This window comes from Populus nigra, chromosome 19 (genome assembly GCF_951802175.1).
Source record: "Populus nigra chromosome 19, ddPopNigr1.1, whole genome shotgun sequence".
In the NCBI taxonomy this organism is placed as follows: Eukaryota; Viridiplantae; Streptophyta; class Magnoliopsida; order Malpighiales; family Salicaceae; genus Populus; species Populus nigra.
The window spans coordinates 1036328-1097275 of NC_084870.1; the positions used below are offsets into that span (position 1 = coordinate 1036328).

The 60948-nt window shown below is 40.0% G+C and overlaps 1 pseudogene; it reads right to left on the reverse strand.

Annotated features, from left to right (window-relative positions):
* Positions 1 to 1438: 1438 nt before the first annotated feature.
* LOC133680083 (uncharacterized) lies at positions 1439 to 54543 on the reverse strand (annotated as a pseudogene).
* Between the last annotated feature and the right edge of the window lie 6405 nt (positions 54544 to 60948).

The following is a 60948-nucleotide window of genomic DNA, read 5'->3' on the forward strand; positions in this document are numbered from 1 at the left end:
CCCCTTGTTCCACACGAATTGGGCTCTTCTTGAACCTGAATTAGATGAATTAAAGGTTGTCCTTCATGCTCCTTAAATATCTCAAGCCCCTTTAGACCCATCTTGCTCCATGTGTGTAGAACAAGCCCATTCAATGCTTATTTAAGCTTCTTTGTCCTAGCTCATGTAATTGACACCTCTAATGGGTCATTGACATGATTACGCATGGTGTTGGGCTAATCCTCATCATCCTCTCTCTCAAAAAGGATTCAATCTCGAATAATCACTTACATCAAACAGAGTAAGACCAGAAACATTAAAAGTAGCACTAACACCATACTCACCTAACAAATCAACTTTATAAGCATTATCATTAATCCTCTCAAGGATCTGAAATGGCCCATCTCCTCATGGTTGTAGCTTTGATTTACTTGTGCATAACACCCAAACCCAATCGTCGGGCTAAAAGATAACATGTTTGTGCCACTTATTAGCTTTGGTTGCAAACACATGATTTCTCTTTTTAATCTGTTGCCGCACACTCTCATGGAGTGTCTTCACCACATATGCTTTACGGTAACCATCCAAACTAACCATTTCATCAACAGGTAAAGGAATTAAATCTATGGGTGTTAAAGGCTTAAATCAATATATAATTTCAAAATTTTAAAATTCTGTAGTGTACACACTACTATTATATGCAAACTGATGTGGATCAGCCCAACACCAAGCGTAATCATGCCAACGACTTATTGAAGGTGCCAATTAGGCCAATCACAAGAGCTAGGGCAAAGAAGCTTAAAGAAACATTGAATAGACTTGTTCAGAACATATGGAGCAAAATGGACCTAGAGGGGCTTGAGACATTTAAGAAGCATGAAGGACAGCCTTGAATTCATCTAGTTCAGGTCCAAGAAGAGCCCAATTCATGTGGAACAAGGGGTTGATGTGTCTGGCCCAATACTAGCCTTGTTAGGCTTGTTTTTTTTCTAATGCTACAAGGATAAAAAGTTAGCAATTTATTCTCCTAATTAAGTAAGGAAGTTGGTCATATCTTATTCCTAAATAGGAGAGGACTATTTAATGCTTTTCCTAACATAGAAAGGAAAGTAATTAAATCAGCAACAAATAAGGAAATTTGTTTTCTTATTTGTCCAAGTTAAACAAGGAAATCCAAGTTAATCAAGGACATCAAATGAAAGGGGGCAGCAACACAAATTTTCCAAATCAGATTTTTCCTAGTTTATTTAAGACTTCTTAAAGGTGACAAATTTGATTCTAGCATATTTAGGATGATAATTTTTGGATTTTTATTATTTTCTTCTTAGTTTTTGGGTTATTATAACTTATCATGAACATATTTCTAAACCCATCATGAATCGTCTTCCGATCAAACTGCCATAGACGCCCCAAAAATAAGTAACTAGCATGCATTTAGACTACATCACACATAACCTAGTCAGAATACTTGCTTAGAAACCTTCATTTCACCACACTCATTCAACCATTGCAATATATAAGACCTAGGATGCTTAATACAACTCAGATTCAATTTCTTCACAAGAGTATCACTAGCTACATTAGCACAACTACCTCCATCGATAATCATGCTACATACCTTGTTTTGGATGTGACATCGAGTGTGAAATATGTTTTCCCTTTGATGATCTACATCATCTTCTTTGATTTGCATTTCAGCGCATGCCTTATAACCAAAGCCTCCCCCTCAACAGGATATGTAATCTCCTCATCACTACAATCCACCAAAGGTGGCATCTCTTCTGATATGATCCTGACAAGGTCAAATTCGGATTTTGATGTAAAATATGCAACTATCCAGTCATAATTCTCAATCTGACAATTGGATCGGGCTGCAATTTTACATGAAGTCTATTGACATGTTGTCCTACTTTAGGTTAAAATTTCAGATCAATCAAAGTTTAGGAAGGCATCGCAATACGGGTCAACAGAGGTTGTACGAATTTTGTTATTTATTTCCTTTTGACTTGTGGACTTCCTATTTGGCTATGATTCTTTTCCTACAAAGATATGGCAGCTTGTTTTAGGAATCTCCTAGCTCTATAAGGATCTTTAATGGGCTGCAATATAGTTTCCAAGTGTGGTAAAAATTCATAAATGTTTCAAAATCCTTTTCTTACAAGGATTTTCTTATTCATCCTAGCTACAACAAGAAAAGAAAGTCATCATTTTATTCTCCTAATTAAGTAAGGAAGTTGGCCAAATCTTATTCCTAAAGAGGGGAGGAGTATTTAATAATTTCCTTAACTTAGGAAGGAAAGTAATTAAATTAGCAACAAAGAAGGAAATTTGTTTTCTTATTTGTCCAAGTTAAATAAGGAAATCCAAGTTAATCAAGGACATCAAATGGGGAAGCAACATAAATTTTTCAAATAAGATTTCTCCTAGTTTATTTAGGACTTCTTAGGGGTGACAAACCTGATTCTAGCATACTTAGGATGATAATTTTTAGATTTTTATTATTTTCTTCTTAGTCTTTGAGTTATTATTACTTATTTGGATCAATTGTAACTGGGTTTCATATAAGTCCACCTAAGAGGGGTCCATTAGGGTTTATTTAAGTCTAGAGTGAGCATAAATAAAGGCATAACCAAACATGTAAAGTTAGACAATTTATATTAATAAAACTTCTTGTTTGCTGCACTTCGTGTGTGTGTGTGTGTGTGTGTGTGTTTGTGAGATAATCTCCCTTCCGTGGTTCCTAATGAACTGAAAAACGACTTATTGAAGAACAACTTTTTTCGTGGCGTCATCCTTATACTCGTTCATGAATCAATATTTGTTGAGTGGGGGTTTTCGTTTCCAATAGTCCTGGTACCTGTACAAGTTATCTTTGTGTCACACTCCTATCAAACCTGATTTACTTGGCTTTTCCAGAAATTGGTGTCTTTGCATGTGAGTTACGTGACCACGTGATCACGATGTTTGTTTCATCTTCACTTTCAGATTTGTCACTTTCATATTCAACCTCCCAATTGTCTCTTGGAAGCATAACTCTTCAGTTTGGACACTAGGATGCAATGTGCCCTTCCCTAAACACTTAAAACATTTAATATCTCAATCAGGAGTAGGTTGAGATTCATATTTACTTTTCCCATTTGTATGAGATACCGTTTTGGCATTAGGTGGTTTAGCCTTTCGGCCTTACTGTCAATGCTTGCTTTCGGTTTAGCCCAACCTTCCTCACGTCTTGGGTGCGCAACCAGCCTCGTTACCATGTTTCTCCACCCTATCAAGTCTGTCACACACATTTCCCATCACAAAATTCATCCTCTCCATCATCGGCGTCATGGCTTGCATTTGGAACTTAAGTTCTCTCTTAGGATGGGGTAGTGTGTTGTTTTGATCTGACATGATAGTGCCTGCAAAAATTTGTTAGTGGTAAAAATAATATCCTCATGTCAATGAGAAGTGCTTGTCAATGAGAAGTGGAATCTGAACTTCCCATTATCGGAAGCGAGATTTTTGCCTTCAGGTATGTCAGACCATTCTCCAATGGTGGTAAAGGTTATTGGCAATGATCAGAACATAAAGAAACCATAAGGTAAAATTTCAGATATAGTGCGATATCAGCCCAAATAGACTGAATATAAAATTTTGAGCAATTTACCATAAGGTAAAATTTTGAGCAATTTACCATAAGGTTTGATATGCTGACGCAAAAACATTATGAATCAGACTTGTTTAGACCCGAAATTGAAAACCAAAGAAAAAAAATATCAAATTGACCCCAAAATAAATATGTGGAGCAATAAGGACCCTAGTAATCAAAGTATAAATTCCAAGTTGATTTAATCTAATTTTTCCTTGTTTAGTTTTCTATGATAGAAACTAATAAACATCTTTTTGAATAATTTTGTTTTTTTTTATTTTTTTATGCTACTGAATGAAATAACAAATAAATTGGACACTAAGGAAAAAAACTTTTTTGTGGAAACAACAAGAAACAAAAATTTCAAAAGGAAATAACCTGATTTAATGGACCCAAGCTCTAATATCAAATGATGCGAATCTCATGATCACATGATCACGACATTCACACGCAAAGACACCAATTCCTAGAAAGCTAAGTAAATCAGGTTTGATAGGAGTTTGATATAAAGACAACTTGTACCTAGACACCAGCACTATTGGAAATGGAAAACCACCACCCAACGAATATTGATTCGCGAACGAGAAGTATAAGCTTGATGCCACGAAGCCAGTTGTTCTTCGATAAGCCATTTTCAGTTCTTGGGAAAGGGAGATTATCCCACCAACACACAACAAGTGCGGCAAACAAGCAGTTTTATTAATCTGAATGTCGTACCCTTACATGTTTTGTTATGCCTTTATTTATACTAACTCTAGTGTTAAAGAAACCATAATGGACCCCTATTAGGTGGCCTTATATAAAGCCTAATTACAATTAACCCAAGTAAGTAATAATAACCCAAAGATTAAGAAGAAAAGAATAAAAATCTGAAAATTACCATTCTAAATATGCTAGAATTGATTCAAGGCTTATTTATAGCCCTTCCATGCAGCCCTTTAATCCTACAAACAAAAGGAAAAGATAGCCACCCATGTTGTTTCGAAGTTGTAGAAGGATTCTTTTGTTTCCTTTGCTGTCCTCACCTTATGGCCCAAATAAGGTTGTGTTGGACCCCTCTTGCAGATGGATAAGATGTACTAGGGTCTCCTCTTGATACTCTAATGGACCTTTCAATTTTGACTTGGTTGAAACATTCAAAACCAATGCATTCAATGCCTCTGTCAATACCTTTGTCTTGGACCGAGTCATTGGACCATTTGGAACATGTAATGAGTCCTTGCTGGTGTTTCTAGGCTAGTTCACATCATCCCCTTTCTCCTCGAAAGGATTCGACCTCGAATCAAAATGTGTGTCAAACAACGTAAGATCAACAACATTAAAGGTAGCACTAACACCATACTCACCTAGAAGGTTAATTTTGTATGCGTTGTCATTGATTGTCTCTAAAACCTGAAATGGACCATTACCACTAGGCTGTAATTTTGATTTCCTTTAGTTAGAAAATCGTTCCTTATGTATGTGCACCCAAACCCAATCACTAGGTTGGAAAACAACCAGTTTACGTCCCTTATTTGCTTTAGAAGCGTGAAGTCTGTTCTTTTTCTCTATTTGCAATCAAACTCCCTCATGGAGTTGTCTCACCATCTTTGCCTTCTTTCCACCATCTAAACTTACATTTTCTTCAAAAGGCAAAGGAATTAAGTCCATAGGAGTCAGTGGATTAAAACCATAAACAATTTCAAATTGAGAAAAACCAGTGGTCGAATGCACAGTTCTGTTATAAGCAAACTCAACAAAAGGCAAACATTCTCCCCAACTCTTTAAATTCTTTTAAATTATTGCACGCAAAAGTTGGGATAATGTTCTATTCACTACCTCAGTTTGTCCATCTGTTTGTCATGTTGTAAAAAATAAGAGTTTAGTTCCCAACTTTCCCCATAAGGTCTTCCAAAAGTAGCTAAGGAACTTTAATATCATGACACTATACTCTTAGGAATGCCATGCAAACATACAGTCTCCCTAAAAAAAAAGTCTGTGATATGAGATGTATCATTCGTTTTATTGCATGCAATGAAATGCGTCATTTTAGAAAACCTATCAACCACAACAAAAATAGAGTCTCTACCTTTCTTTGACCTAGGTAAACCTAAAACAAAGTCCTTAGAGATATCTACCCAAGGTTCGGTAGGCACAGGTAATGGTGTATGTAGTCCATGCGATTGTACTCTAGATTTTGCCTTTCTACAAGCAATGCACTGTTCACAAATTCATTGCACATCTCTTTTCATCTTTGGCCAATAAAAATGCTCATACAATACATCCAAGGTTTTCGCAACCCCAAAGTGACCTATTAAACCACCCCCATGTGCTTCATGAACAAGCAATTCACGCAAAGAACTAGCAGGAACACAATCTATTCTCTTTGAACAAATAACCATCAATCAAATAAAACTTACCAAAAGCCGAATGTCCACATGCATTATAAATCTTGGCAAAGTCAGAATCATTATCATACAATTCCTTCACATAGTCAAAGCCTAGCAATCTAGTATTCATTGTGTGTAAAAGAACATACCTGCGCGAAAATGCATCAGCTACGATGTTCTCTTTGACTTGCTTATACTTCACGTAAGGAAAAGTTTCAATGAATTCAACCCATTTTGCATGCCTCCTATTCAACTTACCTTGTCCTTTCAGATGTTTTAAGGACTTATGATCCGAATGGATTCTGAACTCTTTTGGCCACAAGTAATGTTGCCATGTCTCAAGGGCTCTTACCAATGGATAGAGTTGTTTGTCATAAGAGGGATAGTTCAAGGTCGCTCCACTTCTCACTAAAATATGCAATAGGTCTCCGATCCTACATCAAAATAGCACTTATTCCCATTCCAATGCATCACATTCTATTTCAAATGTTGGCCTATGGCTCGCAATTGGAAAGCTACGTTAGCGTTTTGTGTAACTGATTCGTTGTTTTCAGACATTCTTTGAATCTGTAAAATTTGGTTAGTAGCACAAAATATATCCTCACACCTCTCGTGTATCACACAAAAAAAAGTCAAGACTTTTCACTCTAATAAGCATACTATGCCTTTTACCTCACAACTTGCTTTCTTTTGGTTCTTTAGGAACTGAAATCAACAAATCAAAGTCAGTAACCTTCGCAATGCACTCTAATTATAATTTTCAGACTCAAGAATCAATAAATATACTAAAAACAAAGTAAAACAAAACTACGATTACGATTTTGCGAGTAGCAGTGTAAATTCGTACGAATTGTGGATGGAACGAAGACTCGAAATAAAACAGAAGCGAATATTAGCAAAAACAGTTACTTGACTCCTAGGTAACCCAAATATAATAGAAACAGAAAGTTTTGGACACAACTAAACAGTAAGGATCAAATTTTGAAACTTGACGCAAATCTAACCTGTTACGCAATTTTTACGTAACAGAATTGTAACCCAGACCAAACGATCTTAAAATGACCTCAAATTCAATATTTAGTATTATAATACTAAAACAACCAACAAAAATCAATTTATAGGTCATTCTTTTATGTCTAGGTACCAAAACTCCTTGTATGATCAGTTTGTGGCAGAATTGAACTCCCAATTAAAACCTCCAGAAGCCGATATCAAACAAGCCTAAATTTATTATATGGTGCGATCGCATCCCCAATACACAAAATTTGAAGTTTCAATTTATTCTAAGGTGTTTTGCTTATGGTTGACAAATAGTAGTGTTTCTGCGGGAGAATGAAGCCTCGAATGAATTTCTGAATAAGCCCAAATTTGACATATGATGTGATCTCATCCCCAATAGACTGAATATGAAGTTTCAATTGATTCTGAGGTGGTTTGCTTATGGTTCACAAAGAGTAGTGTTTTTGTGGCAGAATTGAGCCTCGAATCAAAACCTCAAGCAAACAATATCAGAATAAGCCCAAATTTGACATATGATTCTAGCTCACCTCCAATAGACTGAATATGAAGTTTCAATTGATTTCTAGGTGGTTTGCTTATGGTTCACAAAGAGTAGTGTTTTTGCGGCAGAATTGAGCCTCGAATTAAAACCTCAATCAAACAGTATCAAAATAAGCCCAAATGATGCGATCTCACCCCCAATAGACTGAATATGAAGTTGTTTGCTTATGGTTCACCAAGAGTTGTGTTTCTGTGGCAAGAATTAAATGATCTTTGAAATTTCAACTAATCCCTATCTCTCTTTCTTTTTAATATACTTTTATGATTAGAGACAGTAACGAGAAGAAATATAACCTTTTTTTTTGCTTAGATGACGCAGACACGAAGAACAAGAAGATGGACGCAAACACGGAAAAACTTAAAGGAACACTAAAAAAGACAAAAACAACAGAAGGATATGACTTTGTTTCGGAGCCTAGCTCTGATACCAACTGATGCGAACCTCGTGATCACATGGTCATGCAACCCACAGTCAAGATTGAGATCTGATCCCGGAAAGTTGAAATAGATTTGATAGGAGTGTGACACAATGGAAACCTGACCCAAGGCACCAACACTATTAGATTGAGTAGAATGACGCCACGAAGCTAGTTAATCTTCGATAAGTCAGATTCAGTTCATTCAAAAACTGAAGAATGCAAGAATCACTCTCACACGTTAAAACTAAAAAATTCAGAAGTAAGTATCATCCAAGCTGCCAAAATTTTGGCTTACATGAGTTTAAATAGTTCTTGCCAAGTTAACCCTAATGGACCCTTTATGTGGACTTAAATGAGGTCCACTCAAAACTGACCCAAAACCCTAAACTGAAAAGCCCATAACTTAATCCAAACAAGCCTTAGATCCTAACTGAAAACAAAGTATTAATTAAGCCCAAATAAGCCTTGGGTTGTAGCAAACAAAATAAAACAAAGCCCATAATATTAAATCCATGTTCTGTCATGAGAAGAAGTGAAGGGAAGTAAAATATTATAGAACCGATTCAAGGCTTATTTATAGCCTTCCATGCAGCCCCTTAATCCTACAAACAAAAGGAAAAGATAGCCACCCATGTTGTTTCCAATTTGTAGAAGGATTCTTTTGTTGCCTTTATTGTCCTCACCTCATGGCCCAAATAAGGTTGTGTTGGACCCCTCTTGCACATGGATAAGATGTACTAGGATCTCCTCTTGATACTCTAATGGACCTTTTAATTCTAACTTGGTTGAAACATTCAAAACCAATGCATTCAATACCTCTTTCAATGCCTTTGTCTTGGACCGAGTCATTGGACCATTTGGAACATGTAATGGGTCCTTGCTGGTGTTTCTGGGCTGGTCCACATCAACAATCATCGCCAACAACTTTGGATGAAAGTTGCAGCCGTTCTATTTTGTATATCATCATTGCTGCCTTTTTTCTCCTCTCTTTCTGAAGCTTGCTGGGCATTGATTGCTGCCGTTAACACATCAAGTTCTTGCTTCATCTCCCCTAGAATACGAGAGAGACTCTTAGATTCTTTTTTTAGAACACTAATCTCTTTATTTCTCTCCCTTTAATACCATCTCTCCTTTTGAATCTGCCTTTTCTTTTGCCATAGCACCTCATCAAAATACATGAAATCCCTTCAATTTTTAGGCTGCCGAAAACCTTCCCGATAGCCTGTGGTCTCATCCTGAAAACCACCATCACCAATATCATCAACGTTCTCCTTAAAATCCGCATAATCAGCCCTTCTTAAAAATTATGTTGCAGCGCATTAAAGATCCTTGCAGAATTAGAAAATTTCTAAAACAAATTGCCACATCCTTGTAGAAAAAAACTCTTGCCAAATAGAAAGTCCACAAGTCAAAAGAAAGTTAATAACAAATTGCATACAACTTATTCTAACCTATATTGCAAGTCTATTCTGAACTCTAATTCACTTGAATGTTTACCCCAATATAGAAATACAACTTTGGAATCTTTTAGTAAAGTTTTAGTTCAATTGGTTTGATTTGGAATTATGCTCAATAACATAAAACTAGACAGTAGGAAATTTTACGCTAAAATTTGAATTTGACCTTACTTGGATCATATCATTTTGTCTCCTCGGGATTACTTCTATAGCCAGAATTGATGGGAATTTTTTTTTAATTCATTAAGTTCTCGATACTTCCCATAATAACATTCCTTGAATCGGTAATTAGGTTCCTTTTCTTATCATGGCACTATACTGATATAATTTTTGTAAATCAACATTCTTATAAAACGAATACTCAAGACACATGCTGATAATATTATATTTTCATACTCATACATTTGCATTACATTAAATTGACATACTCATAAATTCGCATTCTTGTTTTACTCTTGTTATCATTACGAGTTTATACAAGAGTGTTGAACAACAAATTACATAATTAGTACTTTCGTTCATATAATCCTCATGTGATTTCACAACACAACATTCTCATAAGAGAGGATACCACATACATATATTTATAACATCGTATCTACGTATTCACACATCTACATCCGTGTTTCATTACAATATTCATTACAAGTCTTTACAAAAATTGTTTGTTCATACAAAATACATAATAACATAGTATGATGGTATAAGGTTCGTCACAAAATATGTAGACCTATGGAGGGGGGGTTTTCCTACGCACCTTGATTGTGTGATGTCCCTGTTACAAGAGCAAAATAAATACAAGACCATTAATATGTTTTTATCCACCGTGTTCTAACCCAATCATTTATCTCAGATGTCATTAACCCTTGCCAATCCCAAAACATCCACTCAGCCAACCATCTCCAATGTCATTAGCAATAACTAATCATGATATACACACCCGTTCATCCATCTCGAATGCTATTAGTTGTATATAATCACAATGTACACACCTGATCATCCATCTCGAATGCCATTAGTGATATGATTCTGGAAAGGTCAAATTCAGATTTTGATGTCAAAATTGATGCAAACCTCGTAATCACGTGGTCACACAACCCACACACAAAGACACCAATTCCTGGAAAGCCAAGTAAATCAGGTTTGATAGGAGTGTGACACAAAGATAACTTGTACCTAGGCACCAGCACCATTGGAAACAGAAACCTCCACCTAACGAATATTGATTCGCGAACAAGAAGTATAATGATGACGCCACGAAGACAGTTCTTCTTCGATACTTCGTTTTCAATTCTTTAGAGAACCATGGAAGGGAGATTATCTCACCAACACTCACACAAAGTGCGGCAAACAAGAAGTTTTATTAATTTGAGTTGTCTAACCTTACATGTCTGCTTTTGCCCTTATTTATAGTGACACCAAACTAAAATAAACCCTAATGGACCTCTTATGTGGACTTATATGATGCCCATTTACAATTAAACCCAAATAATATAAATAAACCCTAAACTAAAAAAAAATAGTAACAATATGCTAAATATGCTAGCATCTGATTTGTCACCATTAAGAAGTCCCAAATAGACTAGGAAATATGATATGAAGGTAGAATTTGTTCTGAAGTCTTCTTTCCTTTTTGTAGTTAGGATTAATAAGGAATCCTTGTAAGAAAAGGATTCTGAAATAATTATAAATCCTTGCCACACTTAAAAACTATGTTGCAGCCCATTAAAGATCTTTGGAGAATTAGGAGATTCCCAAATAAGCTGCCACATCCTTTTAGAAAAAGAATCCTAGCCAAATAGGAAGTCCACAAGTCAAAAGGAATTAAATAACAAAATTCGTACAGCCTCTGTTGACCCGTGATTCGATACCTTTTCAAACTCCGATTGACATTTTAACCCAAGGTAGGAAAACATGTTAGAAGACTCCACATAAAATTGCAGCGCGATCCAACGGTCGGATTGAGAATTATAACTATTGCTGTAAAACTGGATAGTTGCACTTTTTAAGTCAAAATCCGAATTTGACCTTTTCTGGATCGTATAAAAAATGAATCTATCCAGTTTTACGGCAACAATTATAATTCTCAATCCGACCGTTGGATCAGGCTGAAAATTTACATGGAGTCTCCTGACATGGTGTCCATTAAAATCTGAATTTGATATTTCCTGAATCGTATCACCTACCATCAATCTCGGATGCTAGTAGCCGAGGCTAATCATCAAACATAACTCGACCATCCATTTAGGATGTCATTAACCGAAGCTAATCATCAAACACAGCCCAACCATCCGTCTAGAATGCCATTGGGTGAAGCTAATCAACAACTCAATCAACATTTCCTAGTCGGTTTAACATCAATCAACATTTCATAGTTAGTTTAACCTTCATCAACAACTCAATCATCATTTCATAGTCGGTTTAACATTTATCAACGACTCAATCAACATTTCATAGTCGGTTTAACCTTCATCAACGACTCAATCATCATTTCATAGTCAGTTTAACATTCATCAACATCTCAATCAACATTTCATAGTCGGTTTAACATTCATCAACGACTCAATCAACATTTCATAGTCGGTTTAACCTTCATCAATAAGTCAATCGTCATTTCATAGTCGGTTTAACATTCACCGCAACGCAATAATATATCATCCATAAATAAAATCATTTCAGAATTTTAATATTATACAAGAAAAAGGTGAAAACCCACCTATTTGTTCCCCCCGTGTGGTGTCCTTGCCTGGTCGAAGGTTCGATCTCAGTTGCACCACCTAACACATTAATGGTCACAAATAAACACATTTGCATTCGATAATCACATAACTCATCACTATACATATTTCAAGAATACATAAGTTTTCATTCAAGTGTTCCATATATTACACAATCATACAATGAAATCATTACAAGCATTTAAGTCAATTATGATATGGAAGTCTACCGTAGAACGTCGGCAGTGAAAGCTAGTTCACTAGTGGCATAAAATTTGATAGGGCAAGTTGGTTCTCTGGTGGCACAAGATTTGATAACGAAAACTGATTCACTCGCGACACAGGATTCGATAGGGAAAACTAATTCGCTGGTCCCACAGGATTCGACAGCGAAACTGATTTGCTGGCGACCAACACAACACATTTCTACAGCTGATGCTGGAATCATCAACGCACACAACCTACTTCTGACTCAAGAATTGTTGATGAAACCTGATAATATGATCCAGGAAAGGTCAAATTCGGATTTTGACGTAAAAAGTGCAACTATCCAGTTTTACGGCAACAATCATAATTCTCAATTCAACTGTTAGATCAGGCTGAAATTTTACGTGGAGTCTTCTTACATGTTTTACTATTTGGGTTAAAATTTCAGGTCAACCGGAGTTCAGGAAGGCATCTCAATACGGGTCAACAAAAGCTGTACAAATTTTGTTATTTACTTCCTTTTGACTTGTGGACTTCCTATTTGGCTAGGATTCTTTTTCTAAAAGGATGCGACAGGTTATTTGGGAATCTCCTAATTCTCCAAAGATCTTTAATGGGCTGGAACATAGTTTCCATGAGTGTCAGGGATTCATAAATGTTTCGAATCCTTTTCTTACAAGGATTCCTTATTCATCCTAGCTACCAAAAGGAAAGAAGACTTCAGAAGAAATTCTACCTTCAGATCAGATTTTCTAGTCTATTTGGAACATCTTAATGGTGATAAATCTGATTCTGGCATGTTTAGGATATTAATTTCAGATTTATTATTGTTACTATTATTTTCTTCTTAGTTTAAGGTTTATTTATATTCTTTAGGTTTACTTGTAAGTGGGCATCATATAAGTCCACATAAGGGGTCCATTAGGGTTTATTTTAGTTTGGAGTCACTATAAATAAGGGCATAAGCAGACATGTAAGGCTAGACAATTCAGATTAATAAAACTTCTTGTTTGCCGCACTTTGTGTGTGTGTGTTGGTGATATAATCTCCCTTCCATGGTTCTCTAAAGAATTGAAAAACGACTTATCGAAGAACAACTGTCTTGGTGGCGTCATCCTTATACTTCTCATTCGCGAATCAATATTCGTTGGGTGGGGGTTTTCCATTTCCAATAATGCTGGTGCCTAGGTACAAGTTATCTTTGTGTCACACTCCTATCAAACCTAATTTACTTGGCTTTTTGGGAATTGATGTCTTTGCGTGTGGGTTGCGTGACCATGTGACCACGAGATTCGCATCATTTGGTATCAGAGCTTGGCTCTCTTAATCAGGTTATATCCTTCTGAAAATTTTCATTTCTTATTGTTTCCACAAAAATTCCTTAGTGTCCAATTTCTTCTTCTTCTGAAAATTTTCATTTCTCATTTGGTTCCTGACTAAAATATATCAGTGGCATAAAGAGAAAAAAATATAAAATAAAAAAAAAGTCGTTAAAAAAGGCATTGATTTGTTTCTGCCACAGAAAACTAAACAAAGGAAAATTTGATCAAATCAACTTGGAATGAGCTCAAATTTGATTCTCTTATTACTGGGACTCTAATCGCACCAGATATTAATTTTGGGGTCAATTGGATATCGTTTGATATGGTTTCAAATTCGGGTCTAATTAGGTCTGATTCATAACGAATTTTGCGTTAGTATATCAAACCTTATCGTAAATTGATCAAATTTTGTATTCTATCTATTTGGGTTGATATCGCACTATATCTTAAATTTTAACTCAATTGGACATCATTTAATTTAGGTTCCAGATTTCAACTTAACTCATTGTAAACGAGTTTGTTTTGCGTCAACTTTTAAAATTTAGATTCTTTCTGTTGTTTTCATTTCTTGCAGTTTATTTTCATCATATCCAACATATTTGGGTGTTGTTTCAATGTTTTTCATATTTTGTTTCTGTTTTTTTTTCAAGTCTTTAGTTTCGTTCATATTTCGGATAGACTCGCTTGCTACTCGCGAGACTATCATCGCAGTTTTGTTTTGCTTGTTTTCTGGTTTTTATTGCTTCTTGAGTCATATATATTTGGATTGTGCTGCCAAGTTGGTTTTATTTGGTGTTGGTTTTAGTTTCGCAAGAACAACAAGAAGGTGAGATGAGAGGTGTTAGATTGTGAGGATATTGAGAGTGTTTGAGCGAAACACGGGCGATGTAAGGTTTTTTTTTCCACTAACCAATTTTTGCAGGTATCATCATGTCAGTTCAAAACAACACACCACCCCCTCCCGATGTAGAACTTCAATTCCAAATGCAAGCCATGACGAAGATGATGGAAAGCATGAATTTCATGATGGGGAACGTGTGTGACAGGCTTGAGAAGGAAAACATGGAAACATGGCTGGAACATGTACCCAAGATGTGAGAAAGGTTGGGGCTGAACTAAAATTAAACAATGGCAGTGGGGCTGAAAGGCCAAGGTGGACTGATTATGAGGACGACATTGATGATATTGGTGATGGTGGTTTTAAGGGTGAGACCATAGGCTATCGGGAAGGTTTTCGGTAGCCTAGAAACCGAAGTGATTTCATGTATTTTGATGAGGTGTTATGGCAAAAGAAAAGGCAGATTCAAAAGGAGAGGTGGTATCAAAGGGAGCGAAATAAAGAGATTAGTGTTCTAAAAACAGAATCCAAGAGTCTATCGCGTATTCTAGGGGAGATGAAGCAAGAACTTGATGTGTTAACGGCAACAATCAATGCCCAACAAGCTTCAGCAAGAGTGGAGAAAAAAGGCTGCAATGATGATATACAAAATAGAATAGTTACTACTTTCATCCAAAGTTGTTGGCGACGATTGTTGGCAAGAAAAGAACTCCAAAGGCTTCAAAATGAGGCTAAGAAATTGTCCCTTCAACTTGTTGGTGATTCAAGGACGAATCATCTTGAAGAGAGAGGGAATGATACGATCCAGGAAAGGTCAAATTCGGATTTTGACGTAAAAAGTGCAACTATCCAGTTTTATGGCAACAGTCATAATTCTCAATCCGACCGTTGGATCGGGCTGCAATTGTACATGGAGTCTTCTTACATGTTTTCCTACCTTGGTTAAAATTTCAGATCAATTAGAGTTCAGAAGGCATCTCAATACGGGTCAACAGAGGCTGCACAAATTTTGCTTCCTTTTGACTTGTGGACTTCCTATTTGGCTAGGATTCTTTTCCTAAAAGGATGTGGCAGCTTATTTGGGAATCTCCTAATTCTCCAAAGATCTTTAAGGGGCTGGAATTCATATTATGTTCAGCCTTCACTAAGACCGACCCTCCATTGGGTTCAGGCCTTCCCAACCGTTCATGTTTCTTAAGTAGAGGTTCTGTGCAGGTGTTCTTTCACATTGTTTTTCATTTTAGGCAAATAAAAATGCTTATGCAACACTTTTAAAGTCTTATAACACTAAAATGCCCCATCAACCCGCCCATATATGCTTCACGTACAAGCAATTCACACAAAGAACTTAATGGAACACACAACGACTCTCTTTAAACAAATATCCATCAAGTCTATAGAACTTCTCAAAAGTTGAAGTTTCGCAAGAATTGTAAACATTAGCAAAATCACTATCATCCCTATACAATTCTTTTATGTGTTCAAATCGTAGAAATCTAGCATCTAAAGTAGATAAAAGAACATACATGCGTGAAAGTGCATCAGTCACAATGATTTTTTTTCCTTGTTTATACTTGATCACATACGGAAATGTTTCAATAAATTCAACCCATTTCGCATGTCTCCTACTCAACTTACCTTGCCCTTCAAGTGCTTCAATGATTCATGATTTGAATGTATCATAAATTCCTTGGGCCAAAGGTAATGCTGCCACTTCTCTAAAGTTGGCATATGTAGGGTAATTCAAGGTTGCCCCATTAAGTTTTTTGCTGAAATATGCAATGGAATTCATATTCTGCATTATCACAACTCCTATACCTATATCTGAAGCATCACATTCAACTTCAAAAGCTAAAAAGTCCGGCAAAGCTAAAACAGGCATCAAACAAAGTTTATCTTGTACCTCTTACACCCAAACAGGCGTATGATGATCAAATAAAGCTAAAAAGTGAGCATGAGGTGACGGGGAGAGAAAATCAAAGTGAGAAACAAGGGAGGGAGAAGACTCTCAGATTCAGCTAAAACCCAAAAACCACTACAACCTATTCAGCCACCCATCCAAACACAAACAAATATTTGGCCAACACTCCAAACAAATTAGACCATTCGACCACTACTCAAAAACACCCAAATCTGGTCAAGAGTCCGGTAAGACTAGAGGAGTGAAGAAAGTTAGGAAGGGTGATGAGAATTGTATGGAAAAACTAAAGAAACAACCCAATTTTTATGCTAGAGAGGGTGAGGTCAAATCTATATTTTCCACTAGCAAGCCAATGATTTTACTTGTGTACAAAGAGGCTTACTTTTAATACTAATGATGTTGATCATTTTGTGCCTAGTGTTGCTATTTCTTTGTTGTAGGAGTTTGATGATGTGTTCCCCAATGATACTCCTAACAGATTACCACCATGGAAAGGGATAAAGCATTAGATTGATTTCGTACCCGGAGCTTCAATTCCTAACCGACAACCCTTTAGAAGCAATCTGGAGGAGACGAAGGAGCTTCAAAGGCAAGTTGAAGAGCTGATGGAAAAGGGGTACATTCGTGATAGTATGAGCCCGTGTGCTATACCTGTGCTACTTGTGTGTAAGAAGGATGGAACATGGAGGATGTATGTTGATTGTCAAGCCATCAACAACATAACCGTAAAGTATATACATCCCATTCCTAGGTTTGATGAGATGTTAGATGAGTTCAAAATTGCCTTGTTGAAACACATTTGGAACCTGTGCAATGACTTAGATGGCTCAATCTGATCTACTTAGATCAGATCCAATCTGCTGCGAGGTGGGAATTCTAGACAATCAAGATGCCAGAGAATTGCTCTTGGGCTTGGGGAAAGATTCTAAAGCTCAGATCCTTAGCATGGCCGAAGATGAAGTACATCATAGGAGATGGCATAACAACCTTTCTATGGTTTGACAATTGGCATCCTCACAGCCCACTCACGAATTCTTACAATGAAATCGATGATTCAAGTATGGAAAAGAATGCGAAGGTGAATGTGTTGATTCATAACTTAGAATGGAAAATTCCTACCACCCAAGCTATTGGCTGGCACCCCATTGTAGAAGCTATTCCTTCTGATTCTAATCCTAAGATGGGGCAAAAGGATGAGATTGTTTGGTTGGATTCGCCAAATCACAGATTCTCGGTCAAAGTAGCTTGGGAGCGACTAAGAATTCATCATCAGATGGTTGCATGGCATGACATTGTTTGGTTCAAGAATGGTGTTCCTAGACATTCATTTCTTCTATGGATGGCTGTCCAACAAAAACTCACAACTCAAGATAGACTTCATCGGTTTGGTATATATGGTCCCTATAGATGCTCACTCTGTCTCCGCAACAATGAAGATCACAACCACTTGTTCTTTGAATGCTCCTATAAAGCGATCTGGTGGGATGTTTGTGATAGATGCGACATTCCAAGAATGACAAAAGGCTGGGATGAATGGATTCGATGGACCACTGTCACTTGGCATGGAAAAAGTTTCGCAACTACAGTGTATCATATCTTTGCAGAAATGTCTAGAACTTCGAATTTGGTCTTTGATCAAATTGAATGTATCATTCGCTATAAGCTTGATTTGATGAGGAACGTTCTACCAACAGATGAAAACAAAAGGATCCAAAGAGGTTAGAGGGTCAATAACATAGATTCTTAATTTGATATTTAGATGGTTGTATTGGTTCCCTAACGAATCTAGTTAGGTCTTCTTTTTTTTGTTCGGTGGCTAGCCTGTAGCCATCTGTTGTTTTATGTTTCTGTTCTCATTTTAAATCTGGGGTATGCCCCTTATAATCTTTGTATCTTCTTCTTTTAATACATACGTCAACTTACCAAAAAAAAAAAGAGATGTTAGATGAGTTACATAGATCCTGTATTTTCTCTAAAATTGACTTGAAAAGTGGGTACCATCACATTAGGATGAAAGAAGGTGATGAGAGGAAAACAACATTTAAGAGCACTTAAATTGTCCCACTTACAACAAAAAACTCTATGCATTGGTAAGAGCACTTGAGAGATGACAGCATTACTTGTGGCCAAAAGAGTTCGTAATCCATTCGGATCATAAAGTCCTTGAAACATTTGAAAGGACAGGTAAGTTGAATAGGAGACATGCAAAATAAGTTGAATTCATTAAAACTTTTCCTTTTGTAATTAAGTATAAGCAAAGCAAAGCAAAGAGAATACTAGATTGTTAGGCTTTGAATATGTGAAGGAATTGTATGATAATGATTTTGACTTTGCCAAAATTTATAATGCATGTAGACATTGGGCTTTATTTGATGGATGATTATTTGTTCAAAGAGAATAGATTGTGTGTTCTTGTTAGTTCTTTAACGAGTCACTTTGGGATTGCGAAAACTTTGGATGTATTGCATGATCATTTCTATTGGCCAAATATGAAAAAGGATGAATTTGTTGTAGAAAGGCAAAATCTAGAGTACAACCACATGGACTATATACACCATTGCATGTGCCTACTAAACCTTGGGTAGATATCTCTATGGATTTTGTTTTAAGTTTACCTAGGTCAAAGAAAGGTAGAGACTCTATTTTTGTTGTGGTTGATAGGTTTTCTAAAATGGTGCATTTCATTGCATGCTATAAAACATATGATGCATCTCATATCATAGACTTGTTCTTTAGGGAGATTGTACGCTTGCATGACATTCCTAGGAATATAGTGTCAGATCATGATGTCAAGTTCCTTGGCTACTGATACGGACCTCGTGATCACATGGTCACGCAATTCACACGCAAAGACACCAATTCCCGGAAACCAAAGTAAATCAGGTTTAATAGGAGTGTGATACAAAGATAACTTGTACCTGCCTACCAGCATTATTGGAAACGGAAAACCCCCACTCAATGAATATTGATTCGCGAACGAGAAGTATAAGGATGACGCCACGAAAATAGTTTGATGTGGATCAGCCCAACACCAAGCGTAATCATGCCAACGACCCATTGGAGGTGCCAATTGGGCCAATCACAAGAGTTAGGGCAAAGAAGCTTAAAGAAGCATTGAATGGGCTTGTTCAGAACTTATGGAGCAAGATGGACCTACAGGGGCTTGGGACATTTAAGGAGCATGATGGACAGCCTTTAATTCATCTAGTTTAGGTCCGAGAAGAGCCCAATTCGTGTGAAACAAGGGGTTGGCCATATCTTATTCCTAAAGAGGGGAGGACTATTTAATGCTTTTCCTAACATAGAAAAGAAAGTAATTAAATCAACAACAAAGGAGGAAATATGTTTTCATATTTGTCCAAGTTATACAAGGAAATCCAAGCTAATCAAGAACATCAAAGGAAAGGGGGCATCAACACAAATTTTTCAAATCAGAATTTTCCTAGTTTATGTAGGACTTTTTAAGGGTGACAAATCTGATTCTAGCATATTAAGGATGGTAATTTTCGGATTTTTATTATTTTTATTATTTTCTTCTTAGTTTTTGGGTTATTATTACTTATTTGGGTCACTTGTAAGTGGGCTTCATATAAGTCCACCTAAGGGGGTCCATTAGAGTTTCTTTAAGTCTAGAGTTAGTATAAATAAAGGCATAACCAAACATGTAAGGTTACACAATTTTCAAATGAATAAACTTCTTTGCTGCACTTGTTGTGTGTTGGTGGGATAATCTCCTTTCCTTGGTTCTCTAAAGAACTAAAAACGACTTATCGAAAAACAACTGGCTTCGTGGCGTCGTCCTTATACTTCTCGTTCGCGAATTAATATTCATTGGGTGGGGGTTTCTGTTTCCAATAGTGCTGGTGCCTAGGTACAAGTTATCTTTGTGTCACACTCCTATCAAACCTGATTTACTTGGCTTTTCGGGAATTGATGTCTTTGCATGTGGGTTGCGTGATCATGTGATCATGAGGTTCGCATCATTTGGTATCAGGGCTTGACTCCATTAATCAGGTTATATCCTTCTGAAATTTTTGTTTCTTGTTGATTCCGTAAAATAATTCTTTTTTTTTTCGTAAGTTGACGTATGTATTAAAAGAAGAAACAAATATTATAAGGGGCATACCCCAGATTTACAATGATAACATAAACATAAAACAACAGATGGCTACAGGCTAGCCACTGACCATAAAACTGAAACCTCACTAGATTCGTTAGGGATCCGTAAAATAATTCCTTAGTATCCAATTTCTTCTTCTCCTTGAATTTGCAGCATATAAAAAAAAATTGTTATTTCATTCTGTTATTATTCAAAATATATCAGTAGCATCAAAAACAAAAAAAAAAGAGAAAAGAGAAAGCAAAAAAACAAATCGTTCAAAAAAGACGTTTATTGGATTCTGCCATAGAAAACTAAAGAAGTGAGAATTGGATCAAATCAACTTGGAATTAGCTCAATTTGATAATCTAATTACTGAGCTCCTAATCGCACCACATATCAAATTTGGGGCCAATTGAATATCGTTTGCTTTGGGTTTCAAATTCAGGTCTAATGAGGTTTGATTCATAACGTTTTTGCATCAGTATATCAAACCTTATTGTAAATTGTTCAAACTTTATATTCTGTCTATTTGGGTTGATATCGCACTATATCTGAAATTGTAACTCAATTGGACATCATTTACTTTATGTTCTAGATTCGGACTTAACTCGTCGTAAACGAGTCTGTTTTGCGTCAACTTTTGAAATTCACTTGCTTTCTGTTGTTTTCATTTATTGCACTTTATTTTCATCATTTTGCATATTTTTTTGTTTCTGTTGGCGAGACTATAATCACAGTTTTGTTTTGCTTGTTTTCTAGTTTTTATTGCTTCTTGAGTCATATATATATATGGATTGCACTGCCAAGTTGTATCTATTTGGTGTTGGTTTCAGTTTCGCAAGAACCGCAAGAAGGTGAGACGAGAGGTGTGAGCGTGTGAGGATATTAAAAGTGTTTGAGCGAAACACGAGCGACGTGAGGATATTTTTTTTACCACTAATCAATTTTTACAGGTACTATCATGTCAGATCAAAACAATACACCACCCCATCCCGAGGGAGAACTTATGTTCCAAATGCAAGCCATGACGCAGATGATAGAGAGGATGAATTTTGTGATCGGAAATGTGTGCGATAGACTTGATAGGGTGGAGAAACGTGGTAACGAGGCTGGTACAAGCACCCAAAATGTGAAGAAGCTTGGGGCTGAACCGAAAGCAAACAGTGGTAGTAGGGTCGAAAGGCCAAGGTGGGCTGATTATAAGGATTTTGAGGAGGTCGTTGATGATATTGGTGATGGTGGTTTTGAGGATAAGGCCATAGGCCATCGGGAAGGTTTTCGGCAGCCTAGAAACCAAAGGGATTATGGCAATAGAACTAGGGGCCAATTTGGCCAAAGGGAAAATTTCTGTAGTGTTGGGGGACATGCTGATTTAGATGTTAATTTGGATGCTATCAAACTGAAAATACCTTCTTTCCAAGGTAAAAACGATCTCGAGACATTTAGAGTGGGAGAAAAAGGTGGATCGGATTTTTGATTGCCATAACTATTCGGAGGTGAAGAAAGTGAAATTAGTAGTCATTGAATTCACGGAATATGCACTGATTTGGTGGGATCATAATGTTATTAGTAGAAGGAGGAGTGGAGAGAGGCCGGTAGCGTCGTGGGAGGAGATGAAAGTGTTGATGAGAAGGCGATTTGTGCCTAACCACTGTAATAGAGATTTGTATCTGAAATTGCAGGGTTTGAATTAGGGTTCTAGGTCCGTGGATGAGTATTTCAAGGAGATGGAGATTGCCATGATTCGGGCCAATATGGTTGAGGATCGGGAAGCTACCATGGCTAGATTTCTAAATGGGCTGAATAGGGACATTGCTAATGTTGTAGAGTTACAACATTGTGTGGAATTGGAGGACATGATCCATATGGCAACGAAGGTGGATAGGCAAATCAATAGAAGGGGCAGTACACGTTTTCAGACCAATTCGGCTTCATCTTCCTCAATATGGAGGCCGCATTTGAAGAGAGAGGGGGCTGTCCAACCAAAGCCTTATGCAAAGGTCGAACCACCTAAGGCCAAAAAGGATACTCATACATATGGGAAAGGTAAATCTGAATCTCAAACTACTCATGATAGAGATATTAAATGCTTTAAGTGTTTAGAGAAGGGGCACATTGCATCTCAGTGTCCAAACCGAAGAGTTATGCTTGCAAGAGATAATGGGGAGGTTGAAGCTAAAAGTGACAAATCTGAAAGTGAAGAGATGCCACCTTTTGATGGATAGTGATGAGGAGATTGCATATCCTGTTGAGGGAGAGGCCTTGGTTATAAGGCGTGCGCTGAACATGCAAATCAAAGAAGATGATGTAGATCAGCAACGGGAAAATATATTTCACACTCGATGTCACATCTAAAACAAGGTATGTAGCATGATAATTGATGGAGGTAGTTGTGCTAATGTTGCTAGTGATACCTTTGTGAAGAAATTGAATCTGAGTTGTATTAAGCATCCTAGGCCTTATAGATCGCAATGGTTGAATAAATGTGGTGAAGTGAGGGTTACTAAGCAGGTTTTGATTACATTTGTTATTGGAAAGTATTCTGATGAGATTTTGTGTGATGTATGCATTCACTTACTTTTGGGGCGTCCATGGCAGTTTGATCGGAAAGCAATTCATGATGGGTTTAGAAATAGGTTCACTATTGTAAAGGATGGTAAAACCATCATTCTTTGTACCTATTTCTCCAAAAAAAGTGTATGATGATCAAATGAAATTAAAAAAAGAATGTGAGGATGGGAAGAGTGAAAATTCACGTGAGGACAATGGTGAGAGAAAACCATCAGATTTGGCTAAACCTAAATCATTAATTAAACCGGTTGAGAGTGGAGGTAAAAACCAAGGAGTGAAGAAAGTAAGCTCATGTGATGATAGTAGTGTGGAAAAATTAAAGAAACAACCTAATTTTTATGCAAAAGGATCTCAAATCAGATCTGCATTTTTCACTAAATAAGGAGGCTTATTTTAACACTAACGATCTTGATCCTGCTATTCCTAGTGTGGCTGTTTCTTTGATGCAGGAGTTTGATGGTGTATTCCCTGAAGACATCCCTAATGGATTACCACCATTAAGGGGGATTGAACATCAAACTGACCTTGTGCCCGGAGCTTTGATTCCTAACCGTCCAGCCAATAGAAGCAACCCTGAGGAGACAAAGGAGCTTCAAAGGCAAGTAGATGAGTTGATGATAAAGGGGTACATTCATGAGAGTATGAGTCCTTGTGTTGTGCCAGAAGTAGATGAGTTGATGATGAAGGGGTACATTCATGAGAGTATGAGTCCTTGTGCTGTGCCAGTTCTACTTTTGCCTAAAAAGGATGGAACATGGAGGATGTGTGTTGATTGTCGTTCCATCAATAACATAACGGTAAAGTGTCGACATCCTATTCCTAGGCTTGATGACATGCTAGATGAGTTACATGGATCATGTATTTTCTCTAAGATTGACCTAAAAAGTGGGTACCATCAGATTAGGATGAAAGAGGGTGATGGGTGGAAAACTGCATTTAAGACTAAGCATGGTTTGTATGAATGGTTAGTCATGCCGTTTGGACTTACAAATGCGCCTAGCATGTTTATGCGTTTAATGAATCATGTATTGCGTGCGTTTATAGGTAAGTTTATTGTTGTGTATTTTGATGACATTTTGATCTATAACAAGAACTTAAATGAGCATCTTGATCATTTGCATAATGTACTTAGTGTGTTGCGTAGTGAGCAATTATATGCTAATCTTAAGAAGTGTACCTTTTGTATGGAAAAAATTGTGTTTCTTGGCTATGTCGTAACTGCACAGGGTATCGAGATGGACAAGGATGAAGTTAAGGCCATCCGGGATTAACCTACACCAAAATCGGTAAGTGAGGTAAGAAGTTTTCATGGACTTGCTAGTTTTTATAGAAGGTTTGTGAAGGATTTTAGTACTATTAATGCACCTTTAACTAAAATTGTGAAAAAGTCTGTTGGATTCAAATGGAATGATGAACAGGATAAGGCTTTTAATTTGTTGAAAGATAAACTTTGTTTGGCGCCTGTTTTAGCTTTGCCAGACTTTACGAGAGCTTTTGAAGTTAAATGTGATGCGTCAGGTATTGTTGGTATAGGAGCTGTGTTAATGCAGGATAAGAGGCCCATTGCGTATTTCAGCGAAAAACTTAATGGGGTAGCGTTGAATTACCCTACATATGACAAGGAGCTCTATGCCTTGGTAAGAACTCTAGAGACGTGGCAGCATTACCTGTGGCCCCAGGAGTTTGTGATACATTCTGATCATGAATCATTGAAGCACTTGAAAGGGCAAGGTAAGTTGAGTAGGAGACATGCCAAATGGATGGAATTTATTGAAACCTTTCCGTATGTGATCAAGTATAAGCAAGGAAAAGAAAACATTGTGGCTGATACACTTTCACGTATGTATGTTCTTTTATCTACTTTGGATGCTACATTTCTAGGATTTGAACACATAAAAGAATTGTACAAGGATGATAGTGATTTTGCTAATGTTTACAATGCTTGCGAAACTTCGGCTTTTGGAAAGTTTTATAGTCTTGGTGGATATTTGTTTAAAGAGAGTCGATTGTGTGTTCCATTAAGTTCTATGCTTGAATTGCTTGTACGTGAAGCACATGGGGGCGGGTTGATGGGGTATTTTGGTGTTGTTAAGACTTTGGATGTGTTGCATGAGCATTTTTATTGGCCTAAAATGAAAAAAGATGTGCAACGCATATGTGATAAATGCATAACTTGTAAGAAAGCAAAGTCTAGGACTCAACCACATGGCTTGTATACCCCTTTGCCTGTACCTAAGGAACCATGGGTAAACATTTCGATGGATTTCATCTTAGGTTTACCTAGGTCAAAACGGGGTAGGGATTCAATCTTTGTAGTTGTTGATAGGTTTTCAAAGATGGCACACTTTATTCCATGTCATAAAACCGATGATGCCATTAACATTGTTGATTTGTTGATAGGTTTACCTAGTTCAGGTCCGAGAAGAGCCCAATTTGTGTGGAAAAAGGGGTTGATATATCCGACCCAATACCAGCCTTGTTAGGCTTGTTTTTTTCCTAATGCTACAAGGATAAAAAATCAGCAATTTATTCTTCTAATTAAGGAAGGAAGTTGGCCATATCTTATTCCTAAAGAGGGGAGGACTATTTAATGCTTTTCCTAATATAGAAAGGAAAGTAATTAAATCAGCAACAAAGGAGGAAATTTGTTTTCTTATTTGTCCAAGTTATACAAGGAAATCCAAGCTAATCAATGACATCAAAGGAAAGAGGGCATCAACACAAATTTTTCAAATCAGATTTTTCCTAATTTATGTACGACTTCTTAAGGGTGACAAATATGATTCTAGCATATTTAGGATGGTAATTTTCGGATTTTTATTATTTTTATTATTTTCTTCTTAGTTTTTGGGTTATTATTACTTATTTGGGTCAATTGTTAGTGTGCTTCATATAAGTCCACCTAAGGGGGTCCATTAGAGTTTCTTTAAGTCTAGAGTCAGTATAAATAAAGGCATAACCAAACATGTAAGGTTACGCAATTTTCAAATCAATAAACTTCTTTGCTGCACTTGTTGTGTGTTGGTGGGATAATCTCCCTTCCTTGATTTTTTATAGAACTGAAAACGACTTATCGAAAAACAACTGGCTTCGTGGCGTCATCCTTATACTTCTCGTTCGCGAATCAATATTCGTTGGGTGGGGGTTTCCATTTCCAATAGTGCTGGTGCCTAGGTACAAGTTATCTTTGTGTCACACTCCTATCAAACCTGATTTACTTGGCTTCCCGGGAATTGGTGTCTTTGCGTGTGGGTTGCGTGACCACATGATCACGAGATTCACATCACAATTGTTCTTCGATAAGTTTTTTTTCAGTTCTTTAGAGAACCATGGAAGGGAGATTATCTCACCAACACACACATACACACACAAAGTGCGGTAAAGAAGAAGTTTTGTTAATCTGAATTGTCTAGCCATACATGTTTGGTTATGCCTTTATTTATACTGATTCTAGACTTAAAGAAAACCTAATGGACGGTGGACTTATATGAAGCCCACTTACAACTGACCCAAATAAGTAATAATAACCCAAAGACTAAGAAGAAAATAAAAAAAATCCTAAAATTATCATCCTAACTATGCTAGAATCAGATTTGTTACCCTTAAGAAGTCCCAAATAAACTAGGAGAAATCTGATTTGGAAAATTTGTGTTGCTTCCCCCTTTGATTCCTTGATTAGCTTGGATTTCCTTGTTTAGCTTGGACAAATAAGAAAACAAATTTCCACCTTTGTTGCTGATTTAATTACTTTCCTTCTTAAGTTAGGGATAGCATTAAATAATCCTCCTCTCTTTAGGAATAAGATCTGGCCAACTTGCTTACTTAATTAGGAGAATAAATTGCTGACATTCTTTCCTTGTCGTAGCTAGGATGAATAAGGAAATCCTTGTCAGAAAAGGATTTTGAAACATTTATGAATCCTTGCCACACTTGAAAACTATATTGCAGCTCATTAAAGATCCTTGTAGAGCTAGGAGATTCCCAAAACAAGCTGCCATATCTTTGTAGAAAAAGGATCCTCGCCAAATTGGAAGTCCACTAGTCAAAAAGAAGTAAATAACAAAATTCGTACAACCTCTTTTGACCCGTATTGAGATGCCTTCCCAAACTTCGATTGACCCAAAATTTAACCCAAGGTAGGACAACATGTCAGGAGAGCCCACGTAAAATTTCTGCTTGATCCAACGATCGAATTGAGAATTATGACTGTTGCTGTAAAATTGGACAGTTGCACATTTTATGTCAAAATCTGAATTTGACCTTTCCTGGATCGTATCATTCCGTAGCCTCTTTTTGAAGCCTTTGGAGTTCTTTTCTTGCCAACAATCGTCGCCAATAACTTTGGATGAAAGTAGCAGCCGTCCTATTTCGTATATTATCATTGCAGTGTATTTTCTCCTCTCTTTTTGAAGCTTGCTGGGCATTGACTGATGTCGTTAACACATCAAGTTCTTGTTTCATCTCCCCTATAATACAGGATAGACTCTTGGATTAATTTATTAGAACACTAATCTCTTTATTTCTCTCATTTTGATACCATCTCTCCTTTTGAATCCTCATTTTCTTTTGCCATAACACCTCATCAAAATACATGAAATCCATTTAGTTTCTAGGCTGCCAAAAACCATCCCGATGGCATGTGGTCTCATCCTTAAAACCACCATCACCAATATCATCAACATCCTCCTCAAAATACGCATAATCAGCTTACCTTGGCCTTTCGACCCCACTGTCGTTGTTTGATTTCGATTCAGCCCCAACCTTTCTCACATATTGGGCACAAGTTCTAGCCACGTTACCATGTTTTCCCACCTTCTCAAGTCTGTCACACACATTCCCCATCACGAAATTCTTTCTTTGGCTTGCATTTAGAAATTAAGTTTTACATCAGAAGGGGGTGGTGTGTTGTTTTGATCTAATATGATAGTACCTGCAAATATTGGTTAGTGATAAAAAAAAAACCTCACATCGCTCGTGTTTTGCTCAAACACTCTTAATATCCTCACACTTTCACACCTCTCATCTCACCTTCTTGTGGTTCTTGTGCAACTGAAACCAACACCAAATAGAATCAACTTGGCAGTGCAATCCATATATATATACACACACACACACACACACATATGACTCAAAAAGCAATAAAAACTAGAAAACAAGCAAAACAAAACTGCGATGATAGTCTCGCGAGTAGCAAGCGGATTTATCCGAAATATGAACGAAACTGAAGACTCGAATAAAAAAAAATGCAAAATGGTGAAACAACACCCAAATATGTTGGATATGATGAAAATAAATTGCAAAAAATGGAAACAACAGAAAGAAAGGGAATTTTAAAAGTTGACGCAAAACAGACTCGTTTACGACGAGTTAAGTCCGAATCTAAAACCTAAAGTAAATGATGTCCAATTGAGCTAACATTTCAAATAAGTGCGATATTAACCCAAATAGACATAATATAAAGTTTGAGCGATTTATGATAAAGTTTGATATACTGACGCAAAAATGTTATGAATTAGACCTAATTAGACCCGAAATTGAAAACCAAAGCAAATGATATCCAATTGACCCCAAAATTAGTGATGCAATTAGGACCTTAGTAATCAGAATATCAAATTTGAACTAATTCTGAGTTGATTTGATCCAAGTTTTTCTTGGTTAGTTTTCTACGGCAAAAACCAATAAACATCTCTTTGAACGATTGTTTTTTCTTTTTTTTATGCTACTGATATATTTTGGACAGTAAACAAGTGAAATAACTAATTTTTTTTATTTGTTTTTTTATATGCTGCAAAATCAAGGAGAAGAAGAAATTGGACACTAAGGAATTTTTGCGGAAACAACAAGAAACAAAAATTTCAGAAGGATATAACCTGATTAATGGAGCCAAGCTCTGATACCAAATGATGCAGACCTCATGATCACATGGTCACGCAACCCACACGCAAAGACACCAATTCCCGGAAAGCCAAGCAAATCAGGTTTGATAGGAGTGTGACACAAAGATAACTTATACCTAGGCATCAGCACTATTGGAAACGGAAACCCCTACCCAACAAATATTGATTTGTGAACGAGAAGTATAAGGATGACGTCACGAAACCAGTTGTTCTTCGATAAGTCGTTTTCAGTTCTTTAGAGAACCAAGGAAGGGAGATTATCCCACCAACACACAACAAGTGCAACAAAGAAGTTTATTGATTTGAAAATTACATAACCTTACATGTTTGGTTATGCCTTTATTTATACTGACTCTAGAGTTAAAGAAACCCTAATGGACCCCTCTTAGGCGAACTTATATGAAGCTTACTTACAACTGACCCAAATAAGTAATAATAACCCAAAGAGTAAGAAGAAAATAATAAAAATCCAAAAATTTCATCCTAACTATGCTAGAATCAGATTTGTCACCCTTAAGAAGTCCCAAATAAACTAAGAGAAATCTGATTTGGAAAATTTATGTTGCTTCCCCCTTTGATGTCCTTGATTAGCTTGGATTTCCTTGTTTAACTTGGACATATAAGAAAACAAATTTCCTTCTTTATTGCTGATTTAATTACTTTCCTTCCTAAGTTAGGGAAAGTATTAAATAATCCTCCCCTCTTTAGGAATAAGATCTGGCCAATTTCCTCACTTAATTAGAAGAATAAATTGCTGATTTTCTTTCCTTGTCGTAGCTAGGATGAATAAGTAAATCCTTGTAAGAAAATGATTTTGAAACATTTTTGAATCCTTGCCACACTTGAAAACTATATTGCAGCCTATTAAAAATCCTTGTAGATCTAGGAAATTCCCAAAACAAGCTGTCATATCTTTGTAGGAAAAGGATTCGTGTTAAATATGAAGTACACAAGTCAAAAGGAAGTAAATAACAAAATTCATACCGCCTCTTTTGACCCGTATTGAGATGCATTCTCATACTCCGATTGACCTGAAAATTTCACCCAAGGTAGGACAACATGTCAGGAGACTCCACATAAAAGTTCAGCTTGATCCAGCGGTTAGATTGAGAATTAATACTGTTGCCGTAAAATTGGATAGTTGCACATTTTACGCCCAAATCCGAATTTGACCTTTCCTGGATTGTATCAGCTACTTTTGGAAGACCTTATGGAAAGTTAGGAACTAAACTCTTAGTTTTGACAACATGTCATCCTCAAACAGATGAACAAACTGAGGTAGTCAATAGAATATTATCCCAACTTTTACGTGTTGTAATTCAAAAGAATTTGAAAAGTTGGGAAAAATGTTTGCCTTTTATTGAGTTTGCTTAAAATAGAACTATGATTTCAACTACTAGCTTTTCTCCTTTTGAAATTGTTTATGGGTTTAACCCACTAACTCCTATGAACTTAATTCATTTACCTTTTGAAGAAATGGTAAGTTTAAGTGGTGAAAAAAAAGTAAAGATGGTGAGACAACTCCATGAAGGAGTTCGACTGCAAATAAAGAAAAAAAAAGACTTTACACTTCTAAAGCAAATAAGGGACATAAACAGGTTGTTTTCCAACCCAGTGATTGAGTTTGGGTACACATGCATAAGGAACGATTTCCTAACCAAAAGAAATCAAAATTACAGCCTCGTGATGATGGTCCAATGACTCTGATGTGGACCAACCTAGAAACACTAGCAAGGACCCATTACATGTTCCAAATGGTCCAATGACTCGGTCCAAGACAAAGACATTGAAAGAGGCATTGAATGCATTGGTTTTGAAGGTTTCAACCAAGTCAGAATTGAAAGGTCCATTGGAGTATCAAGAGGAGACCCTAGTACATCTTATCCATGTGCAAGAGGGGTCCTACACAACCTTATTTGCACCATGAAGTGAGGACAACAAAGGAAACAAAAGAATGACTACCTTTTCCTTTTGTTTCTATAAATAAGCCTTGAATCAGTCCTATAATATTTTACTTCCTTCTCTTCTTCTCGTAGTAGAATGTGGATTTAATATTAGGGGCTTTATTTTATTTTGTTAGCTACAACCCAAGGCTTATTTGGGCTTAATTAATACTTTGTTTTTAGCTAGTATCCAAGGCTTGTTTGGATTAAGTTATGGGCTTTTCAGTTTAGGGTTTTGGATCAGTTTTGAGTGGATCTCATATAAGTCCATATAAGGGGTGTCCATTAGGGATAATTTTTCAAGAATTATTTAAACTCATGTAACCAAAATTTCGGCAGCCTTTGATGATTATTACTTCTGAATTTTTCAGTTTTAACGTGTGAGAGTGATTCTTGCATTCTTCAGTTCTTGAACGAACTGAATCTGACTTATTGAAGATTAACTAGCTTCGTGGCGTCATTCTATGAATTCCAATAGTGTTGGTGGGGCAAGTTTCCATTGTGTCACACTCCTACTAGACCTATTTCGGCTTTCTGAGATCAGATCTCAATCTTGATTGTGGGTTGCATGACCACGTGATCATGAGGTTCACATCAAACTCGGTCCAATACAAGGCATTGAATGTATTGGTTTTGACCAAATCAGAATTGAAAGGTCCATTAGAGTATCAAGATGAGGCCTTAGTACATCTTATCCATATGTAAGAGGGGCCCAATACGGTTTAAGCCATGAGGTGAGGGTAGTAAAGGAAACAAAAGAATCCTACTATAACTTGGAAACAACATGGGTGACTACCTTTCCTTTTGTTTCTAGGAATAATGGGCTGCACGGATGGCTATAAATAGGACTTGAATAAGTTTTGTAATATTTTATTTCCTTTTTTTCTTCTCATAGCAGAACATGGATTTAATATTAGGGGCTTTATTTTATTTTGTTAGCTACAACCCAAGGTTGTTTGGGCTTAATTAAACTTTTTGTTTAGCTAGGAATCAAGACTTGTTTGGATCAGGTTAAGGCTTTTCAGTTTAGAGTTTTTGAGTCAGTTTTGAGTTGTCATCATATAAGTTCGTATAAGGGGTACATTAAAGTTAATTTTCAAAGAACTATTTTGGAAAAGGGCATCCAGAAACTCCAGTAAAACTTTGTTCACGATCCAACGGTCAGATTAAAAGTTATGGCCCTTTCGAACCGTTACTCTAGCCTGGCGCTACCAAACCTCCACCTCACCGAGTATGGATTCCACATGCACTCCATGGAAAAGGGCTTCCGGAAACTCCTGTAAAAGTTTGATCGCGATCCAACAGTCGGATCAAAAGTTATGGCCCTATCGAATCGTTACTTTAACTTGGCGCTACCAGACCTCAACCTCACTGAGTATGGATTCCTCATGCACTCCATGGAAAAGGGCCTCCCGAAACTGCTGTAAAAGTTTGATCGCGATCCAATGGTCGGATGAAAAGTTATTGCCCTTTCGAACCGTTACTCTAGCCTGCCGTGACCAGACCTCCACCTCACCGAGTATGGATTCCACAAGCACTTCTTGGAAAAGGGCATCCGGAAACTCCAGTAAAACTTTGATCGCGATCCAACGGTCGGATCAAAACTTATAGCCCTTTCGAACCGTTACTCTAGCCTGGCGCTACCAGACCTCCACCTCACCGAGTATGGATTCCACATGCACTCCATGGAAAAGGGCCTCCGAAAAGTCCAGTAAAAGTTTGATCGCGATCTAACGGTCGAATCCAAAGTTATGGCCCTTTCGAACGATTACTCTAGCCTGGCGCTACCAGACCTCCACCTCACCGAGTATGGATTGCACATGCACTCCATGAAAAAGGGCCTCTGGAAACTCCTATAAAAGTTTGATCGTGATCTAACAGTCGGATCAAAAGTTATGGCCTTTCGAACCATTACTCTAGCATACCATGAATAGATCTCCACCTCATCGAGTATAGATTCTACATGCACTTCTTGGAAAAGGGCATCCGGAAACTCTAGTAAAAGTTTGTTCACGATCCAACGGTCGGATTAAAAGTTATGGCCCTTTCGAACTGTTACTCTAGCCTGTCACTATCAGACCTCCACCTCACCGAGTATGGATTCCACATGCAATCCATGGAAAAGGGCCTCCAGAAACTCCTATAAAAGTTTGATCCTGATCCAACAGTCGGATGAAAAGTTATTGCACTTTCGAACAGTTACTCACGCCTGCCGTGACCAGACATTCACCTCACCGAGTATAGATTCCACAAGCACTTCTTGGAAAAGGGCATCCAGAAATTCCAGTAAAACTTTGATCGTGATCCAACGGTCGGATCCAAAGTTATGGCCCTTTCGAACCGTTACTCTAGCCTGGCGCTACCAGACCTCTACCTCACCGAGTATGGATTGCACATGCAGTCCATGGGAAAGGGCTTCCGGAAGCTCCAGTAAAAGTTTGATCGCATCCAACTGTCGGATCAAAAGTTATTGCCCTTTCGAACCGTTACTCTAGCCTGTCGTGACCAGACTTCTACCTTACCATGTATGGATTGCACATGCACTCCATGGAAAAGAGCCTCCGGAAACTCCAGTAAAAGTTTGATCGCGATCCAACAGTCGAATCCAAAATTATGGCCCTTCCGAACCGTTACTCTAGCTTGGCGCTACCAGACCTCCACCTCACCGTGTATGGACTCCATATGCACTCCATGGAAAAGAGCCTCCAGAAACTCCTGTAAAAGTTTAATCGCGATTCAACAGTCAGATGAAAAGTTATTACCCTTTCGAATCGTTAGTCTAGCTTGCCGTGACCAGACCTCCACCTCACCGAGTATAGATTCCACAAGCACTTCTTGGAAAAGGGCATCCGAAAACTCTAGTAAAACTTTGATCGTGATGCAATGGTCGGATCAAAAGTTATCGCCCTTTCAAACTGTTCCTCTAGCCTGGCGCTACCAGACCTCTACCTCACCGACTATGGATTCCACATGCACTCCATGGAAAAAGGTCTCCGAAGACTCTAGCAAAATTTTGATCGCGATCCAACGGTCGGATCTAAAGTTAAGGCCCTTTCGAACCGTTACTCTAGCCTGGCGCTACCAGACCTCCAACTCACCGAGTATGGATTGCACATGCATTCCATGGAAAAGGGCCTCCAGAAACTCCAGTAAAAGTTTGATCGCGATCCAATTGTCGGATAAAAAGTTATTGCCGTTTCGAACCGTTACTCTAGCCTACCGTGACCAGACCTCCACCTGACCGTGTGTGGATTCCACATGCACTCCATGGAAAAGAGCCTCTGGAAACTCCAGTAAAAGTTTGATCGCGATCCAACGGTCGGATCCAAAGTTATGACCCTTTCGAACCGTTACTCTAGCCTGGCGCTACTAGACCTCCACCTCACTGAGTATGGATTGCGCATGAACTCCATAAGAAAGGGCTTCCGGAAACTCCAGTAAATGTCTGATCGCGATCCAATTGTTGGATCAAAAGTTATTGCCCTTTTGAACCGTTACCCTAGCCTGCCGTGACCAGACCTCCACCTTACCGTGCATGGATTCCACATGCACTCCATGGAAAAGGGCCTTCGGAAACTCCAATAAATGTTTGATCGCGATCAAACGGTCGGATCAAATGTTATGTCCCTTTTAAACCGTTACTCTAGCCTGGCGCTACCAGATCGCCACCTCACCGAGTATGGATTTCACATGCACTCCATGGAAAAACACCTCCACAAACTCCAGTGAAAGTTTGATCGCGATTAAACGGTCGGATCAAATGTTATGGCCCTTTCAAACCGTTACTCTAGCCTGGCGCTACCAGATCGCCACCTCACCGAGTATGGATTCCACATGCACTCTATGGAAAAAAGCCTCCGGAAACTCCAGTAAAAGATTGATCGCGATCCAACGGTCGGATCCAAAGTTATGGCCCTTTCGACCCGTTACTCTAGCCTGCCGCTACCAGACCTCCACCTCATCGAGTATGGATTCTACATGCACTCCATTGAAAAGGACCTCCGAAAACTCCAATAATAGTTCGATCGCGATCCAACGGTCGGATCCAAAGTTATGGCACTTTCAACTTGTTACTCTAGGCTGCCGTGACCAGACCTCCACCTTACCGTGTATGGATTCCACATGCACTCCATGGAAAAGAGCCTTCAGAAACTCCAGTAAAAGTTTTATCGCGATCCAATGGTCGGATCAAAAGTTATGGCACTTTTGAATCGTTACTCTCGCCTAGCGCTACCAAACCTCAACCTCACCGGGTAGGATTCCACATGCAGTCTATGGAAAAGGGCCTACGGAAACTCCATTAAAAGTTTGATCGCGATCCAATGGTTGGATCAAAAGTTATGTTTCGAATCGTTACTCTAGCCTGCCATGACCAGACTTCCACCTCACCGAGTATGGATTCCACATGCATTCCTTGAAAAAGGGCCTCCGGAAACTCCAGTAAAAGTTTGATCGCGATCCAACGGTCGGATGAAAAGTTATTGCCCTTTCAACCCGTTACTCTAGCCTGGTGCTACCAGACTGCCAGCTCACCGAGTATGGATTCCACATGCACTCCATGGAAAAGGGCCTTCAAAAACTCCAGTAAAAGTTTGATCGCGATCAAACGGTCGGATCAAATGTTATGGCCCTTTCGAACCGTTACTCTAGCCTGGCGCTACCAGATCGCCTCCTCATCGAGTATGGATTCCACATGCACTCCATGGAAAAGAGCCTTCGAAAACTCTAGTAAAAGTTTGATCGCGATCCTACGATCGGATCAAAAGTTATGCCCTTTCGAACCATTACTCTAGCATACCGTGACCAGACCTCCACCTTATCGAGTATGGATTCCACATGCACTCCATTGAAAAGGGCCTCCGGAAGCTCCAGTAAAAGTTTGATCGCGATCCAACGGTTGGATCAAATGTTATAGCCCATTCCAACCGTTACTCTAGCCTGGCGCTACCAGATCTCCACCTCAACGAGTATGGATTCCACATGCACTCCATGGAAAAGGGCCTCCAGAAACTCTGGTAAGAATTTTATCACGATCCAACGGTCGGATCAAAAGTTATGGCCCTTTTTAACCGTTACTCTAGCCTGACGCTACCAGACCTCAACCTCACCGGCTAGGATTCTATATGTAGTCTATGGAAAAGGGCCTGCAGAAACTACATTAAAAGTTTGATCGCGATCCAACGGTCGGATCAAAAGTTATTTTCTTTTCAAATCGTTACTCTAGCCTGCCATGACCAGACTTCTACCTCATTGAGTATGGATTCTACATGCACTCCTTGGAAAGGACCTCTAGAAACTCCAATAAATGTTGGATCGCGATCCAACACTCGGATCAAGAGTTATGACCCTTTTTAACCGTTACTCTAGCCTGGCGCTACCATACTTCCACCTCCCCGATTGTGGCTTCCATATGCACTCCTTGGAAAAGGGCCTTCGGAAACTTTAGTAAAAGTTCGATCGCAATCGAACGGTCGGATCTAATGTTATGGCCCTTTTTAACCGTTACTCTAGCTGACACTACCATACCTCCTCCTCACCTAGTGTGGATTCCACATCCACTCTAGAGAAAAGCGCCTCCACAAACTCCAGTAAAAGTTTGATGGCGATCCAACAGTCAGATCAAAAGTTATTGCCCTTTCGAACCGTTACTCTAGCCTGGCGCTACCAGACCTCCACCTTACCGTGTATGGATTCCACATGCACTCCATGGAAAAGAGCATCCAGAAACTCCAGTAAAAGTTTGATCGTGATCAAACGGTCGGATCAAAACTTATGGCACATTCCAATCGTTACTCTAGCCTGGAGCTACCAGACCTCCACATGCACTTCATGGAAAAGGGCCTCCGCAAACTCCAGTAAAACTTTGATCGCGTTCCAACGGTTGGATCCAAAGTTATGGCCCTTTCGAACCGTTACTCTAGCCTGACGCTACCAAACCTCCACCTCATCGAGTATGGATTCCACATGCACTCCATTGAAAAGGGCCTCCGGAAACTCCAGTTAAAGTTTGATTGCCATCCAACGGTCGGATCAAAAGTTATGGCACTTTGGAAGCGTTACTCTAGCTTGGCGCTTCCAGACCTCCACCTCATCGAGTATGGATTCCACATGCACTCCACGAAAAAGGGCTTCCAGAACCTCTAGTAAAACTTTGGTCGTGATCCAACGGTTGGATCAAAAGTTATGGCCCTTTCTACACGTTACTCTAGCCTGGCGCTACCAGACCTCGACGTCACCGAGTATGGATTCCACATGCACTCAATGGAAAAGGGCCTCCGCAAACTCTTGTAAACATTTGATCACGATCCAACGGTCGGATCAAAAGTTATGGCCCTTTTGAACCGTTACTCTAGCCTAGCGCTGCCAGACCTCTACCTAACCGACTATGGATTTCAAACGCACTCCATGCAAACGAGCCTCCGAAAACACCAGTAAAAGTTTGATCGCTATCCAACGCTCGGATCAAAAGTTATGGCCCATCAGAACCGTTAATCTAGCCTGGCGCTACCAGACCTCCACATCACCGAATATGGATTCCACATGCACTCCATAGAAAAGGGCATCCGGAAACTCCTGTAAAAGTTTGATCGCGATCCAACGATCGGATCAAAATTTATGGCCCCTTTGGAACCGTTACTCTAGCGTGGTGCTACCAGACCTCCACCTCACCGAGATTCGATTTCACATGCACTCCATGGAAAAAAGCCTCCGAATACACCAGTAAAAGTTTGATCGCAATCCAACGATAGGATCAAAAGTTATAGCCCTTTGGACCCATTACTCTAGCCTGGCGCTACCAGACCTCCACGTCACCGAGTGTGGATTCAACATGCACTCAATGGAGAAGGGCCTCCGAAAACTCCGGTAAAAGTTTGATTGCGATCCAACGGTCGAATCAAAAGTTATGGCCCTTTTTAACCGTTAGTCTAGCCTTGCGCTACCATACCTCAACCTCCCCGATTGTGGCTTCCAAATGCACTCCTTGGAAAAGGGCCTTCAAAAACTCTAGTAAAAGTTTGATCGCGATCCAACGGTCGGATCAAATGTTATGACCCTTTTTCACCGTTACTCTAGCCTGGCACTATCATACCTCCACCTCACCGAGTGTGGATTCCACATCCACTCCAGAGAAAAGGAGCTCCACAAACTCCAGTAAAAGTTTGATCGCGATCCAACGGTCGGATCAAAAGTTATGGCCCTTCGGAACCGTTGGTCTAGCCTGGCGCTACCACACCTCCACGTCACCTAGTATTGATTCCACAAGCACTCTATGGAAAAGGGCCTCTGGAAACTCCAGTAAACGTTTGATCGCGATCCAACGATCGGATCAAAAGTTATGGCCCTTTTTAACCGTTACTCTAGCCTGGCACTTCCATACCTCCACCTAACCGAGTATGGATTCCACAAGCACTCCATGGAAAAGGGCTTCCAGAAACTCCAGTAAAAGTTTGATCGCGATCCAACGGTCGGATCAAAAGTTATGGCCCTTTAGAACCGTTGGTCTAGCATGGCGCTACCAGACCTCCACGTCACCTAGTATGGATTCCACAAGCACTCCATGGAAAAGGGCCTCCCGAAACTCCAGTAAACATTTGATCGCGATCTAACTTTCAAATCAAAAGTTATGGCCCTTTTTAACCGTTACTCTAGCCTGGCGTTACCATACCTCCACGACACCGAGTATGGATTCCACATGCACTCCTTTGAAAAGGGCCTTCGGAAACTCCAGTAAAAGTTTGATCGCGATCCAACGGTCAGATTTAATGTTATGACCCTTTTTAACCGTTACTCTAGCCTGACACTACCATACCTCCACCTCACCGAGTGTGGATTCCACATCCGCTCCAGAGAAAAGGGCCTCAACAAACTCCAGTAAATGTTTGATCGCTATCCAACGGTCGGATCAAAACTTATGGCACTTTAGAACCGTTACGCTAGCCTGGCGCTACCACACCTCCACGTCACCGAGTATGGATTCCACATGCACTCCATGGAAAAGGGTCTTCGAAAAGTCCAATAAATGTTTGATCGCAATCCAACAGTTGGATCAAAAGTTATGGCTCTGTTTAACCGTTACTCTAGCCTGGCACTTCCATACCTCCACCTAACCGAGTATGGATTCCACATGCACTATATGGAAAAGGGCCTCCAGAAACTCCAGTAAAAGTTTGATCGCAATCCAACGGTCGGATCAAAAGTTATAGCCTTTTGGACCCATTACTCTAGCCTTGCGCTACCAGACCTCCACGTCACCGAGTATGGATTCCGCATGCACTCCATGGAAAAGAGCCTCCGAAAACTCCAGTAAAAGTTTGATCGCGATCCAACGGTCAGATCAGAAGTTATAGCCCTTGGGAACTGTTACTCTAGCTTGGCGCTGCCAGACCTCCACGTCACCGAGTATGGATTCAACATGCACTCCATGGAAATGGGCCTCCGAAAACTACTTAAAAAGTTTGATCGCGATCAGACGGTCGGATCAAAAGTTATGGCCTTTTCAAACCGTTACTCTAGCCTGGCGCTACCAGACCTCCACCTCACCGAGTATGGATTCCGCATGCACTCCATGGAAAAAGGCCTCCGGAAACTCCAGTAAAACTTTGATCGCGATCCAACGGTCGGATCAAAAGTTATGGCCCTTTTTAACCGTTACTCTAGCCTGGCGCTACCATACCTCCAGCTCCCCGATTGTGGCTTCCATATGCACTCCTTGGAAACGGGCCTTTGGAAACTCCAGTAAAAGATTGGTTGTGATCCAACGGTCGGATCTAATGTTATGGCCCTTTTTAACCGTTACTCTAGCGTGGCATTACCAAACATCCTACTCACGGAGTGTGGATTCCACATCCACTCCAGAGAAAAGGGCCTCCACAAACTGTAGTAAAAATTTGATCGCGATTCAACATTCGGATCAAAAGTTATGGCCCTTTTGGAACCGTTACTCTAGCCTTGCGCTACTAGACCTCCACCTCACCGAGTATGGATTTCACATGCACTCCATGGAAAAGAGCCACCAAAAACTCCAGTAAAAGTTTGATCGCGATCCAACGGTCGGATCAGAAGTTATAGCCCTTGCGAACCGTTACTCTAGCCTGGCGCTACGAGACCTCCACGTCACCCAGTATGGATTCAACATGCACTCCATGGAAAAGGGCCTCCGAAAATTCCTGTAAAAGTTTGATCGCGATCGAACGGTCGGATCAAAAGTTATGGCCTTTGCAAACCGTTATTCTAGCCTGGCGCTACCAGACCTCCAGCTCACCGAGTATGGATTCCACATGCACTCCATGGAAAAGGGCCTCCGGAAACTCCAGTAAAACTTTGATCGCGATCTAACGGTCGGATCAAAAGTTATGACCCTTTTTAACCGTTATTCTAGCCTGGCGCTACCATACCTCCACCTCCCCGATTGTGGCTTCTATAAGCACTCCTTGGACAAGGGCGTTCAGAAACTTCAGTAAAAGTTTGATCGCGATCCAACGGTCGGATCAAATGTTATGGCCCTTTTTAACCGTTACTCTAGCCTGGCACTACCAAACCTCCTACTCACCGAGTGTGGATTCCACATCCACTCCAGAGAAAAGGGCCTCCACAAACTCCAGTAAAAGTTTGATCGCGATCCAACATTCAGATCAAAAGTTATGGCTCTTTTGGAACCGTTACTCTAGCCTGGCGCTACCAGACCTCCACCTCACCGAGTATGGATTTCAGATGCACTCCATTGAAAAGAGCCTCCGAAAACTCCAGTAAAAGTTTGATCGCGATCCAACGGTAGGATCAGAAGTTATAGCCCTTGCGAACCGTTACTCTAGCCTGGCGCTACGAGACCTCCACGTCACTGAGTATGGATTTCAGATGCACTCCATGGAAAAGAGCCTCCGAAAACTCGAGTAAAAGTTTCATCGCGATCCAACTATCGGATCAGAAGTTATGGCCTTTGCAAACCGTTACTCTAGCCTGGCGCTACCAGACCTCCACGTCACCGAGTATGGATTTCAGATGCACTCCATGGAAAAGAGCCTCCGAAAACTCCAGTAAAAGTTTCATCGCGATCCAACTATCGGATCAGAAGTTATGGCCTTTGCAAACCGTTACTCTAGCCTGGCGCTACCAGACCTCCACGTCACCAAGTATGGATTCAACATGCACTCCATGGAAAAGGGCCTCCGAAAACTCTTGTAAAAGTTTGATCGCGATCCAACGGTCGGATCAAAAGTTATGGCCTTTGCAATCCGTTACTCTAGCCTGGCGCTACCAGACCTCCACCTCACCGAGTATGGATTCCACATGCACTCCATGGAAAAGGGCCTCCGGAAACTCTAGTCAAAGTTTGATTGCCATCCAACGGTCGGATGAAAAGTTATGGCACTTTGGAAGCGTTACTCTAGCCTGGCGCTACCAGACCTCTACGTCACCGAGTATGGATTCCACAAGCACTCTATGGAAAAAGGGCTCTGAAAACTCCAGTAAAAGTTTGACCGCGATCCAATGGTCGGATCAAAAGTTATGGCCATTTGGAACCGTTGGTCTCGCCTGGCGCTTCCAGACCTCCACGTCACCGAGTATGGATTCCACAAGCACTCCATGGAAAAGGGCTTCTGGAAACTCTAGTAAAAGTTTGATCACAATCCAACGGTCGGATCAAAAGTTATGGCCCTTTGGAACCGTTGGTCCAGCCTGGCGCTACCAGACCTCCACCTCACCGAGTATGGACTCCACATGCACTCCATGGAAAAGGGCATCTGGAAACCGTAGTAAAACTTTGATCGCAATCGAACGGTCGGATAAAAAGTTATGGCCTTTTCAAACCGTTATTCTAGCCTAGCGCTACCAGACCTCCACCTCACCGAGTATGGATTCCACATGCACTCTATGGAAAAGGGACCTCGGAAACTCCACTAAAACTTTGATCGCGATACAACGGTCGGATCAAAAGTTATGGCCCTTTGGAACCGTTACTCTAGCCTGACGCTACCAGACCTCCACCTCACCGAGTATCGATCTCGCATGCACTCTATGGAAAAGAGCCTCCGAAAACACTAGTAAAAGTTTGATCGCGATCCAACGGTCGGATAAAAAGTTATAGCCCTTTGGAACCGTTACTCTAGCCTGGGGCTACCAGACCTCCACGTCACCGAGTATAGATTCCACATGCACTCCCTGGAAAAGGGCATCCAGAAACTCCTGTAAAAGTTTGATCTCGATCCAACAGTCGGATCAAACGTTATGGCCTTTTCAAACTGTTACTCTAGCTTGGCACTTCCATATCTCGACCTCACCGAGAATGGATTCCACATCCACTCCAGGGAAAACGGCCTCCAGAAACTCCAGTAAAAGTTTGATCGCTATCCAATGGTCAGATCAAAAGTTATGGCATTTTAGAATCGTTACTGTAGCCTGGCGCTACCAGACCTCCACGTCACCGAGTATGGATTCCACATGCACTCCATGGAAAAGGGCCTCCGGAAACTCTAGTAAAAGTTTGATCGCGATCCAACAGTCGGATCAAACGTTATGGCCTTTTCAAACCGTTACTCTAGCCTGGCGCTAGCAGACCTCCACCTCACCGAGAATGGATTCCACATCCACTCCAGGGAAAACGGCCTCCAGAAACTCCAGTAAAAGTTTGATCGCGATCCAACGGTCAGATCAAAAGTTATGGCCCTTTTGGAACTGTTGCTCTAGCCTGGCGCTACCATACCTCCACCTCCCCGATTGTGGCTTCCACATGCACTCCTTGGAAAAGGGTGTTCGGAAACTCCAGTAAAAGTTTGATCGCGATCCAACAGTCGGATCAAACGTTATGGCCTTTTCAAACCGTTACTCTAGCCTGACACTTCCATACCTCTACCTCACCGAGAATGGATTCCACATCCACTCCAGGGAAAAGCGCCTCCAGAAACTCCAGTAAAAGTTTGATCGCTATCCAACGGTCGGATCAAAAGTTATGGCATTTTGGAACCGTTGCTGTAGCCTGGCGCTACCAGACCTCCACGTCACCGAGTATGGATTCCACATGCACTGCATTGAAAAGGGCCTCCGGAAACTCCAGTAAAAGTTTGATCGTGATCCAACAGTCGGATCAAACGTTATGGCCTTTTTAAACCTTTACTCTAGCCTGGCGCTACCAGACCTCCACCTCACCGACTATGGATTCGACATGCACTATATGGAAAAGGGCCTCCCGAAACTCCAGTAAAAATTTGATCGCGATCCAACGGTCTGATCAAAAGTTATGGCCCTTTTTAACCGTTCCTCTAGCCTGGCGCTATCATACCTCCACCTCCCCAATTGTGGCTTCCATATGCACTTCTTGGAAAAGGGCTTTCGGAAACTCCAGTAAAAGTTTGATCGCGATCCAACGGTCGGATCTAATGATATGGCCCTTTTTAACCGTTACTCTAGCCTGACACTACCATCCCTCCTCCTCACCTAGTGTGGATTCCACATCCACTCTAGAGAAAAGGGCCTCCACAAACTCCAGTAAAAGTTTGATCGCGATCCAACGGTTGGATCAAAAGTTATGGCCCTTTTGGAACCGTTGCTCTAGCCTGGAACTACCATACCTCCACCTCACCAAGTGTGGATTCCACATCCACTCCTGAGAAAAGGGGCTCCACAAAGTCCTGTAAAAGTTTGATCGCGATCCAACGGTCGGATCAAAAGTTATGGCCCTTTGGAACCGTTGGTCTAGCCTGGCGCTATCAGACCTCCACGTCACCTAGTATGGATTCCAGAAGCACTCCATGGAAAAGGGCCTCCCGAAACTCCAGTAAACATTTGATCGCGATCCAACGGTCTGATCAAAAGTTATGGCCCTTTTTAACCGTTACTCTAGCCTGGCGCTATCATACCTCCACCTCCCCGATTGTGGCTTCCATATGCACTTCTTGGAAAAGGGCTTTCGGAAACTCCAGTAAAAGTTTGATCGCGATCCAACGGTCGGATCTAATGATATGGCCCTTTTTAACCGTTACTCTAGCCTGACACTACCATACCTCCTCCTCACCTAGTGTGGATTCCGCATCCACTCTAGAGAAAAGGGCCTCCACAAACTCCAGTAAAAGTTTGATCGCGATCCAACGGTTGGATCAAAAGTTATGGCCCTTTTGGAACCGTTGCTCTAGCCTGGCGCTACCAGCCTCCACCTCACCGAGTATGGATTCCACATGCACTTAATAGAAAAGAGCCTCCGAAAACTCCAGTAAAAGTTTGATCGCGATCCAATGGTCGGATCAAATGTTATGGCCCTTTTTAACCGTTACTCTAGCCTGGAACTACCATACCTCCACCTCACCGAGTGTGGATTCCACATCCACTCCAGAGAAAAGAGGCTCCACAAAGTCCTGTAAAAGTTTGATCGCGATCCAACGATCGTATCAAAAGTTATGGCCCTTTTTAACCGTTACTCTAGCCTGGCACTTCCATAGGTCACCTCACCAAGTATGGATTCCACATCCACTCAAGGGAAAAGAGCCTCCAGAAACTCCACTAAAAATTTGATCGCGATCCAACGATCGGATCAAAAGTTATGGCCTTTTTGAACCGTTACTCTAGCCTGGCGCTACCGTACCTCCACCTTACCGAGTGTGGATTCCACATCCACTCAAGGGAAAAGAGCCTCCAGAAACTCCACTAAAAGTTTGATCGCGATCCAACGATCGGATCAAAAGTTATGGCCCTTTTGAACTGTTACTCTAGCCTGGCGCTACCGTACCTCCACCTTACCGAGTGTGGATTCCACATCCATTCCTTGGAAAAGGGCCTTCGGAAACTCCAGTAAAAGTTTGATCGCGATCCAACGGTCGGATCAAATGTTATGGCCCTTTTTAACCGTTACCCTAGCCCTGCACAACCATACCTCCACCTCACCGAGTGTGGATTCCATATGCACTCCAGAGAAAAGGCCCTCCACAAACTCTAGTAAAAGTTTAATCGCGATCCAACGGTCGGATCAAAAGTTATGGCCTTTTGGAACCGTTACGCTAGCCTGGCGCTACCAGACCTCCACGTCACCGAGTATGGATTTCACATGCACTCCATGGAAAAGGGCCTCCGAAAACTCCAGTAAACGTTGGATCACAATCCAACGCTCGGATCAAGAGTTATGGCCCTTTTTAACCGTTACTCTAGGCTGGCACTTCCACACCTCCAACTCACCGAGTGTGGATTCCACATCCACTTTAGAGAAAAGGGCCTCCTCAAACTCCAGTAAAAGTTGGATCGCGATCCAACGGTCGGATCAAAAGTTATGGCCTTTTGGAACCGTTACGCTAGCCTGGCGATACCAGACCTCTACGTCACCGAGTATGGATTTCACATGCACTCCATGGAAAAGGGCATCCGGAAACTCCAGTAAACGTTGGATCGCGATCCAACGCTCGGATCAAGAGTTATGGGCTTTTCAAACAGTTACTCTAGCCTGGCGCTACTAGATCTCCACCTCACCGAGTATGGATTCCACATGCACTCCATGGAAAAAGGCCTCTGGAAACTCCAGCAAAACTTTGATCGCGATCCAACGGTCGGATCAAAAGTTATAGCCTTTTGGAACCGTTACGCTAGCCTGGCGCTACCAGACCTCCACCTCACCAAGTTTGGATTCCACATGCACTCCATAGAAAAGGGCCTCCGAAAACTCCTGTAAAAGTTTGATCGCGATCTAACGGTCGGATCAAAAGTTATGGCCCTCTGGAACCGTTGGTCTAGCCTGGCGCTACCAGACTTCCACGTCACCGAGTATTGATTCCACAAGCACTCTATGGAAAAGGGCCTCCGAAAACTCCAGTAAAACTTTGATCGCGATCCAACGGTCGGATCAAAAGTTATGGCCCTTTATAACCGTTCCTCAAGCCTGGCGCTACCATACCTCCATCCCCGAGTGTGGATTCCATATGCACTTCTTGGAAAAAGGCCTCCGGAATCTCCAGTAAAAATTTGATCGCGATCTAACGGTCGGATCAAATGTTCTGGCCCTTTTTAACCGTTACCCTAGCCTGGCACTTCCGTACCTCCACCTCACCGAGTGTGGATTCAACATCCACTCCAGAGAAAAGGGGCTCCACAAACTCCAGTAAAAGTTTGATCGTGATTCAATGGTCGGATCAAAAGTTATGGCCATTTGGAACCGTTAGTCTCGCCTGGCGCTTCCAGACCTCCATGTCACTGAGTATGGATTCCACAAGCACTCCATGGAAAAGGGCCTCCGGAAACTCCAGTAAAAGTTTGATCGCCATCCAACGGTCGGATCAAAAGTTATGGCCCTCTGGAACCGTTGGTCTCGCCTGGCGCTACCAGACCTTCACGTCACCGAGTATGGATTCCACAAGCACTCTATGGAAAAGGGCCTCCGAAAACTCCAGTAAAAGTTTGATCGCCATCCAACGGTCGGATCTAATGTTTTGGCCCTTTTTAACCGTTACTCTAGCTTGGCACTACCATACCTCCTACACACTGAGTGTGGATTCCACATCCACTCCAGAGAAAAGGCCCTCCACAAACTCTAGTAAAAGTTCAATCGCGATCCAACGGTCGGATCAAAAGTTATGGCCCTTTTGGAATCGTTACTTTAGCCTGGCGCTACCAGACCTCCACCTCACCGAGTATGGATTTCACATGCACTCCATGGAAAAGGGCCTCCGGAAACTCCAGTAAACGTTGGATCGCGATCCAACGGTCGGATCAAAAGTTATGGGCTTTTCAAACCGTTACTCTAGCCTGGCGCTACTAGATCTCCACCTCACCGAGTATGGATTCCACATGCACTCCATGGAAAAAGGCCTCTGGAAACTCCAGCAAAACTTTGATCGCGATCCAACGGTCAGATCAAAAGTTATGGCCATTTGGAACCGTTAGTCTCGCCTAGCGCTTCCAGACCTCCACGTCACCGAGTATGGATTCCACATGCACTCTATAGAAAAGGGCCTCCGAAAACTCCTATAAAAGTTTGATCGCGATCCAACGGTCGGATCAAAAGTTATGGCCTTTTCAAACCGTTACTCTAGCCTGGTGCTACCAGACCTCCACCTCACTAAGTATGGATTCCACATGCACTCCATGGAAAAAGGCCTCTGGAAACTCCAGTAAAACTTTGATCGCGATCCAACGGTCGGATCAAAAGTTATGGCCCTTTTCAACCGTTACACTAGCCTGGCGCTACCATATCTCCACCTCCCTGAGTGTGGATTCCATATGCACTCCTTGGAAAAGAGCCTCCGGAAACTCCAGTAAAAATTTGTTCGTGATCCAACGGTCGGATCAAAAGTTATGGTCCTTTGGAACCGTTACCCTAGTCTGGCGCTACCAGACCTCCATCTCACCGAGTATCGATTTCACATGCACTCGATGGAAAAGGGCCTCCGGAAACTCCAGTAAAACTTTGATCGCGATCCAACGGTCGGAGCAAAAGTTATGGCCCTTTTTAACTGTTCCTCTAGCCTGGCGCTACCATACCTCCATGACACGACCAAAAGATTGATGTCTTTTCCCAAGTGCAGGAGTGTCAATGTAATAAATAACCCGGCAAGACCGGGGTCGAACCACAGGGAGGTTAATTGTATAAGTTATAGTTAACAATAATAACAACAAAAGCAATAATAATAAGTTTAAAGAGAGCTTTGAGATGTGATATTGATGTAAGGATTAAACAAGGATAAATATAATTGTCAAGGTTAGAGGATCCACTAATGGTATTTCAAACAAGTATAGTATAAACTCTTTTTATTACTCAACTAGAAACCACACACAAAGGAGGTTCCACTCGGATTTGTTAACATGATTACATTAATTATCTTATTCGAATAATGCTAATACTTGTAAATGTTGTCAGGCATTCATGATTATAACTTATGTTAACAACAAATCAAGTTCGTTTCATAGATTAGGTGTCGATTATACCATACAGTATGGGCTATGAAAGTGCCAAGTATTTGTTATACCAAGTGTTATACAACATAAATCTAGATTAACCATTTAACAAGCAAAGTATTAAAAGTGAACAAGATAACAAATATAAAGCATGTTAGTATCCAACATTAAGGTCCATGTTAAGTTTATATTATACTTATTCTTACACCATTAGTGTACCCTTTTCACCTTGACATAATTAACTTGGCAACACATAATGAAAGAAAGAAACATAAATAAACAAGGAAAGGAAATGAAAAGCATAAGCAAGAAATTAATATAAGCAAAACTTAAGCATTACAAAATATAAAGAGAGAGCAAGAGCATGATCTTGATCTGAAAACCAAGATGCCTAAATACATGGCAAATGCCTCCTTTTATAGGCCAAAATTCAGAACTATTGATTTGTTGACTAATTGATGAGTGGGTGGCCACATCTTGACTTGGTGACAATTATTATCTTCTTGTCTGCCAAAAACGTCATTGATGACATCATAATTTGAACAAACTTAAATCATGAAAGTTCTAGGAAATTGTCTCATCTTTCCAGGGTAAAAATTTGAGATCATTTGAACTTCTAGAACTCGAGATATGGGCTGAACACTGAACAGTGTCTGGGTTGCAGGACAAATTCGGACGTCTTCTTTGTTGCTACAATTTGGACTTGAAAACGGCCTTGTTAAATCTTAGGCTCCACATGAAAGTTGTAGGCCTATGTCTTATCTTTCCATCCATATAAAATGGACCTAAATCCAAGATCTACAGCTCCAGATATGACCCAATTACCGAACTGTGTTATAGTTTGGACTGCACCAGCATCTCTTTGGCCGTCTTTTTGTCCTTTCAATTTCAGTACTTCAACTCATCAATCAATTCTTTCATTTATGTGATAGGCCTGCATTTAAGATGAACATTTACCATAAATTAAAGGTATCTTATATAATTAGATATGTTATTATAAAACATGCTTTAGTTAAGGAGTTATTGATACTTCAAGTGCAAAATGATGATATAAAACCTTGATAAAATGCACTTTTAAGTACTAATCACACCCCCCAACCAGCTTATTACTAGTCCCTAGTAATTAAAGCGTTAAAATAGAAAAACAATTTGCAAATTCCACAAAGCAAGGTATTCATCATTCAACTTCCATTAATCTATCTAGATAAACAAACTCTCATTAAATTTATATATCTGCTCAATATCTCTTAAACAAAATATTAATAAACATTCCTTGTTATGTGCTCAATGTATGAAACATAGATGATGGGGCTTTTATTGGAAGAAAACAATATTTTGTTCTAATGTTTAAGATTAACTTCCTTGGGTTGGGATTATTTTATTTTATTTTACTCTTTTTTTTTAATATCTATACATATAACTTAAAACACAATACATCTTTAACCCATGTAACGAGCTTTCGGCTAATGACTCCCAGACCAGTTGGTCTTAGGACATTAGGTGTTGAGACACCCCTACGAGCTTAGTAACTCGGGTTGCAGATACTGATACGTAGATAGTGCAATGTTTGATTCCCTTAAGCTTTTCTCCTTAACCCATGTAACAAGCTTTGGGCCAATAGCTCCCAAGTCAGTTGACTTTAGGGTATTAGGTGTTAAAACACCCCTTCGGGCTTAATTGCTTAGGTTAGGGAGGCTACGAAATCAAACTTATCTATGTTTTTATTATCATCATTTTCTTCTTTTTTTTTGTTTTTTTTTTTGCAAATTATAGACTATCCCTATCCCTTAGTTGTTACCTTTAACAAAAGAACATAAATAATGTAATAATCCAATGTGCAACCCACAATCATATGTTAAAGTGTGTGTGTGAAAATGAAGGTTTAAGAATATTTGTTAAATGAGTATATAAGCAGAACCAAGTGATAACAATGCGAGAGTTTGTAAACCTGAATATTTCAAGAAGTATTCTAATAGGCCTTGTTATGAATATTGCAAATAACTATTAGAAAATGTTTACTAAAATGCGTCTCAAGAGTCATTCCCCCTTACTCTGCCATCCTAGTAATAACAGTTTTGCCAAATGATTTTTTAAAACAAAAACAGTTAGTTGGTTAGTTTTTTTTTTAAAATACTACTACCCTCTCCCCCCAACCAAAACGAGACATTGTCCTGAATGTCCTAAGGTAGAAAAATAGAGTATAGAAGACATCACCTGAAACAACGAACACTGACAAACCTGAAACACACTTAAACAAATATAAGAAATAACAGAACAAAATACTATGCTAGAAATAAAACCAAAAGACACAAGGATTCACAAACGAAGGCTCAAATCCAATCTAAGCTTTTTACGGCTTTCTGTAGTTGACCAATTTATGTGACTCATGGAAGGATTAATTACAGGGGTGAAAGATTGTAGTTTGTCGATCAATTGTTCAGCAGTAGCAGCAGAGATTATGATTTGTCGTGCCGAAGATGTTAGAAATTCCTGTTCCACAGCTTGATCAAGAAAAGACAACAAAGTATCATAAAAACCATTAACATTGAGCAAACCTATAGGTTTATGGTGAATGTGAAGTTGGGCCCAAGAGGAAATATGAAAGATCTCTTCCAATGTGCCCAGACCACCTGGTAAGGCAATGAAGGCATCAACATGGTTAAACATTGTATTCATTCAATCAAACATTGTGGAGACCTGTAGTTCCTCTCCAATTGTTCTTCCAATGATGTCCCCTTTTGTTAAAGCTTCGGGGACGACCCCCAAAACTTGACTACCTCCTAAAAATGCAGCTATTGCCACACCCCCCATTAACCCAAGGCTGCCTCCCCCATACACTAAATGAATCTTTTTCTCAGCTAGTACCTGACCAAGATGATTTGCTGCTTCTAAAAAAGCTATTTCCTTCCCAGGACTGGATCCACCGAAAACGCAAATATTTTTTATGTGATAACTTGAGGAACCTGCCATTTCTACACGCTTCTATATCTGTCTAATGTAAGGGTTGAGTAGAAATGAGGGGAAGGAAGAGAAGATTTTATAGATGAGAAATTAAGATGCAATCATACCACCTATATGTAGGCCAGCTGGAGTCTCACACTCTCTCTCTCTCTTTATTTATTTATTTATTTATTTTGAAAAAGCATGTGTATGTACAGGTAGTTGTGATTGTGGCTCACATCTTCCCTTGGTTTTTTACATCCAAGAACGGCTTAAACGCCCTCTATGGGTCGGGGATAGGCTTCCCATCCAGTTTTCTTAAAAACTGGCAAACAGGGTCTTTTTTAGTCAGATTCCCAAGACTAAGTCTATCATGTTCTTTATGAAAATGGGGCCATAAATCATGAATTGCACGATGCACATCTCCACTAGGATGCGTCTCAAGGGTCAACAAAAGATTATCTAAAGACCCCTTACTCAGGCCATCCTTAATGAATTGTATTTTATCTTCACGGTTTATAGATACCATTCCTAAAGAACGACATGTTGCATTGCAAGTCCATCTGGCACATTTGTGACAGACTTTCAGTCGTTTTGCACGACGTTTCTTTGCAAAAGTGCTTTTACCTGTTCCAGGCATGTGTGAAATGAAAGAATTGGAGGACTCACCTGATAATCGGACCTTTGCTTCAATCAGCCAGCGAATATCTTCAAGAATTCCATGATTCATTAACAACTTCAATCTTGCACACCCAGCACGGTTAATTTTTGTAATCGCATTCTGAGGCAGAGTGGGAAAGTACTTTTTCAATTTTTCAAGAATGGTGTCCATTTTGAAATGAGAATTGGAGAAGAGATTCAAAGAAGAGAGAAAGAGCAAAGAATTGCACAAATATATACAGATATCAGTTATTATGGGAAACTGAAAGAACCGACTTAAGTTACGGAGTACCGTTATCCGCCATTTGACCGGGGTGAGAGAAACTAGCAAAACGAAACACAAAACAATGTGAGAAAACGAATCAATCTTTAGATACAGGATCACTCAATTCAATAGAGTCATTTTCAACTGAAAAATTGTCAAAGTAGACTTTCAAACGATGTCCATTTACCTTGAAAACATTGCCATTCTTTGGATTCTCATATCACAGGCCCCATATGGATACACATGTTTCACAATGAAAAGATCACTCCATCTTGATCATAGTTTTCCAGGAAATAAATGGAGTCGAGAATTATAAAGGAAGACTTTTTGACCAACATTGAATGTTTTTCTCAATATTTTCTTGTCATGAAACTCTTTGATTCTTGCTTTATGAATTCTTGAATTTTCATATGCATCATTTCTTATTTCCTCAAGCTCATTTATTTGTAACTTACGCAGCTGACTAGCATCATCAAGGTTTGAATTGAAAGCTTTAATAGCCCAATAAGCTTTATGTTCAAGTTCCACAGGCAAGTGACAAGGTTTTCCATAGACTAGTCTATAAGGTGACATACCTAATAATGTTTTATAAGCAGTTCGATAAGCCCAAAGTGCATCATTAAGTCTTAAAGACCAGTCTTTCCTATTAGGGTTCATTGTTTTCTCCAAGATTTGTTTGATCTCCCTATTAGCAAGCTCTACCTGTCCACTAGTCTGAGGGTGATAAGGGGTGGCAAATTTGTGAGTGATTCCATATTTCTTCATTAAAGACTCAAATGGCTTGTTGCAGAAATGTGTTCCACCATCACTTATCATGGCTCGAGGGATTCCAAATCGACTCAAAATATTTTCTTTCAAGAATTTTATCACTGTTTTGTGATCATTGTTTCGACTTGGAATTGCCTCTATCCATTTTGAAACAATAGCTACTGCGACTAATATGTACACGAAACCAAATGATGAAGGAAATGGACCCATGAAATCTATACCCCAACAGTCAAAGATCTCAATGACAAGAATAGGATTTAAAGGCATCATGTGACGTTTTGAAATAGATCCTAACTTTTGACAATTTTCACAAATCTTATAGAATGCATGTGAGTCCTTGAACATGGTGGGCCAGTAAAATCCGCATTGTAAGATTTTTGCAGTTGTCTTTCTTGATGAGAAATGGCTCCCACATGCTTCAGAATGACAAAATTTAATGACACTACTTACCTCATTGTCCGTAATTCATCTTTGAAATATTTGATCAGGACAATGTTTGAATAAGTTAGGGTCATCCCAATAAAATTTCTTCACTTCGTTCAAAAACTTACCTTTGTCTTCGGTACTCCAATGAGTTGGCAAGTCTCCTGAGGCAAGGAAATTGATATTTTTAGCAAACCAAAGCATTGGACTAAGAGAAAGTAAGGATTTGTCAGGAAAGTAATCATTGGTTGGTGTGATGTCAGATATCGAATCTGTTGTCACTCTTGACAAAAGATTCGTATCAACATTTTCAATGCCTTTTTCATCCGTGATTTCTTCCTGAGAATAAGTCATTTGCAAATCTTCAAATTCATCAAACTCAGTATTACTCAAAGTAGATTCAAGTTGATCACAAACTAATTCTTCAATAAGATCTACTTCTTGTAAATCATTATCATCTCTAGGTTGCTTGCAAATGTTGAAAATATTCATCTCCAATGTCATATTCCCAAATGATAGCTTCATCAGTCCATTCCTACAATTAATCAATGCATTAGAAGTTGCAAGAAATGGACGCCCTAAAATAACAGGAAATGAATTGCATGCTTCAACAGGTTGTGTGTCCAAGACAATAAAATCCACAGGATAAATGAACTTATCGACTTATACTAACACATCTTCAACTATTCCTCTAGGCACTTTTACAGATCTATCGGCAAGTAAAAGAGTTACAGAAGTTGGTTTTAACTCACCTAGATTGAGACTTTGAAAAACTGAATATGGAAGTAAATTCACACTAGCTCCAAGATCAAGTAAGGCTCTTTCAATTTTATGTTCTCTAATAAAGCAAGAAATTGTAGGACAACCAGGGTCTTTATATTTCAAAGCATTATTGTTCTGAAGAATGACACTTGTTCGGCTAAAAAGGCTTTCTTTTTCACATTCAGTTTTCTCTTCACAGTGCACAAATCTTTCAAAAATTTAGTATAAGAAGGAACCTGTTTAATAGCATCTAGCAAAGGTATATTGATCCTTACCTATTTAAAAGTTTCAAAGATTTCAGAGTTGTGATTGACTTTCCTTTGTTTGGTCATGGCATGAGGAAATGGAAGTGCTGGCGGGGAATCAGTCTTTTCTTTGCAATGATCAGATTCAATTCCTTTCTTACCCTCAGAGATTGACTCATCATCATTCTCACAAGGTTCAAGAATGGGTTTTTCAATAACCTTACCACTACGAAGAGTGATGACTGATTTTACGTGATCCATGTGTTGGCTTCCCGAACTACTTGCATTCACATTGTATTACCCTTTTGGATTTTGTTGTGGTTGAGATGGAAACTTACCTTTCTCTTGGAAACTGAGAGCAGATGTCAATTTTGCAAGAGTATCTTTAAAATCTGTCATGCTTTGAGCAAGTTGAGTGTTAATTGCCTCTTGCTTTTCCATAAATGCATGCAATGTTTCCTCAAGATTTCTTCTAGGAGGGGGAGCATAAGGAGGTGCATATCCATGAGAATTTTGGAAATTATGGTGTGCTTGAAACGGTGGCTGTGAAGTTTGTGCATTATTGTTATCACTCTTCCAATTGAAATTTGGATGATTTCTCCAACCAGGGTTATATGTTTGCGAATATGGGTTATGGTTGGGCCTTTGAAAACTGTTTAATGCATGGGCTTGTTCATGGAGACATTCTTTAAAAGAAGGCAAGGTTGGACAGTCATTGGTTGAATGTTCGTTGGTTTCACAGATTTGACATGCAATGTCTTGAACAGATTTTAATTGACCACTCTTTTTCAATTCTAGTGCTTCGACTTTTTTAGCTAAAGATGCAAACTTGGCTTGGAGGTCATGATCTTCCCTAAGGTTGTACATACCCCCACTAGATGTATGAGGTTGGGTTTTACTTGGTGCCTCATAAGTACCTGTGGTGTCCCAATTTTGCGCATTTTTAGCTAGCAAATCTAAGTACTTCATTGCTTCATTAGGGTCTTTATCCTCAAAAGTTCCATTGCACATCAATTCAACCACTTGCCTATCTCTAGGAGTTAACCCTTCATAAAAATGTGAAACTAATCTCCATGTTTCAAAACCATGATGGGGGCAAGTATTAAGTAAGTCTCGATACCTATCCTAACATTGATAAAATGTTTCTCCTGGTTTTTGAGAGAAAGTAATGATTTGTCTTTTGAAAGAGTTTGTTCTATGGGATGGAAAAAACTTCTTTAAAAATTGTTGTTGCATTTCATCCCAAGCACGAATGGATCCAGGTCTCAAATTTTGTAGCCATGTTTTAGCTTTATCTTTTAATGAAAAAGGAAAAAGCTTTAATCTAATGGTGTTCATGCTACAATTTGAGTCATTATACGTGTTGCAAACCTCCTCAAATTCCCTTAAATGCAAGTATGGATTTTCGAAATCTAAGCCATGAAAAGATGGTAAAAGTTGAATAATGCCTGTCTTAAAATTAAAATGAGATGCATCAGGAGGAAAAACTATGCATGAGGGTGCACTTGTTCTTGTGGGATTCATGTGGTCTCTAAGTGTTCTAACCCGAATATTCTCATTATTCTCATTATGAAGCAATTGGTTATCTTCTTCAGCCATATTTTCTGAAAATAATGAGGATACCCTACAAAGTCTACCACTTAATGTACGTGACCACACTCTCATGCACGTGTAAGAAGAGAATAAAAGGAAGAAGAAAATAAAAGAAAGAGAAACAAAACAAAAGAAACAAAGTTAGATACAAGAAAAGAGAAAATAAAATAAATACTATAATTTGTACAAGAATTTACCTCCCCGGCAACGGCGCCAAAAACTTGACACGACCAAAAGATTGATGTCTTTTCCCAAGTGCAGGAGTGTCAAAGTAATAAATAACCTAGCAAAACCGGGGTCGAACCACAGGGAGGTTAATTGTATAAGTTATAGATAACAATAATAACAACAAAAGCAATAATAATAAGTTTAAAGAGAGCTTTGAGATGTGATATTGATGTAAGGATTAAACAAGGATAAAAATAATTGTCAAGGTTAGAGGATCCACTAATGGTATTTCAAACAAGTATAGTATAAACTCTTTTTATTACTCAACTGGAAACCACACACAAAGGAGGTTCCAATCAGATTTGTTAACATGATTACATTAATTATCTTATTCGAATAATGTTAATACTTGTAAATGTTGTCAGGCATTCATGATTATAACTTATGTTAACAACAAATCAAGTTCCTTTCATAGCTCAGGTGTCGGTTATACCATACAGTATGGGCTATGAAAGTGCCAAGTATTTGTTGTACCAAGTGTTATATAACATAAATCTAGATTAACCATTTAACAAGCAAAGTATTAAAAGTGAACAAAATAACAAATATAAAGCATGTTAGTATCCAACATTAAGGTCCATGTTAAGTTTATATTATACTTATTCTTACACCATTAGTGTACCCTTTTCACCTTGACATAATTAACTTAGCAACACATAATGAAAGAAAGAAACATAAATAAACAAGGAAAGGAAATGAAAAGCATAAGCAAGAAATTAATATAAGCAAAACTTAAGCATTACAAAATATAAAGAGAGAGCAAGAGCATGATCTTGATCTGAAAACCAAGATGCCTAAATACATGGCAAATGCCTCCTTTTATAGGCCAAAATTCAGAACTATTGATTTGTTGACTAATTGATGAGTGTTCATCTTGACTTGGTGACAATTCTTATCTTCTTGTCTGCCAAAAACGTAATTGATGACGTCATAATTTGAACAAACTTAAATCATGAAAGTTCTAGGAAATTATCTCATATTTCCAGGGTAAAAATTTGGGATCATTTGAACTTCTAGAACTCGAGATATGGGCTGAACACTGAACAGTGTCTGGGTTGCAGGACAGATTCGGACTTCTTCTTTGTTGCTACAATTTGGACTTGAAAACGGCCTTGTTAAATCTTAGGCTCAACATGAAAGTTGTAGGCCTATGTCTTATCTTTCCATCCATATAAAATGGACCTAAATCCAAGATCTACAGCTCCAGATATGACCCAATTACCGAACTGTGTTACAGTTTGGACTACACCAGCATCTCTTTGGCCATCTTTTTGTCCTTTCAATTTCAGTACTTCAACTCATCAATCAATTCTTTTATTTATGTGATAGGCCTGCAATTAAGATGAACATTTACCATAAATTAAAGGTATCTTATATAATTAGATATGTTATTATAAAACATGCTTTAGTTAAGGAGTTATTGATACTTCAAGTGCAAAATGATGATATAAAACCTTGATAAAAATCCACTTTTAAGTACTAATCACTCCACCTCCCCGAGTGTGGATTCCATATGCACTCCTTGGAAAAGATCCTCCGAAAATTCCAGTAAAAATTTGTTCGCGATCCAACGATCGGATCAAAAGTTATGGCCCTTTGGAACCGTTACCCTAGCCTGGCGCTACCAGACCTCCACGTCACCGAGTATGGATTCCACATGCACTCTATAGAAAAGGGCCTCCGAAAACTCCTATAAAAGTTTGATCGCGATCCAACGGTCGGATCAAAAGTTATGGCCTTTTCAAACCGTTACTCTAGCCTGGCGCTACCAGACCTCCACCTCACCGAGTATGGATTCCACATGCACTCCATGGAAAAGGGCCTCTGGAAACTCCAGCAAAAATTTGATCGCGATCCAACGGTCGGATCAAAAGTTATGGCGCTCTGGAACCGTTACTCTAGCCTGGCGCTACCAGACCTCCACCTCACCGAGTATCGTTTTCGCATGCACTCCATGGAAAAGGGCCTCCATAAACTCCAGTAAAACTTTGATCGTGATCCAACGGTCAGATCAAAAGTTATGGCCCTTTTTAACCGTTCCTCTAGCCTGGCGCTACCATACCTCTATCCCCGACAGTGGATTCCATATGCATTCCATGGAAAAGTGCCTCCAAAAACACCAGTAAAAGTTTGATAGCGATCCAACGGTCGGATAAAAAGTTATAGCCCTTTGAAACCGTTACTCTAGCCTGGCGCTACCAGACCTCCACGTCACCGAGTATGGATTCCACAGGCACTCCATAGAAAAGGGCCCCCGGAAAGTCTAGTAAATGTTTGATCGCGATCCAATAAACGGATCAAAAGTTATGGCCTTTTCAAACTGTTACTCTAACCTGGCGCTACCAGACCTCCACCTCACCGAGTATGGATTCCACATGCACTCCATGGAAAAGGGCCTCTAGAAACCGCAGTAAAACTTTGATCACGATCCAACGGTCGGATCAAAAGTTATGGCCTTTTTTAACCGTTACTCTAGCCTAGCGCTACCATACCTCCACCTCCTCGAGTGTGGATTCCATATGCACTCCTTGGAAAAGAACCTCCAGAAACTCCAGCAAAAATTTAATCGCGATCCGACGGTCGGATCAAAAGTTATGGCCCTGTGGAACCGTTACTCTAGCCTGGCGCTACCAGACCTCCACCTCACCGAGTATCGTTTCCGCATGCACTCCATCGAAAAGGGCCTCCATAAACTCCAGTAGAACTTTGATCGCGATCCAACGGTCGGATCAAAAGTTATGGCCCTTTTTAAACGTTCCTCTAGCCTGGCGCTACCATACCTCCATCCCCGAGTGTGGATTCCATATGCACTCCTTGGAAAAGGGCCTCCGGAAACTCCAGTAAAAATTTGATCGCGATCTAACGGTCGGATCAAATGTTATAACCCTTTTTAACTGTTACCCTTGCCTGGCACTACCATACCTCCACCTCACCGAGTCTGGATTCCACATCCACTCCAGAGAAAAGAGGATCCACAAACTCCAGTAAAAGTTTGATCGCGATCCAACGGTCGGATCAAAAGTTATGGCCATTTGGAACCGTTGGTCTCGCCTGGCGCTTCCAGACCTCCACGTCACCGAGTATGGATTCCACAAGCACTCCATGGAAAAGGGCCTCCGGAAACTCCAGTAAAAGTTTGATCGCAACCCAATGGTCGGATCAAAACTTATGACCCTTTGGAACCGTTGGTCTCACCTGGCGCTACCAGACCTCCACGTCACCGAGTATGGATTCCACAAGCACTCGATGGAAAAGGGCCTCTGGAAACTCCAGTAAAAGTTTGATTGCGAGCCCATGGTCGGATCAAAAGTTATGGTCTTTTCGAATCGTTACTCTAGCCTGACGCTACCAGACCTCCATGTCACCGAGTATGGATTCCACATGCACTCCCTGGAAAAGGGCATCCGGAAACTCTAGTAAAATTTTGATCGCAATCCAACGGTCAGATCAAAAGTAATGGCCCTTCCGAACCGTTACTCTAGCCTGGCGCTTGCAGACCTCCACGTCACTGAGTATGGATTCCACAAGCACTCCATGGAAAAGGGCCTCCGGAAACTCAAGTAAAAGTTTGATCGCAATCAAATGGTCGAATAAAAAGTTATGGCCCTTTGGAACCGTTACTCTAGCCTGGCGCTACCAGACCTCCACGTCACTGGGTATGGATTCCACAAGCACTCCATGGAAAAGGGCCTCCGGAAACTCAAGTAAATGTTTGATCGCAATCCAACGGTCGAATAAAAAGTTATGGCCCTTTGGAACCGTTACTCTAGCCTGGCGCTACCAGACATCCACGTCACTGGGTATGGATTCCACATGCACTCCACAGAAAAGGGCCTCCAAAAACTCCTATAAAAGTTTGATCACGATCCCACGGTCGGATCAAAAGTTATGGCCTTTTCAAACCGTTACTCTAGCCTGGCGCTACCAGACATCCACGTCACTGGGTATGGATTCCACATGCACTCCACAGAAAAGGGCCTCCAAAAACTCCAGTAAAAATTTGATCGCGATCTAACGGTCGGATCAAATGTTATAACCCTTTTTAACTGTTACCCTTGCCTGGCACTACCATACCTCCACCTCACCGAGTCTGGATTCCATATCCACTCCAGAGAAAAGAGGATCCACAAACTCCAGTAAAAGTTTGATCGCGATCCAACGGTCGGATCAAAAGTTATGGCCATTTGGAACCGTTGGTCTCGCCTGGCGCTTCCAGACCTCCACGTCACCCAGTATGGATTCCACAAGCACTCCATGGAAAAGGGCCTCCGGAAACTCCAGTAAAAGTTTGATCGCAACCCAATGGTCGGATCAAAAGTTATGACCCTTTGGAACCGTTGGTCTCACCTGGCGCTACCAGACCTCCACGTCACCGAGTATGGATTCCACAAGCACTCCATGGAAAAGGGCCTCCGGAAACTCAAGTAAATGTTTGATCGCAATCCAACGGTCGAATAAAAAGTTATGGCCCTTTGGAACCGTTACTCTAGCCTGGCGCTACCAGACCTCCACGTCACTGGGTATGGATTCCACAAGCACTCCATGGAAAAGGGCCTCCGGAAACTCAAGTAAATGTTTGATCGCAATCCAACGGTCGAATAAAAAGTTATGGCCCTTTGGAACCGTTACTCTAGCCTGGCGCTACCAGACATCCACGTCACTGGGTATGGATTCCACATGCACTCCACAGAAAAGGGCCTCCAAAAACTCCTATAAAAGTTTGATCACGATCCCACGGTCGGATCAAAAGTTATGGCCTTTTCAAACCGTTACTCTAGCCTGGCGCTACCAGACATCCACGTCACTGGGTATGGATTCCACATGCACTCCACAGAAAAGGGCCTCCAAAAACTCCAGTAAAAATTTGATCGCGATCTAACGGTCGGATCAAATGTTATAACCCTTTTTAACTGTTACCCTTGCCTGGCACTACCATACCTCCACCTCACCGAGTCTGGATTCCACATCCACTCCAGAGAAAAGAGGATCCACAAACTCCAGTAAAAGTTTGATCGCGATCCAACGGTCGGATCAAAAGTTATGGTCATTTGGAACCGTTGGTCTCGCCTGGCGCTTCCAGACCTCCACGTCACAGAGTATGGATTCCACAAGCACTCCATGGAAAAGGGCCTCCGGAAACTCCAGTAAAAGTTTGATCGCAACCCAATGGTCGGATCAAAAGTTATGACCCTTTGGAACCGTTGGTCTCACCTGGCGCTACCAGACCTCCACGTCACCGAGTATGGATTCCACAAGCACTCGATG